Genomic DNA, 69,855 nt, shown 5'->3' with positions numbered 1-69,855 from the left:
GGCTGATCATCCAAATTCAGTACCCTGTCCCTGCCTTCTCCCCATATCCCTTGATCCTTTTAGCCTTAAGAAATATATCCAACTCTCTCTTGAATATATTTAATGAACTGGCCTCCACCGCCCTCTGTGGCAGAGAATTCCACAGGTTCACCACTCTCTGGGTGAAAAAATTCCTCCGCATTTCAGTCCTAAATGGCTTACCCCTTATCCTTGGACTATGACCACTGTTTCTGGACTCCCCAGCCATCATAAACATCCTTCCTGTATCTCGTCTGTCCAGGCCTGACAGAATTGTATAGGGTTCCATGAGATCCCCTCTCAATCTTCTAAGCTCCAGTGAGTATAAGCCCAATCGACACAATCTCTCCTCATACGTCATTCCTGCCATCCCAGGTATCAGCCTGGTGAATCTTCGCTGCACTCCTTCCATGGCAAGAACGTCCTTCCTCAGGTAAGGCGATCAAAACTGCACACAATACTCAAGGTGCGGTCTCACCAAGGCCCTGTACAACTGCAGCAAGACATCCTTGTTCCTGTACTCGAACCCTCTTGCTACGAAGGCCAACATACCATTTGCCTTCTTAACCGCCTGCGGACAACCGTAGCAGTCCGTGTGGTGAAGGCACTCCCACAGTGTTATTCGGGAGGATGTTCCAGGATTTTGACCCAGCGACAATGAAGGATTGGTGCTACATTTCCAACTGAGGATGGTGTGTGTCTTGGAGGGGAACTTGAAAGTGATGGTGTTCCCATGCTGTTGCTGTCCTTGTCCTTCTAGGTGGGAGAGTTCACGGGTTTGAGGGGTGCTGCCGAAGAAGCCTTGGTGAGTTGCTGCAGTGAATCTTGCAGATGGTACACACTGCAGCCACGGTACACCGGTGGTGGAGGGAGTGAATGTATAAGGTGGTAAATGGGGTGCCAGTCAACCTGGCTGCTTTGTACTGTTGTCGAGCTTCTTCATTGTTGTTGGAGGTGCACTCATCCAGGCAAGTGGAGAGTATACCCTCACACACATGACTTGTGCCTTGTAGATGGTGGAAAGGCTTTAGGGAGTGAGGATGTGCGACATTCGCCACAGAATACCTAGACTCTGACCTGCTCTTGTAGCCACAATGTTCAGCGGTTCCCAGACACGGCTCAGGCCGGGGACAGCAGCGGCTGGATTAGAGAGCGGGGATCCTGCGCTGTTGTTGAGGTGGTCCGGCTGCTGCTGCCTCCGCCTCTCGCACTCCGAGAGCCCGGGCGGCGGTCCACACCGATCTCCCTTCTCTGGACCCTGTGTCTCTTGCAAACTGTGGACCTAGTGGTGGAACGGCCGCGTATCTGCATTTGCAGTAAAATGCTGTTTGTTTGAATCACTGCGGGATCACTGAGCTTTCATAGTGTTTGGTCCTCAGTTTATATCAGAGAAGCGTTTGAAGTATTTAATGTCCAGTTTTGGGGCAATAATTATTTTCAGAATTAAATGCGCTTTTTCTGTTACTTTTGATTAAACTCTCAGTTTTTCTGTTCGAGAGTGTTTTTTAAATTTTATATCGGAACAATGTTTAAAGGATGTGATGCGCTCACTTATTGTAGAATAACACTCTTTCCCACTTGATAGAGTTTACTGATGCGGTAACAGAGAGGGTTGATGAGGGCAATGCGGTTGACGTGGTGTACATGAACTTCCAAAAGGCGTTTGACTATGTGTCACATAATAGGCTTGCCAACAAAGTTAAAGCCCATGGAATAAAAGGGACAGTGGCAGCATGAATACGAAATTGGCTAAGTGCAGGAAACAGAGAGTTGAGGTGAACTGTTGTTTATCGGACTTGAGGAAGGTGTACAGTGGTGTTCCCCTGGGGTCGGTTCGAGGACCACTGCTTTTCTTGATATATATTAATGACTTGGGCGTGGGTGTTCAGGTCACAATTTCAAAAGTTGCAGCTGATGCAAAACATGGAAGTATAGTGAACAGTGAGGAGGATAGTGATAGAGTTCAAGAGGTCATAGATAGGCTGGGGGAATAGGCGGACACGTGGCAGGTGAAATTTAACATTGAAAATTGCGATTGATACATTTTGGTAGAAATAATGAGGAGAGGAAATGTAAACTAAAGGGTACAATCCTAAAGGGAGTGCATGAACAGAGAGACCAGTGGGTGTATGTGCACAAATCGTTGAAGGTGGCAGGGCAGGTGGAGAAAGCAGTTGAAAAAAACTTACAGGATCCCGGGCTTCCTAAATAGAGGTATAGTGTACAAAAGCGTGGAAATTATGATGCTCCTGTATAAAACACTGGTTCTGCGCCAACTGGAGTATTGTGTCCAATTGTGGGCACCACAATTTAGGAAGGATGTGAAGGCCTTAGTAATGGTACAGAAAAAGATTTACAAGAATGATTCCAGGGATGGAGAGACTTCAGTTACGTGGATAGTCTGGCGAAGCTGAGGTTGTTCTCTTTGGAGCAGAGAAGATTGAGTGGAGATTTGATAAAGGTGTTCAACATCATGAAGGTCTGGACAGAGTAGATAGAGAGACACTGTTCCCATTGCCAGAAATGTCGAGAACCAGAGGGCACATAAGATTGGCAAAAGAACCAAAGGCGACATAAGAACAAACTTTTTTTATGCAGCGAGTTGTTAGGATGTGGAATGCACTGCCTGAAAAGTTGGTGGAGGCAGATTCCATCACAGCTTTCAAAAGGGAATTGGATAAGTAACTGAAGGAAAAAAATGCCGGGCTCCGGGGAAAGGGCGGGAGCATGGGAGTAGCTGAAGTGCTCTTGCTGAGAGCCGGCACGGGCTCGATGTGCCGAATGGCCTTCTTCCGCGCTGTAACCATTCCAGTCTATGATTCTGTGAAAGGCGCTATACATATTCAAGTTGTTGTTGTATTACGGTTTGTTATAATATTCGTAACATGCAAAATCCAAACTTTACAAAATTAAATCCACACAAAATGCCACGGGGAATTTATTTTGAATAACATCCATTGCACCTTGCAACACATCTTTACATTTATGTGTCTTTCCTCCGTTTGCTGATAAACGTTTATCTTGCGGCCTGTTCTCGTTAATGGTCACAAGCAGGAACAGATAGACACAGCGTGTCTGACCGCCCCGAGATGTGCCAAAGGCATCATAGAGTCATAACGGCACAGCAGGAGGCCAATCGGCTCATAGAGTTGGTGCCGGCTCTCTGTAGAGCAATCCAGTCCATCCCATTCCCCCACTCTATCCCCGTAGCCTGCAAGTTAATTTCCCTCAGGTGCCTATCCAGTCTCCCATTGAAAACGTTGAGTATCTCTGCTTCCACCGCTTGTGCCGGCAGCGAATTCCAGGTCATCACCACTCGTTGCATAAAAAAGTTTTCCGCTTCTACTGATAGTTTGTCAGCTTCTACCTGCTTAGTAAACACCAATACAAAGTACTCATTGAGTATTCTAGCCTTGCCCTGCGCCTCTAAGCATACATCACCTTCTATTTCCCTAACAGGCCCCACCCCTCCTCTTACTACCGGCATACTGTGTACATGCCGGTAGAAGATTTTTGAGTTCCCTTTTATGTTAACCGCCATTCTACTCTCATGTTCTCTTTGCCAATCTCATTTCCATCTTCAGTTCCCCTCTCAACTTATTGTATTTGTTCTGGCTCTCCGTTGCAGAATTCACCTGTCACACATCATAAACCCTCTTTTCTGTTTCATCATCTTCTCTATCTCCCTCTTCATCCAAGGGGCCCTTGCTTCGGTTCCCTTACCCTTCCCTCTTGTTGGAATGTATCTAGCTTGTACTTGGAAAATTTCCTCCTTAAAGATCACCCATTGTTCCATTACAGATTTTCCTGTCTGTCTTTGGTTCCATTTTATCCTGGCTGGATCCTTTCGCATCCCATTGAAGTTAACCCAATTCCACTTTAGAAAATCCACTCTAGATTGTTCCTTGCTCCTCTCCATTGCTAATCTAGATCTTATGATCCGATGATCACTCATACCCAAGTGTCCTCCCACAGACACTTGGTCGACCTGCTCCATTTCATTCCCCAGCACCAGATCCAGAAATGCTTCCCTCCTAATTGAGCCAAGAACATATTGGTCAAGGAAATTCTCCTGAACACGTTTCAGAAATTCCTCCCCCTCCTTTCCCTTTACCCTAGCATTATCCCAATCGGTATTTGGGTAATTAACGCCCCCCAATATCACCACTTTATAGCTCTATAGCATCAGTTTAGGACAAATGCATCAAATCAAATGTTCACCCGTCACAGAGAGAAATAAAAACAGAGAAAAGGGTAGAAGGAGATAGGGAAACAAATCTAAATACAGAAAATATAAATATTTCCCATCCTTGATTTCTCTCTATTACAACCCAATACTCCAGTGGCGGATAAATAACTTCAGTGTACATTGCTCAGTTCGAGAATCGGAACAAAGAAAAAGACACAAAATAACTAAAAATGTCCGAAACCAGGGACCTTAGGGTATTCAGTCGAACGCTCTCCCAATTGAGGTATTCTGGCCCCTCGGTAATGAAGCTTTGTGTCAATCTTTCAGAAGAAAATCTAACCCCGGGTGGACGCCGCTCATTCCTCACTCCGGGGGAATGGGACCCGACCAGATCTCGGAGCTCAGGTAATGTTAATGATCTGCTGAAGCATTTATAAACACAGAAAACTGACACACCAGTGGAGACCTCACAGTGTTGGGCACGGAGTGGAATACACTGAAGTTTTTTTTGGAGCATTTACAGAGCACACTAACCCCGAGCTGCAGGGGAAATTATATGAAGTTCAATGTTCAGCAGCGAGATGCTGGAGAGATAAGAGTCCCGAATCAGGGAGAAATTTTCTGATACCGCTGCTGAATTTCATTTATGTCAAACACTCCCTGAACTCACTGCAGGAATTCAGAGCTGGGGACCGCCTGTGAAATCAGCCTAATAAATAAAATAATACACTCGCCCAACGTGGGGCTCGGACCCACGACCCTGAGATTAAGACTCTCATGCACTACCGACTGAGCAAGCCGGGCCAACACACTATTTCACACTCTCTGCCTGTTATTGCAGAGCGGCAGCTGTTGGCTCCGCCCCAGGGGCCCGTCTTGATCTACAAACCATGAACCAGCTTCCTCTCAATTCCCAGGTTTATCAGTAAACTGACCCACACAAGCCCGAGAGAGCGATGGATTCCTCTCATTGATCGACAATAAAACTCAGATTTTCTGCTCTTTTCACCTTCCAAACATTCACATCCATTTTGCTCAGTATTTATTTCGCTTTCCTTTTTATGCTGTTTCTGCTTTTCTTTGTAAACATTTCATTGTAATTATTTATGAGAGGGAAGAAATGAACAGAAGAGATTTACTGGAATGGTTCCAGGGATGAGGGACTTCAGTTATGTGGAGAGACTGGAGAAGGTGGGGTTGTTTAGAGCAGAGACGGCTACGAGGAGATTTGACAGAGGTGTTCAAAATCATGAACGATTTTGAAATCGTAAATAAGGAGAAACTGTTTCCAGTGGCAGAATGGTCGGTAACCAGAAACTACAAATTGAATCTCATTGGCAATAGAACCAGAGGTGACATAACGGACCATTGCTTCATACGGCGAGTTGTTGTGATCTGGAATGCACTGTCTGAAAGGATGGTGGAAGCAGATTCAATAATAACTTTCAAAAGGAAATTGGATTAATACTGGAAGGGAAATATTTACATGGCAATAGAAAAATATCAGGGTATTGGAACTAATGGAGAGTTCCAACAAAGTGGCAGCACAGGCGCGATGGAAAGTCCCAGGCTTCATTTCTGCCTGCACTGAGATCGATTATCTCACCCAGTGTGCTGCCGGGCTCCACAGAATGTAGGAAGGGCCGATGTTCCTACACGGGCCTGTGCTTCATCAGCTGATCTCACCCGGCATCATATTGAGCCGCACAAAGCAGGATGGGCCCAGGATTCATCATCGGCCTGTGGTGTGTTAGATCATCTCATGATGTGTGCTACTGAGCCATCCAATTCAGTAAACTCTCTGTATACATCCCCGGTTTGTGCTGAGTTAGCATATATCACCCGCTGTGGTACCGAGCCCCAAACAGACCAGGATAGGCCCAGGATCATTCCACGGCTTGTGGTGCGTTCGCTGATCTTATTTGGTGAGTTACTGAGCCTAAAGAAGAGGAAAGATCCAGGCTTCATCTCTGGTCTAAGCTGAATTCACTGACCTCATCTGCTGTCTGGGCCTGTGTTGGGCAACTGTCCGAGTAGTAGGTCATGGTCTGTGCAGGAGTTGTTCAGGTCTTTGTAGAAGCTACCTGGGCCTGTGTAAGATATTACTGGGTTTGTGCTGGAGCTACCTGGGTCTGTGTAACAGCTGTATGTGTCAGGGTAGGAGCTGTCTGGGCCTGTATGTTGTATTTGAGTCTGTGTAAGAGCGCTTTATTTCAGGGTGGGAGCTGTCTGTGCCGGAGTAGGAGCTGTCAGGTTCTGTATATTATATCTGGGTCTGTGTAAGAGCTGTCTGTGTCAGGGCAGGAGCTGTCTGGTCTGTATGTTATATCTGTGTCTCTGTAAGTGATGTCTGTGTCAGGGTAGGAGCTGTCTGGGTCTGTATGTTATATCTGGGTCTATGTAAGAGCTGTCTGTGTCAGGGAAGGAGCTGTCTGGTCTGTATGTTATATCTAGGTCTGTGTAAGCGCTGTCTGTGTCAGGGTAGGAGCTGTCTGTGACTGTGCGTTATATCTGAGTCTGTGTACGAGCTGTCTCTGTCAGGGGAGGAGCTGTCTGGCTCTGTATCTTTTATCTGAATCAGTGTAATTTCTTTCTAGGTTTGTGTAGAAACAACCAGGGCTTATGAAGAAGCTGGTGAAAGGCAGTCAACCAGCAACATTAACTGTTTCTCTCTCCACAGATGCTGCAAGACCTGCTCAGTATATCCAGCATTTACTGCTTTTATTTCAGATTTCCAGCATCAGCAGCATTTTGCTTTGGTTTTTTTAAGAAGATGTCTGGGTCTGTGTAGGAATGTCTGGGTCTGTGCAGGAGCTGTCTGGATTTTTGTATGAATGTCTGGGTCTGTGTAGAAGCTGTCTGGGTCTGTGTAGGAATATCTGGGCCCGTGTAGGAACATTCTGTGCCTTTCTTGGAACTGTCCGTTCCCTGCAGGAAATGTCCATGGCTGTATATGGGGCTCATGTATAGATGCTGGCTGTGTTATTGTAGGAATTGTCTGGGTCTATGTAGGAGCGAATGAATCAGTGCAGGATTTCTTGGATCTGTACAGATACTCCCTGAATCGGGGTAGGAGCTATCTGTGTCTGCGTAGGAACGTCTGTGCCATTGATGGTGCGCCCTCACAGGCACAGGCTTTCCTAGACGGGCCCAGACAGCTCCTACCCTGACACAGGGAGCACCAGCAAAGGCACAGACTTTCCTAGACGGACACAGGCAGCTCCTACCCTGACACATGAAGTACCACCACAGGCAGACTTTCCTACACGGACCCAGGCAGCTCCTACCCTGACACATGAAGCACCACCACAGGCACAGACTTTCCTACACGGACCCAGGCAGCTCCTACCCTGACACATGAAGCACCACCACAGGCACAGACTTTCCTACACGGACGCAGGCAGCTCCTACCCTGACACATGAAGCACCACCACAGGCACAGACTTTCCTACATGGAAAGATAGGAGCTGACTGGGTCTACACAGGAAAGTCTGTGCTTGTGCTGGTGCTCTCTGTGTCGGGGTAGGAGCTGCCTGTGTCCGTCTAGGACGTGGGTTAGTGCAAATATTCCGGATCAAAGGCAATCTCTACGGCCTACACTTTCTATCAACGAGTTTTTTTCTGGAAGTTGAATGCGATATTCAACCAGTTCTGGATTTTCATCTCACTGAAGTAGATAAATGAACGAAAGACTTGAATTTATTGGGCGCCTTTTCCCACCACCGGACGTCCCAAGCACTTTACAGCCAATGAAGTACTGTTGTACATCACTGTTGTAATTTAGGAAACATGGTAGCCAATTTGCACACATCGAGCTCCCACAAACAGCAATGTGATAATGACCAGATCATCTGCTATTTTTTGTTATGTTGATTGAGGTATAAAAATTGGCCAGAATGATTGATGTCCCAGGTTTATTCAGTATACAGACAGTCATTAAGATAAATAATGATTGAGCCTGGGAAGGACACGGTTTTCACACCTACCCACAATGATCACAAGCTCCTTGAGGAAGGCCATTCAGCCCATTCTAATACAGCCCTCCAGAGCAACTGTAGTCTTCACCTCATTGCTTAATCCAGTTTTCTCCAAAATCATTCAGTGGTTTTCACCACCACCGCTCTGCTGGAGTCCATTCTAAGAGTTGATCATTCTCCTGATATCAGTCCTAAAAAAGTTCCCTTTCACTTTTGAGGCAGTTTCTCCTTGTTATTTCTCCCACAATGTAAGCTGGTATTCCACACGAGTTACTTTCTTGTAGGTCGCTGCAATACCAAATCGCAGATGCCTCCGTTCTAGGCTGAAAATTTCGATTATAACTCCCAGCGAGTAGGGTTAAAATCTTTCCACCCGTGTATGTTTGTTCTACAGTATCCAGGTGTGTCTGGTACTGCTGCTGCCTCCTCTGGCCGCTGTGCAGTATTTTACAACCTTGTACTGCTGCTCCCTCCACTGGCCGGTGTGCAGCATTGCACCACCTGCTCCCTCTGCTGGCTGCTGCGCAGTATTGCTGTGTACGGTTGAACCTGGTACAACTTCGACCTCCTCTGCTTCTAGCTGTGCCAGAACTGGGCGAGGAGAATGGAGGGTGGAGTTGCTTCCTGAGAAGCGACCCTACAGAATAGGAGTGAAAGATGATTTCTTGATCCAGTCTGCTGACAGCTAATGTAGGGTAATGTTATCTGAGAAGGAAGAGAACAGGATTCACGACCTTAGAGCGCGAGTAGTCCTTTCAACCTTCTACCTGCTCCGACATTACATTAGATCATGGCTGATCTGCACCACACCTACATATAACTTGATCCCCTTTCCTAACAACAACGCGTCGATCTCAGTCTTGGTAGCAACAATTGACCCTCAGCATCCACGGACTTATCGGGGAGAGAGTTCCCGATTCCTACAAACCTTTATGTGAAAAGATGCTATCGGATTTGACTTTTGAATGGACTGGCTGTAGTTTTAAGTTTTTCCCCTTTGTACTTTTTTCCTCGTCAGAGGAAGTTGTTTAACTCTATCTACACTATTAAACCTTTTAATACTTAAAACACCATGATCTGATCACACATCAGTCTTCTAAATTCAAGAGAACAGAAGCCAAATTAATCATCATAATGGAACCCTGTACGCCTCGGTATTAATCTGGTAAATCTGCGCTGCACCATTCCAAGGCCAATATATCCTTCCTGCGTACGGTACCCAGAAGAGAACACAACCAACTTGACGATTCCAATGGACGCCTGGCCGGCCTTCTACGTTCTATCCTTCGGAAAACTCAAGTAACTCTGCCTGCCCGTTTCCTTACTCACACCAAGTCCCGTCCAGCCATCACCCCTGCGCTTACTGACCTGGATTGGCATGGCAACAATTTCTGTGTGAATAACTGGGAGAATCGGACATTTTCGGCTCGTGGGAGGCTATTGAAACCCGGAGCGAACCAGGACTTTTTCATTTTGAGTCTAACTTTAGAAAAAAACATAATCGCTGAATGGCAGCTTATGATCAATTATGATTATGGAGCCTGACATTGCTGGGAAATAATGATGCATTAAAGGCGTGCGTCATTATTAATACATAAATGTGCCAGCAAGCACGAGGCGAGATGTGTTGCGCTGCACTATAAACTGATGGTTTTTCACTACAAATGGGAACATATTGCACGTGTCCGTGATTTGTACATGAGACCTCTCACATATCAATCAGTGAAACCCCATAGCGAGAATCACACCACCAAAACAACGAGCCGCTGGCACCGTAGTCGTTCAGCCATTATAGAATTTCTCTGCCACCAACACCCCATCAGCCGGCCTTTCAGACAGCTTGTGTCCATTTCATCTCGGTTTCTGTTCGGGGAAATTCCTCTCTGACCCATCTAGGTGAGCGGAATTAGCCCAGGAAATCACCCTGGCCCTGTATTCCTCGCAGGACCGAGCTGTTGTACGAGGTGAATCTGCCCCAGTCAGAAACAGGTCCAGCTCTCGCTTGAAGAAATTCAGCGAATCGGTGTCCGCTGCCCGAGCAGGCAGATTGTTCCAGAGTTCCACTATTCTCTGGGAAAGGAACCACCTCCAGACATCTGATCAAGATCTGGCCTTATACAACTTAAAATTGTCACACTGGTCCTCCCTCAAATATTTAATTGGAACGAATTGTGAACTGGAACTAAAGCTACTCTTCATCATCTTATAAACATCGATCAGATCAACCCTCAGTCTAGGCTTCTGTAAAGTGTCGACACGCAACTCGTTCAGCCGATCTTGACAACTAAACTGCTTTATACTGGGAATTAGTCTAGTGGTTTTCCTCTGCACACTTTCCAAAACAGGTTGGCCTTTACCTCAAGAGGGCTGGAATACTAAAGAGGAGGATGATATTCTCCAGTTTACAAAGTTCTAGGTGGCCCACATCTGGAGTATTGTGTTCTGTTCTGGGCACAGCATGCAGGAAGGATATATTGGCCTTGGAGTTGTGCAGCGCAGATTTCCCAGATTAACACCGAGACTTACAGCGTTAAATTATGAGGATTGATTGTATAAAGCTGCCTTTTGTTCACGTGAGTTTAAAAGATTGAGGGGTGATCGGATTGTGGTGTTTAACATGTTAAATGGATTAATAGGGTACATGGAGATCAACTATTTCCTCTGGTTGTGGAATCAAAGACAAGGGTCATAACCTCAAAATTAGAGCCGGGCCATTTAGACATTAAATCCGAAAGCAACTTCTCTCTCATAGGTTTTAGAAATCCAGAACTCCCTATCCGAAAAGGCTTTGGATGCTGGGGGTCAATTGTTGCTTCCAAGACTGAGATCTGTCGGGGTTGGGGAGCCACGGGGCCGTATAAATACGAGGCCGTGCTCTCCGGGCGAGGTAGGTTCTGGACCCAAGTGCAGAAACCAGACAAAAGACAAATATACAGTACTTTGTTTGAACTTTACTAAATTCACACATAACCAGATTAACACAAGAGACACAGCAATATACATAAGAACTAGAGACAAGAGAACTCGAGACAGAAACATAAAAACTAGAGACAAGTTACAAGACAGCTAGTCAAGATAGGAACTCAGGACAGCTTCCATGAGGAAGCCCACTTGTCTATACTGAGCTTGCGACAAGCTACCACAAGGGGCAACCGGCTTGCTGAGGCTAAACTCCAGACAAGCTACCCCAAGGGTAATCGGCTTACCAATGCAAAGCTCAAGACAAGATCCCAACGGCTCCCACATAGCAACACGCTAGTCCAAACAGCACCTTACCAAGACAAGCAGCTCAACAGAACAAGACTTAAATACATCTTAAATCCAGAGACAAGAACACAGACTTAGATACATAGCTCGAGAGAACTAGAACACAGACTTAGGTACATAGCTCGAGAGAACTAGAACACAGACTTAGATACATAACTCGAGAGAACTATGGCACAGACTTAGATACATAACTCGAGAGAACTAGAACACAGACTTAGATACATAGCTCAAGAGAACTATGGCAGCCAGCTTGTGAAGGCAAGCTGCCATAGAGGAAAGGCTAGTCACACAGAGAACCTAGTCAAGACAAGGAACATTGTCAAGACTAACTCCCTGGTTCACCCTAGTGAGGACTGAGCAAAGAGTGAAATAACAACAGAACTTATATACCAAGAAAACCAGGTGCCACCCATAAACAGCTAACAGGCTGTTTAAAAACTAACACAGGGTTAGGAACAATTAACACCAGAGACTAGGACAATTAACAAAGGAACAAAACAAGTGAAGGCGCCATCTAGAGGTTACAAAAAGGAACTGACTGGCACCCTCACAGATCTACACGGTGTTGCTGGGAAGGGAATCAAGTTATATGGAGGAAAAGAAGAAAAATGGAAGAGAACTGCAGATAGCCAATTTCTTATCCAAGCTGTCACCGACCCACCTATTCCACGAGCCTCAATTTTGTCAACTAGCCTTCTATATGGTACTTTGTCAATTGCCTTCTGTAAATCAATGTAGACAACATCCATTGCATTCCCTTCACCAATCCTCCCTGTTACTTCATCAAAAAATTCAATTAGATTACGCAAACACGATCTGCCCTTTACAAATCCGTGTTGGCTCTCCTTAATTAGCTTAAACCTCTCCATGTGCCCGTTAATTTTAGACTGGATTATTGTTTCTAAAGCTTTACCCGCCACTGATGTTAAAGTGGCCGGCCTGTAGTTGTTAAGCTTGTCCTTAGACTTTTTCTTGAACAATGCTGCCACATTTGCCAATATCCAATCCTCTGGCACTTCCACCGCATCTAGGGAAGATTGTAAAATTATGGCAAGCACTTCCGCTAGCTCCTCCCCCAATTCCCTTAGCAACCTGGCATGCAGGCCATCTGGACCAGGCGACTTATCCACTGTAAGAAGACCCAGCCTATCTAGTACATCCTGTTTATCAATTTTCACCCCTTCCATTGCTTGTACCTTTTCCACTTCTACTGATATTTTGTCAGCATCGACCTCCTTAGCAAACACAGATACAAATGACTCATTGAGTATTCTAGCCTTGCCCTGCGCCTCTAAGCATATATCACCTTCATTGTCCCTAATAGGCCCCACCGTGCCTCTTACTACCCGCTTACTGTTCACATTCTGGTAGAAGAATTTTGGGTTTCGCTTTTATGTTAACCGCCATTCTACTCTCATATTCTCTCTTTGCCAACCTTATTTTCATCTTCATTTCCCCTCTCAACTTATTGTATTTGGTCTGGTTCACCGTTGAAGAATTCACCTGACATTCATCATACACACTCTTTTTTTGTTTCATCATCTTCTCTATCTCCTTCATCATCCAAGGAGCCCTTGCTTTGGTTCCCTTACCCTTCCCTCTTGTTGGAATGTATCTAACCTGTATTTGGAACATCTCCTCCTTAAAGTTCACCCATTGTTCCGTTACAGCTTTACTGTTATCCTTTGGTTCAATTTTAATCTGGCTGGATCCTTTCGCTTCCCATTGAAGTTTGCCCTATTCCAATTTAGAAGTTCCACTCTAGATTGTTCCTTGCTCCTCTCCATTGCTAATCTAAATCTTATGATACAATGATCACTCCTACACAATTGTTCTCCCACAGACACTTGGTCGACCTGGCACACCTCATTCTCCAGCATCAGATCCAACAAAGCCTCCTTCCTACTTGGGCCAAGAACATATTGGTCAAGGAAATTCTCCTGAACGCATTTCAGAACTTCCTCCTCCTCCTTTCCCTTTACTCTGGCATTATTCCAATCGATATTTGGGTAATTAAAGTCCCCCAATATCACCACTCTATAGCTCTTGCATATCTCTGCAACTTCCCTGCAGATTTGCTCCTCTGCCTCCCTCTCACTATTTGGGGGCCTGTAGAATAACACCAATACCGTGATCACACCTATTTTGCTTCTCAACTCTAACCAAATGGATTCTGTCCCTGGCCCCTCAAGAACATCTTCCCTTTCCAACACTACAATGTCTTCCTTAATCAGCACTGTCACCCCATCTCCCATTTTTCCTTCCATATTATTTCTGAACACCTTGTCTCCTTGAATATTAAATGCCAAGTCCTTACCGTTTTTAAGCCATGTTTCGGTTGTTGCCGCAACATCATTTTGCCACACGACTAATTGTGCTTGCATTCACCAACCTTATTCACCACACTTTGTGCTTTTATGTACATGCATTCTAAACCAATTTTTAACTTTTTCGTAGTCTTGCTTAGTCGGCTCCTATCTAAAATTGTACTTCTTCCTCCTCTAGTACTACTTTCATCTCTAGGACTATCCAACACACTCAATTTTTATGCACCTTATTCCTCTTTTGTACTCTTATATTCTGGTGCCCATCCCTCTGCCAAGCTAGATTAAACACTCCCCAACAGCACTAGCAAACCACCCCACGTGAATATTGGTTCTGGCTCTCGAGGTGTAACCCATTCAGCTTGTACAGATCCCACCTTCTCCAGAAATGGTGCCAATGCCTCAGGAATCTAATCCCCCTCCCTCCTGCACCATCTCTCCAGCCAGGCATATAGGGCAAGGAATGGTGTAACTTCGTGGCCAATGTCTCTACTCAAATGCTTCTTCGCTGCCACAGTGAAATAACGCAACATTTTCAGTACAGTTGACTATTCCAGAGTATATTATATCAGGATGCTGAGACAGACGACAATGCTGAGCTATTAATTCTGCAATATCTTATTTGATAATATAAGTCGTAGATTCAAAACTAGTTTTGTAAAGAGAGTCTAATATTGTTGACTTGAACTAGTCAGCAATGTTCGCACGGCAGTTGGATGCTTGTGTCCAGTTGGAAAGCTGTCTGAAAGAACATGCAGTCTGGCAGAGCTGGACGTCCAGCAGATTGACTTTTCTGCTTAGCAGACGATGAGCCTCTTTCTTGAAAATATTTCGTCAGTCCATCTCAGAGGGGATTAAGCATCATTAATGTGGAATGTGACTGGGGCCGATTGTGTGACAGGAAGTGTAGGGGCAGTTTCCCATCCTTCAAGAACATTAATGATTCAGTTGCAGAATTTGATTGCACCACTCGCCACTCAGCCCAAGGATGAGCCAAGCTGATCCCGTCGAGTTAAAGCGATTCTGCCAGTCAGTTAATTCAGGGGAATTTCAAGATCAATAAGAAATCAGATAATAATAATCGCATCACATAATGGATAAGGTGTTTAACATTGATGTGTATTATAATGTTATCAGAAATTTGTAGTTTCCAGTCTTCCACGGTCGGTTTGCACACTGGGTTCCAACCTGGATCGGACCTGTTTTACATCTGACCATTTCTAACAATCACTGACATCATGTAACGGAAATATCTAAATTTATTTTGTGCACAGAAGCTGGCTGTACTTTTTCAACGTTGTGGATCCGGGTGTAATGGGCAGGACTTGCGGTGAAGAGGACTTACGTGCACATTGTTTCTGTTTGGATGTCATCTTTTTTTATCTCCGTTATTTCACTCCAGTCGAACGAACTGACGGAAGAAGGAAAAAGTGCTCTCTCTGATTCACGATCTCTGTCTCACCTTCATTCGAGAAGGTGAAGAATTCCAATGGTCCGTGTTAATTTAAAGAAGATATGAACAATGAAGGGGCCAAGACCAGTGGTTTGGACGAGATTAGAATTGAAAGCTAATTTTATGTAAGATTCAGTCAAATGCTGGGAAGGTTTATCAGCATGAAACATTCAACACAATAAATAAGCACAATGGATTAGAATTCCATCGTCTTAACCTCTCGTCTCCCGTCCACATCAACTCAGCCATTCCATTTCCTGCTTTTTGCATCCAAACAGAAATACGCCACAGGGACGTCCCCTTTACTGCTTGTCCTGCCCGTGCACCTAGATCGACAATGCTGAAAATGTAGAATCAGCTTCTGCATTCAAAATGCATTCCGATCTTCAGGAAGGCAGTAATGTCCCTGATCGAAAGATGAGGTGTGCACCCCTTTTAGTCAGACCAGGAAGGCTGGTCAAGCCGGTTTGATTCCCGGCCAGTACAGAACCCTGTACGGTTTGAATTCAGCACCCATAGGACCAATTCACCAGCCAGCTTCTCACATCCTTTCAGCGCTAGAGAAAGCAGGACTGACTAATATTCAGGGAAGAGGGTGTTTCAAGAAGATTGACGCTGAATGTAAGTTTATCCCAATTCAGGCGAGCTCATGGGTGCAGAAAGCAAAATGTAAAGTTCCTGCATTGGCCGGAATCGAACACGGAGTCCAAGACGTCCAATGATACACCGAGCAGAATACACCTGGGAGACTTTAACTTTTCTCAGTTGGTTGGTTTTCAGTTGCTTCTGTGAAGCTCTATGATTTCGAAAGATATGGGCAAAATGACAAGAAATCGCATGTTTTTAATGGAAAGTAATTTTGTTTTCTGCAATGTCGATTGGCTGTAAGAAGCTGAGTTTTGACTAAAATTTAGCGGGGCTCGTCCGGGATTTGAACCCGGGATTTCTCGCAACTATAAAACACCAAAGCAAGAATCTGAGCAAACCCGTTTTAGACAGACATAGAATGATCCATGACTGGCAGCAATCCTGATTACGATTAGCAACAACGTCAGACGCCTTATCCATCAGGCCAAGAAAATGTCTCGTGCAATCAGGTTATTTTGCTTCCAAAGGCCAGCCCTGCTTTCGAAATACTTGTCTGTCGAGCGGTCCCGCAGGTCTAAATGTATCGACTGGTTTCAAAGCATCAATTCAGATTGCTGCGAATGGGACATGTGCCGCCAGGGACAGTGGTGGTAGCAGAGCAAACTTAACAGTGTAAATAGGTGAAAGTGAATGTTAGATTAAGGTAATGCCGCAGGAAAGTGACAAAGAAACGGAAGGAGGAAACTAAAGAAGGTCTATAGATTGTGGACGGAAGAAAAAGCTGGGAGAAGAGGCGGGTTTGAATTATGGAGCATCAAGCTCAGTCGTGTGAGAGCGCGGGGTTTGAAGGAGTAAATAGCTTCTCACTATCAATAAAAAAAATGCAGTTTGATGTAGTGAAGATTGATTTTTCGCTGTGTTCTATCAGCAGGCGCCACAGAGAACAGCATATATAAAGCGAGCTATACCATGATTTGGATTTGAACCGAGTTTGCTATGGCCACATTGCGGAGTACTAGACCATTATACGATCCTGGCGTCACACATCAACTGCTTCAGCGCTACCCCAACCACAGCCAATTCACGAATGGTGCTGCTTAGAAAAGGTAGATTTTTGGTGAAGATGCCAAAATCAGTACTGACAGAAATTTTGACAGCGGTGAAATTTGACCCACGTTCCACAGCGACTGGAGCCGTAATCCAGAATGGGAACTAGTGCAACCGCAGTTACATTTAAAAGGATTGTAGCCCTTTCACAAGAGAAGAAACGACCCCCTGAAGATTCATTAGGACAAAAAAGCCTCATGGGAGTCAAACCCAGAATTTACTAGGTACCCAGCTAAGCCACGGAACCAAATCAAACCTCAACTAACCCACCTCCTCTCACTGATATCTATCAGCTACCTGTCACTGCCTCTTGGAGCCTGAGGCTGTTTTGTATTGATTAATCTCTCCTGTCTATTCCGCCAGGTATTCCGATGTTGTCTTTATCTCACTGTGTTTATCTCAGTTTCAATCTGCGGGTTGATTCTAAATGAATAGCTGTGTCTGTGTCTTACATGAAATAAATGAGGGGTCAGACAATTCTTCCTCTGACACTGGGGAACTAATGAGCCAACATTTATAACAAGATATTGTTTATTGTGATGCACCAATTACATTGTTCCATTTTGCATTATATAGGTTCAATTCTGAGCAAAAAAATTGTGATCCCAACGTGTTTCCAATAGGCCGCTTTTTAATTTGACGTCACAGGCACCACCATTACACTCAAGGTGATTCATCTATATATATAAAAGAGCTCTTCTGTCTGTCCTGATGTCTGTCTGTCTGTCTGTCCGTCCGTTCTCTATACGTTTGAAAGTTACAGAGCGTACCGACGCGCGTGCCACGTCAAAAGAAAGCTTGCAATTCCGGACCGGTCATAGGCGTATTTACGTTTCGGCCGGACAAAAAACGTGCCCGCAGTATCCAAAAAACGTTCAACGTTCCGCTCATTAGCATCTCATTAGCGACCGTGTGACATCGAGGTCGACCAATCGTACGGCGGCTTCCTGGCGCGTGCCATCCTACAGTTGCGTGTTGAGTGACTTGACGATTGACCAATCCTACGCTTCGGTGACCTGACGGTCGACCAATCGGTGCGTGTGTGGGCGGGCCTTATCGTTCTGAACCGAGGTGAGTGGCCGCCATCTTGCTTCCATTCTTTTTCCTGCTTTCTGCGTCTTTCTTTTCAAATATACATTTCCAGCAAAATAAAATTGAATTTATTAAATTGTTGTAAAAAAAACTTCATTCATTTGTAAATATTTTTTCTGACCTGAACATTCCTTTTCCTACATATTCCAGTTTTTTTGTTAGGCCTGAAAGCCTGGGCCTTTCTTGCCCAGCCAGGCCCGAGCTAGGGCTTCTGCTCAGCTCCTCACCAACCCCCCCACCACCCCCCCCGGCCCCCCGTCACGTTACCCGGGGCAACGGCGTCAGCCACGAGGATCAGGGTGCGCGCGCAGCAGGAGCAGCTGAGACGCGACGTCTCTCTGTTCCGCGCTCGGCTCGGGCGGCGGGCGGGTCTCTCAGCCGCAATCGGCGATCTGGAGGGCGGGGCTCCGGAGAGCGGGAGGGCGGGGCTCCGGAGAGTGGGACGCCGCTGCTCGGGAGGGCGGGGGGCGGGGCTCGGGACATCGGGGGGGGCGGGGGGCGGGACATTGGGAGATCGGGGGGGCGGGAGATCGGGGGGCGACATCGGGAGATCGCGGGGCGGGACATCGGGAGATCGCGGGCCCGGACTACAGATCGGGGGGGGCGGGGCTCGGGAGATCGGGGGGGCCACCCTCAGGGGGGGCGGGGCTCCGGAGATCGGGGGAGGCGGGGCTCCGGAGATCGGCGGGGGGCGGGGGCTCGGGGGGTCGGGGGTCGGGGCTGCGGAGATCGGGGGGGCGTGGCTACGGAGATCGGGGGGGCGGGGCTCGGGAGATCGGGGGGCGGGGCTCGGGATATCAGGGGGGGCGGTGCTCGGGCGATCGGGGGGGGGCGGGGCTCGGGAGATCGGGGGAGGCGGGGCTCGGGAGATGGGGGGGCGGGCCTCGGGTGATTGGGGGGGCGGGGCTCGGGGACTCTACCCCTGCCCCTCCCCCCTCCCCTCCCCCCACCCTCCCCCTCCCCTTCCCCTTCCCCCCTAGCCCCTCCCCTCCCCCTCCCCCCCCTCCCCCCTTCCCCCTCCCCCCTCCCTCGCCTTCCCCCCTCCCCTTCCGCTCCCCCTTCCCCCTCTTCCCCCCCTCCCCTTCCCCCCTTCCCCTCCCCTTCCCCCCCTCTTCCCCCTCCCCTTCTTCCCCCCGTCTTCCCCCCCTCTTCCCCCCAGTCGCTCTCTCTCTTCCCCCCAGTCGCTCTCTCTCTTCCCCCCAGTCGCTCTCTCTCTTCCCCCCACTCGATCTCTCTCTTCCCCCCCCACTCGATCTCTCTCTCCCCCCCACTCGCTCTCTCTCTTCCCCCCCACTCACGTGGAGTGTGAGGGAGGGGGGGGAGTGTGAGGGAGGGGGGGAGTGTGAGGGAGAGGGGGGAGTGTGAGGGAGAGGGGGGGAGTGTGAGGGAGAGGGGGGGAGTGTGAGGGAGAGGGGGGAGTGTGAGGGAGGGGGGAGTGTGAGGGAGAGGGGGGAGTGTGAGGGAGACGGGGGGAGTGTGAGTGGGGTGTGTGAGGGAGAGGGGGAGGGAGTTCTCTTCCCCCCAGTCGCTCTCTCTCCCCCCCACATTCGCTCTCTCTCCCCCCCAGTCGCTCTCTCTCCCCCCGTCGCGCTCTCTCTTCCCCCCCAGTCGCTCTCTCCCCCCCAGTCGCTCTCTCTTCCCCCCAGTCGCTCTCTCTTCCCCCCCAGTCGCTCTCTCTTCCCCCCCAGTCGCTCTCTCTTCCCCCCGCTCTCTCTCTTACCCCCAGTCGCTCTCTCTTCCCCCCCAGTTGCGCTCTCTCTTCCCCCCAGTCACTCTCTCTCTTCCCCCCAGTCGCTCTCTCTCTTCCCCCCAGTCGCTCTCTCTTCCCCCCAGTCGCTCTCTCTTCCCGCCCCCAGTCGCTCTCTCTTCCCCCCCCAGTCACTCTCTCTTCCCCCCCAGTCAAATTCAAATTCAAATCGCTTTATTGGCATGATAAGGTACATCTTATGTTGCCAAAGCATCAAAATACATTTATGGTTGAACACATAAACGCAGTTCTATTCATACAGTGTATAAACAGTTATATCCCTGAGTGTATAAATATACATTCGCATTGTTTATATATACTCTTTTCTTAGTTTACTGGTTGTCCCTCTGTTCATGGCAAGCTGTAACATAGTGTGCCACCAGTGTTATACATCTTCTCTCCTCCCCCAGTAGGTATGGGAGTTTTTGGTTGTCATTCAGGTTTCTGAATTCAGGGCATATTTGTGAGAATTTTTGGTAGAAATTCTCCCTGATGCCCTGATATTTTCCACAGGCTGTGAGGAAGTGCATCTCTGTCTCCACTACTCCCTGACTGCAGTGAGAGCATATCCTGTCCTCTCTTGGCAGCCTGGTCTGTCTGTGTCTGCCTTTTTCGATCGCTAGGCTATGTTCGCTAAGTCTGTACCTTGCCAAGGTTCTTCTCAGTTTGTTATCCTTTACCATGGTCAGGTAATCAGCTATGTTGTATTGTCTGTTTAGGGCCAGGTAGCAATTGAGTTTGCTTTGGGTTTTTGTTGTTTCTGCCCAATAGGTCAGATATTTTTCCTTTTGCTTAGCGACGATTGTGTTGGGTCGAATTCTTTGTGTTACGCTGTCACTGTCCTGGTGCTCGTTATTGTTAGTAGTGTTAGTAGTTACTTCACTGAGTCCCCAGGACTAGTTGACTGAGGGTATTCTTCTTTATGGTCAGCTCTTGGCATTTCAGGGCGTCGTAGTGATAGCATTGGGGGTTGCTCATTTGTAGGTGATTCCAAAATTTGGTGGCTCTTTTTTGGATAGTGATTATTAATGGATATTGGCCTAGTTCCACCCTGCATGCATTGTTTACTGTTTTCCTTTGAGTCCGGAGGATACTTTTACAGAATTCTGCATGTAGGATCTCAATTGGGTGTTTGTCCCATTTTGCAAATTCTTGTTGTGTTAGCGGTCCCCATACCTCACTGCCATCGAGTGCAATTGGTTCAATTACTGATTTGAAAATTTTTAGCCAAATGCTAATTGGGATATCTATTTGGATTGATTTTTTAATGGCATAGAAAGCCCTTCTTGCTTTCTCTTTCAGTTCATTCACAGCCAGTTTGAAGTTTCCCGTAGAACTGATTTTTAAGCCCAAGTATGTGTAGTTAGTGGTTTGTTCAATTTTGGTTGTTCCTAGTGTGAAATTTATTTTGGGTCCCTGATGTTTGGATCTTTGCTGGAACACAAGGACTTTGGTTTTTTGGGGATTTATTGTCAGTGCCCAAGTCTGGCAGTACGACTCCAGCAGGTCCAGGTTCTGCTGTAGACCCTCCTTAGTTGGTGACAGCAGAACCAGGTCGTCTGCATAGAGGAGGAATTTAACCTTGGATTCATATAGGGTGAGGCCGGGTGCTGTAGATTGTTCAAGTAGTTTTGCCAATTCATTTATGTAAATATTAAAGAGTGTCGGTGAGATTGGTGAGCCCTGCGTCACCCCCCGCCCCTGTGGGAAGTATTTTGTTTGTTTGTCTCCAATTTTAACTGCACATTTGTTGTTTGTATACATTGATTTAATTACATCATATGTTTTTCCCCCTACCCCGCTTTCGATAAGTTTCAGGAATAAACCGTCATGCCAGATGGAGTCGAAAGCCTTCTGGAAATCTATAAAGCATGCGTAGATTTTGCTTTTGTTATTGTGAACTTCCCGCCCAGTCGCTCTCTCTTCCCCCCCCAGCCACTCTCTCTCTTCCCCCCCAGTCGCTCTCTCTCTTCAACCCCAGTCGCTCTCTCTCTTCCCCCCTGCTCTCTCTCTCTCCCCCCCACACTCTCTCTTCCCCCCCGCTCTCTCTCTTCCCCCCCCCGCTCTCTCTCTTCACCCCCAGTCGCTCTCTCTTCCGCCCCAGGCGCTCTCTCTTCCCCCCCAGTCGCTCTCTCTTCCCCCCCAGTCGCTCTCTCTTCCCCCCAGTCGCTCTCTCATCCCTCCCCAGTCGCTCTCTCTTCCCTCCCCCAGTCGCTCTCTCTTCCCTCCCCCAGTCGCTCTCTCTTCCCTCCCCCAGTCGCTCTCTCTTCCCTCCCCCAGTCGCTCTCTCTTCCCCCCCGCCAGTCGCTTTCTCTTCCCCCCAGTCGCTCTCTCTTTCCCCCCAGTCGCTCTCTCTTTCCCCCCAGTCGCTCTCTCTTCCCCCCAGTCGCTCTCTCTTCCCCCCCCAGTCGCTCTCTCTTCCCCCCCAGTCGCTCTCTCATCCCTCCCCCAGTCGCTCTCTCTTCCCTCCCCCAGTCGCTCTCTCTTCCCTCCCCCAGTCGCTCTCTCTTCCCTCCCCCAGTCGCTCTCTCTTCCCTCCCCCAGTCGCTCTCTCTTCCCCCCCGCCAGTCGCTCTCTCTTCCCCCCCCAGTCGCTCTCTCTTTCCCCCCCAGTCGCTCTCTCTTTCCCCCCAGTCGCTCTCTCTTCCCCCCCAGTCGCTCTCTCTTCCCCCCCAGTCGCTCTCTCTTCCCCCCCAGTCGCTCTCTCTTCCCCCCCCGTCGCTCTCTCTTTCCCCCCCAGTCGCTCTCTCTCTCTCTCTGCCTCCCAGTCTCTCTCTCTCTCTCTCTCCCGTCTCTCTCCCCCAGTCTCTCTCTCTCCCCCAGTCTCTCTCTCCCCCAGTCTCTCTCTCTCCCTCCCCCCAGTTTCTCTCTCTCTCTGCCTCCCAGTCTCTCTCTCTCTCTCTCTCCCATCTCTCTCCCCCAGTCTCTCTCTCTCCCCCAGTCTCTCTCTCTCCCCTGTCTCTCTCCTCTCTCTCCCCCAGTCTCTCTCTCTCCCTCCCCCCAGTCTCTCTCTCTCTCTCCACCAGTCTTTCTCTCTCTGTCCCCCAGTCTCTCTCTCTCTCTCCCCCAGTCTCTCTCTCTCTCTCCCCCAGTTTCTCTCTCTCTCTCCCAGTCTCTCTCTCCCCCCCAGTCTCTCTCTCTCCCCCCAGTCTCTCGCTCTCCCCCAGTCTCTCTCTCTCCCCCAGTCTCTCTCTCTCCCCCAGTCTCTCTCTCTCCCCCAGTCTCTGTCTCTCCCCCCCAGTCTCTGTCTCTCCCCCCAGTCTCTCTCTCTCCCCCCAGTCTCTCTCTCCCCCCCAGTCTCTCTCTCTCCCCCAGTCTCTCTCTCTCCACCCAGTCTCTCTCTCTCTCCCCAGTCTCTCTCTCCCCCCAGTCTCTCTCTCTCTCACCTCCAGTCTTTCTCTCCCCCAGTCTCTCTCTCCCCCAGTCTCTCTCTCTCTCTCTCCCCAACTCTCTCCCTCTCCCCCCAGTCTCTCTCTCTCTCTCTCCCCCCACTCTCTCCCTCTCCCTCCACTCTCTCCCTCTCCCCCCAAGTCTCTCTCTCTCCCCATCTCTCTCTCTCTCCCCTCAGTCTCTCTCTCTCTCTCCCCCCACCACCCGGTCTCTCTCTCTCCCCCCGTCGCTCTCTTGCTCTCTCTATCTCCCCAGTCTCTCTCTCTCTCCCCAGTCTCTCTCTCCCTTCGCCCATCTCTCTCTCTCTCCCCAGTCTCTCTCTCTCTCTCCCCGTCTCTCTCCCCCAGTCTCTCTCTCTCCCCCCCTCAGTCTCTCTCTCTCTCTCCCCATTCTCTCTCTCTCTTTCCCCATTCTCTCTCTCTCTTTCCCCAGTCTCTCTCCTCTCTCTCCCCCCGTCTCTCTACTCTCTTTCTCTCCCTCATCTCTCTCTCTTTCCTCCAGTCTCCCTCTCTCCCCCTCAGTCGCTCTCTCTCTCCCCCTCAGTCTCTCTCTCTCTCTCTCTCTATCTCCCCATTCTCTCTCTCTATCTCCCCATTCTCTCTCTCTCTCCCCAGTCTCTCTCCTCTCTCTCCCCCCAGTCTCTCTCTCTCTCACTCCAATCTCTCTCTCTCACACTCCCAATCTCTCTCACACTCCCAATCTCTCTCTCTCACACTCCCAATCTCTCTCTCTGACACTCACAATCTCTCTCTCTCTCACACTCCCAATCTCTCTCTCTCTCACTCCCAGTCTCTCTCTCTCACACTCCCAATCTCTCTCTCTCTCACACTTCCAATCTCTCTCTCACGCTCCCAATCTCTCTCTCACACTCCCAATCTCTCTCTCACACTCCCAATCTCTCTCTCTCTCACACTCCCAATCTCTCTCTCTCACACTCCAATCTCTCTCTCTCTCTCACACTCCCAGTCTCTCTCTCTCACGCATTCCCAGTCTCTCTCTCACACTCCCAGTCTCTCTCTCTCACACTCCCAATCTCTCTCTCTCACACTCCCAATCTCTCTCTCTGACACTCACAATCTCTCTCTCACACTCCCAATCTCTCTCTCTCTCACACTCACAATCTCTCTCTCTCTCACACTCCCAATCTCTCTCTCTCACACTCCCAGTCTCTCTCTCTCTCTCACTCCAATCTCTCTCTCTCTCACACACTCCAATCTCTCTCTCTCACACTCCCAATCTCTCTCTCTCTCACTCCCAACCTCTCTCTCTCTCTCACACACCCAATCTCTCTCTCTCTCACTCCCAGTCTCTCTCTCTCACACTCCCAATCTCTCTCTCTCTCACACTTCCAATCTCTCTCTCACACTCCCAATCTCTCTCTCTCTCACTCCCAATCTCTCTCTCTCACACACTCCCAGTCTCTCACTCTCTCTCTCTCTCACTCCCAATCTCTCTCTCTCTCACACTCCCAATCTCTCTCTCTCACACTCCCAATCTCTCTCTCTCACACTCCCAATCTCTCTCTCTCTCTCTCTCCTTCCCTCTCTCTCTCTCCTTCCCTCTCTCTCTCTGTCTCTCTCTCCTTCCCTCTCTTTCTCTCTCCTTCCCTCTCTCTCCTTCCCTCTCTCTCCTTCCCTCTCTCTCTCTCCTTCCATTTCTCTCTCTCTTTCTTCCATCTCTCTCTCTCTCTCCTTCCCCCTCTCTCTTTCTCTCTCTCCTTCCCTCTCTCTCTCTCCTTCCCTCTCTCTCTCTCTCTCTTTCCCTCTCTCTCATTCCCTCTCTCTCTCTCTCTCTCCTTCCCTCTCTCTCTTCCCCCCAGTCGCTCCCTCTCTCTCCTCAAACAACAACAACATGCCCTCAAAAAGCCTCGGCACCGCCGGGCTCCCCCAGCTAGTAACTAATAAACAGAGAAGTCAAGCACTGAAAGGGTATTTGTAGAAAGGGTTGTGAGACTGTGGAATGCAATGGCCCAGCAAGCAGCAGATTTAAAACAAGGTTTAAAAACCGGCAGCCTGTGGGAGGAAGGGGGCAGAGAGGCAAGAGAGACACAGGAAAGATCAACTTGGAAACTATTGGCCACGAATCCACTTTAAATCCCCCACTGTATTTAAACCCATTTAATGTCAGATTCACAAATTGATGCATGTGAGCAATATAGGACATTTATCGCTGTCTCTGGTCTAAAATAATTGCTTTATTATTTGATCACACCCGCTGTGTTTAGGCTCTACCCTGAATATTTATCTCCGTCCTAGAATCAGTTTGTAATCTGGAGACAAGGTTTCTGCAGCCGCCGGGCAGGGAGCAGAGGCTGCGGCTGATCTGTGTCATGTGGGAGCAGAACACAATGTTTCTGCTGTTTATTTTCATTACCCTGCAGAATATTCCATACTGTTCTCAACATCTTACATACCGTTAAATATCGGAAGTTTCCTTTTATTGTAATGATCGCTGCGATTCTTCTGGACTTGCTGAATTTGCAGCAAATTAAATATCACGAAACCGTCATCGCCAACAATAAACAGGGTCAGCGATTTGAGAATTTAGTATCTTGGAGCCGACTTTTTCGCGGCTGCGATGGCCGAGTGGTTAAGGCGGTGGACTTCAAATCCAATGGGGTTTCTCCGCGCAGGTTCGAACCCTGCTCGCAGCGGGTTTTCTCATTATGATAATTAATTACTTCAAATAAATTATTTTCTTCAATCTGCTCCCTCTGGAGGATTTTGGAATTTTCAATGCCGGTTTTAAGGAAACTAAAGGATTGCCGAAACAACTGGATCATTTGCTTCAAGAAGGTTTGCTGACCGAATTCCAAAAGTTTTCTGCAGATTGTCTGGAAGCGCCAGATAAGGAGGCCTCGACAGTCTCTGAGGTACCTTCACATACACTCGCTGCTGTCCGATAGCATCAGTCTGTGTAACCATGGAGAGAGAGAATGGAAAGTCACTGGAAGGCTTGTTTCTGTCAGCAGCAATGGTACAAGAGCACCCATTCTCAAGTGAAAAGCAGAACACATTCCAGGAGACAGGCCAGGAGACAGACAAACGGAGTGGAGATCTGGAAGACTGACCAGAAAAAAAACAAGGAGGACACCAACTCATAATTCATCTCTCCCTCTCCCGAAGCAGAAGAATTGAACATTCTGAGTTTTGAGTTGCACCACTGAGGTTGTACAAGTCTCTCTCTGTAACACTTCTATTATTATGTCAATAAAACGATTTGTTTGAAAAGTTTGAAGCTTCATTTCCCATGGAATTTTCTGAATCGGGCTGCATTGGTTCCGAAGGCCGGCTCTGCTTTCGCAGAGCTTGACTGTCGGGAGGTCCCGCAGGTCTAAATGTATCGACTGGTTTCAAAGCACCAACTCAGATTGGGGCGTATGGGATATGTGGCCCAGGAAGAGTGGTGGTAGCAGAGCACACTTAGCAGTTTAAGTGGCTGAAAGTGAATGTTAGATTAAGGAAATACCGCAGGAAAATTATAATGAAATTGAAGGGGGAAAGTAAAGGAGATGTATTGATTGTGGAAGGAAGAAAAGTCTGCGTTTTGTTTCGGTTTGGAGCCGAAGATGCTGCGGCCAGAATGCAGATAATTAATCACTATACGAGGATTATTAATCTCTGTACGAGCACGGCACCACACATCAACAACTGGAGCTCTGCAAAGTATCGCATGGCACTGCATAGGAAACATGGATTTTTGGTGAAGAATCCAAAATCAGCACCGCCAGAAATACAGAAGCGGTGAAATTCAACGCAGGCCTCGCAGCCACTGGAGCCTTCATCCAGAATGGGAACTGTTGCAGGCACAGTTACATTTAAAAGAATTGTAGCCTTTTTACACGAGAAGAAACTCACCCCTGGAGATTCTTTAAAAGATTACCTCGCTGGGAATCGACCCCAGAATGTCATGTTCACTAGACAAACGCTTTGACCAGCTAAGCCACGGGACCGAATGCTGATGCAATTCCTCGCCCCCACTCACTGATGTCTATCAGCTTCCGGTCACTGTTTTCTGGACTCTCAGGCCGTTTCTTATTTCTCCAGCTCTCTTGTCCATTCCGCCATATGTCCCATTGCTCTCCGTATCTCCCGCTTAATTTATCTCAGTGTCAATCTGTGAGGTGATTCTGAATGATTACCCTATGTTTGTGTCTTATATGAAATAAATGGGAGGATCAGACAACTCTTCCTCTGACACTGGGGAACAAATAAGGCAACAGTTATAACACGATATTGTTTACTGTGATGCAGCAAATACAATATTCCATCTAAAAAGTTTCAGTTTCGATTCTGTGCAAAAGAAACTGTGACTCCAACGTGTTTCCAATAGCCTGCCTTTTAATCTGACGTCACAAACGCCACCATTGCACCTCAAGGTGATTCATAACTAATAAACAGAGAAGTCAAGCACTGAAAGGGTATTTGTAGAAAGGGTTGTGAGACTGTGGAATGCACTGGCCCAGCAAGCAGCAGATTTAAAACAAGGTTTAAAAACCGGCAGCATGTGGGAGGAAGGGGGCAGAGAGGCAAGAGAGACACAGGAAAGATCAACTTGGAAACTATCGGCCCCGAATCTACTTTAAATCCCCCCACTGTATTTCAACCCATTTAATGTCAGATTCACAAATTGATGCATGTGAGCAATATAGGACATTTATCGCTGTCTCTGGTCTAAAATAACTGCTTTATTATTTGATCCCGCCAGCTGTGTTTAGGCTCTACCCTGAACATTTATCTCCGACCTAGAATCAGTTTGTAATCTGGAGGCAAGGTTTCTGCAGCCGGCGGGCAGGTAGCATAGGCTGTGGCTGATCTGTGTCATGTGGGAGCAGAACACAATGTTTCTGCTGTTTATTTTCATTACCCTGCAGAATATTCCATACTGTTCTCAACATCTTACATACCGTTAAATATCGGAAGCTTTCTTTTATTGTAATGATCGCTGCGATTCTTCTGGACTTGCTGAATTTGCAGCAAATTAAATATCACGAAACCGTCATCGCCAACAATAAACAGGGTCAGCGATTTGAGAATTTAGTTACTTGGAGCCGACATTTTTGCGGCTGCGATGGCCGAGTGGTTAAGGCGTTGGACTTGAAATCCCATGCGGTTTCCCCGCGCAGGTTCGAGCCCTGCTGGCAGCGGGTTTTCTCATTATGATAATTAATTACTTCAAATATATTATTTTATTCAATGTGCTCCCTCTGGGAGGATTTTGGAATTTTCAATGCCGGTTTTAAGGAAACTAAAGGATTGCCGAGACAACTGGATCACTTACTTCAAGAAGGTTTGCTGACCGAATTCCAAAAGTTTTCTGCAGATTGTCTGGAAGCTCCAGATAAGGAGGCCTCGACAGTCTCTGAGGTACCTTCACATACACTCGGTGCTGTCCGGTAGCATCAGTCTGTGTAACCATGGGAGAGAGAGAATGGAAAGTCACTGGAAGGCTTGTTTCTGTCAGCAGCAATGGTACAAGAGCAGCCATTCTAAAGTGAAAAGCAGAACACATTCCAGGAGACAGGCCAGGAGACAGACAAACGGAGTGGAGATCTGGAAGACTGACCAGAAAAAAAACAAGGAGGACACCAACTCATAATTCATCTCTCCCTCTCCCGAAGCAGACGAATTGAACATTCTGAGTTTTGAGTTGCACCACTGAGGTTGTACAAGTCTCTCTCTGTAAAACTTGTATTATTATGTCAATAAAACGATTTGTTTGAAAAGTTTGAAGCTTCATTTCCCAAGGAATTTTCTGAATCGGGCTGCATTGGTTCCGAAGGCCGGCTCTGCTTTCGCAGTGCTTGACTGTCGGGAGGTCCCGCAGGTCTAAATGTATCGACTGGTTTCAAAGCACCAACTCAGATTGGGGCGTATGGGACATGTGGCCCAGGAAGAGCGGTGGTCGCAGAGCACACTTCGCAGTTTAAGTGGCTGAAAGTGAATGTTAGATAAAGGAAATACCGCAGGAAAATTACAATGAAATTGAAGGGGGAAAGTAAAGGAGAGCTATTGATTGTGGAAGGAAGATAAGTCTGCGTTATGTTTCGGGTTGGAGCCGAAGTTGCTGCGGCCAGAATGCAGATTAATAATCACTATACGAGCACGGCACCACACATCAACAACTGGAGCTCTGCAAAGTATCGCATGGCACTGCTTAGGAAACATGGATTTTTGGTGAAGAGTCCAAAATCAGCACCGCCAGAAATAGAGAAGTGGTGAAATTCAACGCAGGCCTCGCAGCGACTGGAGCCTTCATCCAGAATGGGAACTGGTGCAGGCACAGTTACATTTAAAAGAATTGGAGCCTTTTCACACGAGAAGAAACTCACCGCTGGAGATTCTTTAAAAATAGGCCCCGCTGGGAATCGAACCCAGAATCTGTTCGCTTACTAAACATACGCTTTGACCAGCTAAGGCACGGGAAAGAATGCTGGCGCAATTTCTCGCCCCCACTCACTGATATCTATCAACGTCCGATCAATGTCTTCTGGACTCTCGGGCCGTTTCTTATTTCTCCAGCTCTCTTGTCCATTCCGTTTATTTTCATTACCCTGCAGAATATTCCATACTGCTCTCAACATCTTACATACCGTTAAATATCGGAAGTTTTCTTTTATTGTAATGATCGCTGCGATTCTTCTGGACTTGCTGAATTTGCAGCAAATTAAATATCACGAAACCGTCATCGCCAACAGGGTCAGCGATTTGAGAATTTAGTATCTTGGAGCCGACATTTCTGCGGCTGCGATGGCCGAGTGGTTAAGGCGTTGGACTTAAAATCTAATAGAATTTCCCCGCGCACGTTCGAACCCTGCTCGCAGCGGGTTTTCTCATCATGATAATTAATTACTTCAAATAAATTATTTTCTTCAATTTGCTCCCTCTGGGAGGATTTTGGAATTTTCAATGCCGGTTTTAAGGAAACTAAAGGATTGCCGAGAGAACTGGAGCACTTACTTCAAGAAGGTTTGCTGACCGAATTCCAAAAGTATTCTGCAGATTGTCTGGAAGCTCCAGATTAGGAGGCCTCGACAGTCTCTGAGGTACCTTCCCATGCACTCGGTGCTGTCCGGTAGCATCAGACTGTGTAACCATGGGAGAGAGAGAATGGAAAGTCACTGGAAGGCTTGTTTCTGTCAGCAGCAATGGTACAAGAGCAGCCATTCTAAAGTGAAAAGCAGAACACATTCCAGGAGACAGGCCAGGAGACAGACAAACGGAGTGGAGATCTGGATGACTGACCAGAAAAAAAACAAGGAGAACACCAACTCATAATTCATCTCTCCCTCTCCCGAAGCAGAAGAATTGAACATTCTGAGTTTTGAGTTGCACCACTGAGGTTGTACAAGTCTCTCTCTGTAAAACTTGTATTATTATGTCAATAAAACGATTTGTTTGAAAAGTTTGAAGCTTCATTTCCGCAGGAATTTACTTGTATAATCGGGCTGCATTGGTTCCGAAGGCCGGCTCTGCTTTCGCAGAGCTTGACTGTCGGGAGGTCTCGCAGGTCTAAATGTATCGACTGGTTTCAAAGCACCAACTCAGATTGGGGCGTATGGGACATGTGGCCCAGGAAGAGTGGTGGTAGCAGAGCACACTTAGCAGTTTAAGTGGCTGAAAGTGAATGTTAGATTAAGGAAATACCGCAGGAAAATTATAATGAAATTGAAGGGGGAAAGTAAAGGAGAGCTATTGATTGTGGAAGGAAGAAAAGTCTGCGTTATGTTTCGGTTTGGAGCCGAAGTTGCTGCGGCCAGAATGCAGATTATTAATCACTATACGAGCACGGCACCACACATCAACAACTGGAGCTCTGCAAAGTATCGCATGGCACTGCTTAGGAAACATGGATTTTTGATGAAGAGTCCAAAATCAGCACCGCCAGAAATACAGAAGCGGTGAAATTCAACGGAGGCCTCGCAGCCACTGGAGCCTTCATCCAGAATGGGAACTGGTGCAGGCACAGTTACATTTAAAAGAATTGTAGCCTTTTCACACGAGAAGAAACTCACCCCTGGAGATTCTATAAAAATAGGCCCCGCTGGGAATCGAACCCAGGATCTCCTGTTTACTAGACAGACGCTTTGACCAGCTAAGCCACGGGACCGAATGCTGGCGCAATTTCTCGCCCCCACTCACTGATGTCTATCAGCTTCCGGTCACTGTCTTCTGGACTCTCAGGCCGTTTCTTATTTCTCCAGCTCTCTTGTCCATTCCGCCATATGTCCCATTGCTCTCTGTATCTCCCGCTTAATTTATCTCAGTGTCAATCTGTGAGGTGATTCTGAATGATTACCCTATGTTTGTGTCTTATCTATATATATAAATCTGTACTTCTGTCTGTCATTCTGTCTGTCATTCTGTCTGTCATCCTGTCATCGCCTGTGCGTCTGTCGGGCTATGCGCTCGAAAGTTACAGGGCGTACCTACGCGCGCGTTACCTCCAAAGAAAGCTTACGCTTCAGAGACGGTTTTAAGCATATTTACTTTTCAGTCGGACGAAAAGTGTTCGCGCCTTATGCAAAAAACGTTCAGCAAAAAACCTTCAAAATTAAACTCATTATCTGCTAGCATTGATTGACTGACATCAAGGTTCCACCAATCCTGTTCGGTCACGATTGACCAATCCTACAGTACGGTCCCCTGATGGTTGGCCAATCGGTGTGTGTGTGGGCGGGACTATTCATTTTCATCTCGGGGATGTGGCAGCCATTCTTTCACTAAGCTTCCAGCTCAAATGACTTCAGCTTCCAGCTATAACGACTTTCAAAGTTAGTATCTCTTTTAAAAATAACATAAGATTTACCAAAAACGTTTTATAAGTACTTTCACTTTCATTTTTCAACCTTTTAAAAGGTAGACATACAGGGACACAGACAGGGCCCTAAGCCTGCCACTCGATTTAAAATGTTGCCCAGCACCAGATTCACAAAGGGACACAGACAGGGCCCCAAAGCCATAAGTAGTTTCACTTTCATTTTGCAAGCTTTTAAAAGGTAGACAGACAGGGACACACACAGGGCCCTAAAGCCTGCCACTCGATTTAAAATGTTGCCCAGCACCAGATTCACAAAGGGACACAGACAGGGCCCCAAAGCCTGGCACTCGATTTAAACCGCCTGCCCCAAAACATCCCCAGCAACGCCGGGCTCCCCAGCTAGTATGAAATAAATGGGGGGATCAGACAACTCTTCCTCTGACACTGGGGAACAAATAAGCCAACAGTTATACCACGATATTGTTTACTGTGATGCAGCAAATACAATATTCCAGCTTAAAAGTTTCAGTTTCTATTCTGTGCAAAAGAAACTGTGACTCCAACGTGTTTCCAATAGCCTGCCTTTTAATCTGACGTCACAATCGCCACCATTGCACCTCAAGGTGATTCATAACTAATAAGCAGAGAAGTCAAGCACTGAAAGGGTATTTGTAGAAAGGGTTGTGAGACTGTGGAATGCACTGGTCCAGCAAGCAGCAGATTTAAAACAAGGTTTAAAAACCGGCAGCCTGTGGGAGGAAGGGGGCAGAGAGGCAAGAGAGACACAGGAAACATCAACTTGGAAACTATTGACCCCGAATCTACTTTAAATCCCCCCACTGTATTTAAACCCATTTAATGTCAGATTCACAAATTGATGCATGTGAGCAATATAGGACATTTATCGCTGTCTCTGGTCTAAAATAACTGCTTTATTATTTGATACCACCCGCTGCGTTTAGGCTCTACCCTGAATATTTATCTCCGACCTAGAATCAGTTTGTAATCTGGAGACAAGGTTTCTGCAGCCGGCGGGCAGGGAGCAGAGGCTGTGGCTGATCTGTGTCATGTGGGAGCAGAACACAATGTTTCTGCTGTTTATTTTCATTACCCTGCAGAATATTCCATACTGTTCTCAACACCTTACATACCGTTAAATATCGGAAGTTTTCTTTTATTGTAATGATCGCTGCGATTCTTCTGGACTTGCTGAATTTGCAGCAAATTAAATATCACGAAACCGTCATCGCCAACAATAAACAGGGTCAGCGATTTGAGAACTTAGTATCTTGGAGCCGACATTGTCCCGGCTGCGATGGTCGAGTGGTTTAGGCGTTGGACTTGAAATCCAATGGGGTTTTCTCGCGTAGGTTCGAGCCCCGCTCGCAGCGGGCTGTCTCATTATGATAATTAACTACTTCAAATAATTTATTTTCTTCAATCTGCTCCCTCTTGGAGGATTTTGGAATTTTCAATGCCGGTTTTAAGGAAACTAAAGGATTGCCGAGACAACTGGATCACTTACTTCAAGAAGGTTTGCTGACCGAATTCCAAAAGTTATCTGCAGATTGTCTGGAAGCTCCAGATAAGGAGGCCTCGACAGTCTCTGAGGTACCTTCCCATACACTCGCTGCTGTCCGGTAGCATCAGTCTGTGTAACCGTGGGAGAGAGAGAATGGAAAGTCACTGGAAGGCTTGTTTCTGTCAGCAGCAATGGTACAAGAGCAGCCATTCTAAAGTGAAAAGCAGAACACATTCCAGGAGACAGTCCAGGAGACAGACAAACGGAGTGGAGATCTGGAAGACTGACCAGAAAAAAAACAAGGAGGACACCAGCTCATAATTCATCTCTCCCTCTCCCGAAGCAGAAGAATTGAACATTCTGAGTTTTGAGTTGCACCACTGAGGTTGTACAAGTCTCTCTCTGTAAAACTTGCATTATTATGTCAATAAAACGATTTGTTTGAAAAGTTTGAAGCTTCATTTCCCAAGGAATTTTCTGAATCGGGCTGCATTGGTTCCGAAGGCCGGCTCTGCTTTCGCAGAGCTTGACTGTCGGGAGGTCTCGCAGGTCTAAATGTATCGACTGGTTTCAAAGCACCAACTCAGATTGGGGCGTATGGGACATGTGGCCCAGGAAGAGTGGTGGTAGCAGAGCACACTTAGCAGTTTAAGTGGCTGAAAGTGAATGTTAGATTAAGGAAATACCGCAGGAAAATTATAATGAAATTGAAGGGGGAAAGTAAAGGAGAGCTATTGATTGTGGAAGGAAGAAAAGTCTGCGTTATGTTTCGGTTTGGAGCCGAAGTTGCTGCGGCCAGAATGCAGATTATTAATCACTATACGAGCACGGCACCACACATCAACAACTGGAGCTCTGCAAAGTATCGCATGGCACTGCTTAGGAAACATGGATTTTTGATGAAGAGTCCAAAATCAGCACCGCCAGAAATACAGAAGCGGTGAAATTCAACGGAGGCCTCGCAGCCAGTGGAGCCTTCATCCAGAATGGGAACTGCTGCAGGCACAGTTACATTTAAAAGAATTGTAGCCTTTTCACACGAGAAGAAACTCACCCCTGGAGATTCGATAAAATAGGCCCCGCTGGGAATCGAACCCAGGATCTCCTGTTTACTAGACAGACGCTTTGACCAGCTAAGCCACGGGACTGAATGCTGGCGCAATTTCTCGCCCCCACTCACTGATGTCTATCAGCTTCCGGTCACTGTCTTCTGGACTCTCAGGCCGTTTCTTATTTCTCCAGCTCTCTTGTCCATTCCGCCATATGTCCCATTGCTCTCTGTATCTCCCGCTTAATTTATCTCACTGTCAATCTGTGAGGTGATTCTGAATGATTACCCTATGTTTGTGTCTTACCTATATATATAAATCGGTACTTCTGTCTGTCATTCTGTCTGTCATTCTGTCATCGCCTGTGCGTCTGTCGGGCTATGCGCTCGAAAGTTACAGGGCGTACCTACGCGCCCGTTACCTCCAAAGAAAGCTTACGCTTCAGAGACGGTTTTAAGCGTATTTACTTTTCAGTCGGACGAAAAGTGTTCGCCCCTTATGCAAAAAACCTTCAGCAAAAAACCTTCAAAATTAAACTCATTATCTGCTAGCATTGATTGACTGACATCAAGGTTCCACCAATCCTGTTCCGTTACGATTGACCAATCCTACAGTACGGTCCCCTGATGGTTGGCCAATCGGTGTGTGTGTGGGTGGGACTATTCGTTTTCATCTCGGGGATGTGGCAGCCATTCTTTCACTAAGCTTCCAGCTCAAATGACTTCAGCTTCCAGCTATAACGACTTTCAAAGTTAGTATCTCTTTTAAAAGTAACATAAGATTTACCAAAAACGTTTTATAAGTACTTTCACTTTCATTTTTCAACCTTTTAAAAGGTAGACATACAGGGACACAGACAGGGCCCTAAGCCTGCCACTCGATTTAAAATGTTGCCCAGCACCAGATTCACAAAGGGACACAGACAGGGCCCCAAAGCCATAAGTAGTTTCACTTTCATTTTGCAAGCTTCTAAAAGGTAGACAGACAGGGACACACACAGGGCCCTAAAGCCTGCCACTCGATTTAAAATGTTGCCCAGCACCAGATTCACAAAGGGACACAGACAGGGCCCCAAAGCCTGGCACTCGATTTAAACCGCCTGCCCCAAAACAGCCCCGGCAACGCCGGGCTCCCCAGCTAGTATGAAATAAATGGGGGGATCAGACAACTCTTCCTCTGACACTGGGGAACAAATAAGCCAACAGTTATACCACGATATTGTTTACTGTGATGCAGCAAATACAATATTCCAGCTTAAAAGTTTCAGTTTCAATTCTGTGCAAAAGAAACTGTGACTCCAACGTGTTTCCAATAGCCTGCCTTTTAATCTGACGTCACAATCGCCACCATTGCACCTCAAGGTGATTCATAACTAATAAGCAGAGAAGTCAAGCACTGAAAGGGTATTTGTAGAAAGGGTTGTGAGACTGTGGAATGCACTGGTCCAGCAAGCAGCAGATTTAAAACAAGGTTTAAAAACCGGCAGCCTGTGGGAGGAAGGGGGCAGAGAGGCAAGAGAGACACAGGAAAGATCAACTTGGAAACTATTGACCCCGAATCTACTTTAAATCCCCCCACTGTATTTAAACACATTTAATGTCAGATTCACAAATTGATGCATGTGAGCAATATAGGACATTTATCGCTGTCTCTGGTCTAAAATAACTGCTTTATTATTTGATCCCACCCGCTGCGTTTAGGCTCTACCCTGAATATTTATCTCCGACCTAGAATCAGTTTGTAATCTGGAGACAAGGTTTCTGCAGCCGGCGGGCAAGGAGCAGAGGCTGTGGCTGATCTGTGTCATGTGGGAGCAGAACACAATGTTTCTGCTGTTTATTTTCATTACCCTGCAGAATATTCCATACTGTTCTCAACATCTTACATACCGTTAAATATCGGAAGTTTTCTTTTATTGTAATGATCGCTGCGATTCTTCTGGACTTGCTGAATTTGCAGCAAATTAAATATCACGAAACCGTCATCGCCAACAATAAACAGGGACAGCGATTTGAGAACTTAGTATCTTGGAGCCGACATTTTCGCTGCTGCGATGGCCGAGTGGTTCAGGCGTTGGACTTGAAATCCAATGGGATTTCCCCGCGCAGGTTCGAGCCCTGCTCGCAGCGGGCTATCTCATTATGATAATTAACTACTTCTAATAATTTATTTTCTTCAATCTGCTCCCTCTTGGAGGATTTTGGAATTTTCAATGCCGGTTTTAAGGAAACTAAAGGATTGCCGAGACAACTGGATCACTTACTTCAAGAAGGTTTGCTGACCGAATTCCAAAAGTTATCTGCAGATTGTCTGGAAGCTCCAGATAAGGAGGCCTCGACAGTCTCTGAGGTACCTTCCCATACACTCGCTGCTGTCCGGTAGCATCAGTCTGTGTAACCGTGGGAGAGAGAGAATGGAAAGTCACTGGAAGGCTTGTTTCTGTCAGCAGCAATGGTACAAGAGCAGCCATTCTAAAGTGAAAAGCAGAACACATTCCAGGAGACAGTCCAGGAGACAGACAAACGGAGTGGAGATCTGGAAGACTGACCAGAAAAAAAACAAGGAGGACACCAACTCATAATTCATCTCTCCCTCTCCCGAAGCAGAAGAATTGAACATTCTGAGTTTTGAGTTGCACCACTGAGGTTGTACAAGTCTCTCTCTGTAAAACTTGTATTATTATGTCAATAAAACGATTTGTTTGAAAAGTTTGAAGCTTCATTTCCCAAGGAATTTTCTGAATCGGGCTGCATTGGTTCCGAAGGCCGGCTCTGCTTTCGCAGAGCTTGACTGTCGGGAGGTCTCGCAGGTCTAAATGTATTGACTGGTTTCAAAGCACCAACTCAGATTGTGGCGTATGGGACATGTGGCCCAGGAAGAGTGGTGGTAGCAGAGCACACTTAGCAGTTTAAGTGGCTGAAAGTGAATGTTAGATTAAGGAAATACCCCAGGAAAATTATAATGAAATTGAAGGGGGAAAGTAAAGGAGAGCTATTGATTGTGGAAGGAAGAAAAGTCTGCGTTATGTTTCGGTTTGGAGCCGAAGTTGCTGCGGCCAGAATGCAGATTATTAATCACTATACGAGCACGGCACCACACATCAACAACTGGAGCTCTGCAAAGTATCGCATGGCACTGCTTAGGAAACATGGATTTTTGATGAAGAGTCCAAAATCAGCACCGCCAGAAATACAGAAGCGGTGAAATTCAACGGAGGCCTCGCAGCCACTGGAGCCTTCATCCAGAATGGGAACTGGTGCAGGCACAGTTACATTTAAAAGAATTGTAGCCTTTTCACACGAGAAGAAACTCACCCCTGGAGATTCTATAAAAATAGGCCCCGCTGGGAATCGAACCCAGGATCTCCTGTTTACTAGACAGACGCTTTGACCAGCTAAGCCACGGGACTGAATGCTGGCACAATTTCTCGCCCCCACTCACTGATGTCTATCAGCTTCCGGTCACTGTCTTCTGGACTCTCAGGCCGTTTCTTATTTCTCCAGCTCTCTTGTCCATTCCGCCATATGTCCCATTGCTCTCTGTATCTCCCGCTTAATTTATCTCAGTGTCAATCTGTGAGGTGATTCTGAATGATTACCCTATGTTTGTGTCTTATCTATATATATAAATCGGTACTTCTGTCTGTCATTCTGTCTGTCATTATGTCATCGCCTGTGCGTCTGTCGGGCTATGCGCTCGAAAGTTACAGGGCGTACCTACGCGCGCGTTACCTCCAAAGAAAGCTTACGCTTCAGAGACGGTTTTAAGCGTATTTACTTTTCAGTCGGACGAAAAGTGTTCGCGCCTTATGCAAAAAACCTTCAGCAAAAAACCTTCAAAATTAAACTCATTATCTGCTAGCATTGATTGACTGACATCAAGGTTCCACCAATCCTGTTCCGTCTCGATTGACCAATCCTACAGTACGGTCCCCTGATGGTTGGCCAATCGGTGTGTGTGTGGGCGGGACTATTCGTTTTCATCTCGGGGATGTGGCAGCCATTCTTTCACTAAGCTTCCAGCTCAAATGACTTCAGCTTCCAGCTATAACGACTTTCAAAGTTAGTATCTCTTTTAAAAGTAACATAAGATTTACCAAAAACGTTTTATAAGTACTTTCACTTTCATTTTCCAACCTTTTAAAAGGTAGACATACAGGGACACAGACAGGGCCCTAAGCCTGCCACTCGATTTAAAATGTTGCCCGGCACCAGATTCACAAAGGGACACAGACAGGGCCCCAAAGCCATAAGTAGTTTCACTTTCATTTTGCAAGCTTTTAAAAGGTAGACAGACAGGGACACACACAGGGCCCTAAAGCCTGCCACTCGATTTAAAATGTTGCCCAGCACCAGATTCACAAAGGGACACAGACAGGGCCCCAAAGCCTGGCACTCGATTTAAACCGCCTGCCCCAAAACAGCCCCGGCAACGCCGGGCTCCCCAGCTAGTATGAAATAAATGGGGGATCAGACAACTCTTCCTCTGACACTGGGGAACAAATAAGCCAACAGTTATACCACGATATTGTTTACTGTGATGCAGCAAATACAATATTCCAGCTTAAAAGTTTCAGTTTCAATTCTGTGCAAAAGAAACTGTGACTCCAACGTGTTTCCAATAGCCTGCCTTTTAATCTGACGTCACAATCGCCACCATTGCACCTCAAGGTGATTCATAACTAATAAGCAGAGAAGTCAAGCACTGAAAGGGTATTTGTAGAAAGGGTTGTGAGACTGTGGAATGCACTGGTCCAGCAAGCAGCAGATTTAAAACAAGGTTTAAAAACCGGCAGCCTGTGGGAGGAAGGGGGCAGAGAGGCAAGAGAGACCCAGGAAAGATCAACTTGGAAACTATTGACCCCGAATCTACTTTAAATCCCCCCACTGTATTTAAACCCATTTAATGTCAGATTCACAAATTGATGCATGTGAGCAATATAGGACATTTATCGCTGTCTCTGGTCTAAAATAACTGCTTTATTATTTGATCCCACCCGCTGCGTTTAGGCTCTACCCTGAATATTTATCTCCGACCTAGAATCAGTTTGTAATCTGGAGACAAGGTTTCTGCAGCCGGCGGGCAGGGAGCAGAGGCTGTGGCTGATCTGTGTCATGTGGGAGCAGAACACAATGTTTCTGCTGTTTATTTTCATTACCCTGCAGAATATTCCATACTGTTCTCAACATCTTACATACCGTTAAATATCGGAAGTTTTCTTTTGTTGTAATGATCGCTGCGATTCTTCTGGACTTTCTGAATTTGCAGCAAATTAAATATCACGAAACCGTCATCGCCAACAATAAACAGGGTCAGCGATTTGAGAACTTAGTATTTTGGAGCCGATATTTTCGCGGCTGCGATGGCCGAGTGGTTAAGGCGTTGGACTTGAAATCCAATGGGGTTTCCCCGCGCAGGTTCGAGCCCTGCTCGCAGCGGGCTATCTCATTATGATAATTAACTACTTCAAATAATTTATTTTCTTCAATCTGCTCCCTCTTGGAGGATTTTGGAATTTTCAATGCCGGTTTTAAGGAAACTAAAGGATTGCCGAGACAACTGGATCACTTACTTCAAGAAGGTTTGCTGACCGAATTCCAAAAGTTATCTGCAGATTGTCTGGAAGCTCCAGATAAGGAGGCCTCGACAGTCTCTGAGGTAACTTCCCATACACTCGCTGCTGTCCGGTAGCATCAGTCTGTGTAACCGTGGGAGAGAGAGAATGGAAAGTCACTGGAAGGCTTGTTTCTGTCAGCAGCAATGGTACAAGAGCAGCCATTCTAAAGTGAAAAGCAGAACACATTCCAGGAGACAGTCCAGGAGACAGACAAACGGAGTGGAGATCTGGAAGACTGACCAGAAAAAATACAAGGAGGACACCAACTCATAATTCATCTCTCCCTCTCCCGAAGCAGAAGAATTGAACATTCTGAGTTTTGAGTTGCACCACTGAGGTTGTACAAGTCTCTCTCTGTAAAACTTGTATTATTATGTCAATAAAACGATTTGTTTGAAAAGTTTGAAGCTTCATTTCCCAAGGAATTTTCTGAATCGGGCTGCATTGGTTCCGAAGGCCGGCTCTGCTTTCGCAGAGCTTGACTGTCGGGAGGTCTCGCAGGTCTAAATGTATCGACTGGTTTCAAAGCACCAACTCAGATTGGGGCGTATGGGACATGTGGCCCAGGAAGAGTGGTGGTAGCAGAGCACACTTAGCAGTTTAAGTGGCTGAAAGTGAATGTTAGATTAAGGAAATACCGCAGGAAAATTATAATGAAATTGAAGGGGGAAAGTAAAGGAGAGCTATTGATTGTGAAAGGAAGAAAAGTCTGCGTTATGTTTCGGTTTGGAGCCGAAGTTGCTGCGGCCAGAATGCAGATTATTAATCACTATACGAGCACGGCACCACACATCAACAACTGGAGCTCTGCAAAGTATCGCATGGCACTGCTTAGGAAACATGGATTTTTGATGAAGAGTCCAAAATCAGCACCGCCAGAAATACAGAAGCGGTGAAATTCAACGGAGGCCTCGCAGCCACTGGAGCCTTCATCCAGAATGGGAACTGGTGCAGGCACAGTTACATTTAAAAGAATTGTAGCCTTTTCACACGAGAAGAAACTCACCCCTGGAGATTCTATAAAAATAGGCCCCGCTGGGAATCGAACCCAGGATCTTCTGTTTACTAGACAGACATTTTGACCAGCTAAGCCACGGGACCGAACGCTGGCACAATTTCTCGCCCCCACTCACTGATGTCTATCAGCTTCCGGTCACTGTCTTCTGGACTCTCAGGCCGTTTCTTATTTCTCCAGCTCTCTTGTCCATTCCGCCATATGTCCCATTGCTCTCTGTATCTCCCGCTTAATTTATCTCAGTGTCAATCTGTGAGGTGATTCTGAATGATTACCCTATATTTGTGTCTTATCTATATATATAAATCGGTACTTCTGTCTGTCATTCTGTCTGTCATTCTGTCTGTCATTCTGTCATCGCCTGTGCGTCTGTCGGGCTATGCGCTCGAAAGTTACAGGGCGTACCTACGCACGCGTTACCTCCAAAGAAAGCTTACGCTTCAGAGACGGTTTTAAGCGTATTTACTTTTCAGTCGGACGAAAAGTGTTTGCCCCTTATGCAAAAAACCTTCAGCAAAAAACCTTCAAAATTAAACTCATTATCTGCTAGCATTGATTGACTGACATCAAGGTTCCACCAATCCTGTTCCGTCACGATTGTCCAATCCTACAGTACGGTCCCCTGATGGTTGGCCAATCGGTGTGTGTGTGGGTGGGACTATTCGTTTTCATCTCGGGGATGTGGCAGCCATTCTTTCACTAAGCTTCCAGCTCAAATGACTTCAGCTTCCAGCTATAACGACTTTCAAAGTTAGTATCTCTTTTAAAAGTAACATAAGATTTACCAAAAACGTTTTATAAGTACTTTCACTTTCATTTTCCAACCTTTTAAAAGGTAGACATACAGGGACACAGACAGGGCCCTAAGCCTGCCACTCGATTTAAAATGTTGCCCAGCACCAGATTCACAAAGGGACACAGACAGGGCCCCAAAGCCATAAGTAGTTTCACTTTCATTTTGCAAGCTTTTAAAAGGTAGACAGACAGGGACACACACAGGGCCCTAAAGCCTGCCACTCGATTTAAAATGTTGCCCAGCACCAGATTCACAAAGGGACACAGACAGGGCCCCAAAGCCTGGCACTCGATTTAAACCGCCTGCCCCAAAACAGCCCCGGCAACGCCGGGCTCCCCAGCTAGTATGAAATAAATGGGGGGCTCAGACAACTCTTCCTCTGACACTGGGGAACAAATAAGCCAACAGTTATACCACGATATTGTTTACTGTGATGCAGCAAATACAATATTCCAGCTTAAAAGTTTCAGTTTCAATTCTGTGCAAAAGAAACTGTGACTCCAACGTGTTTCCAATAGCCTGCCTTTTAATCTGACGTCACAATCGCCACCATTGCACCTCAAGGTGATTCATAACTAATAAGCAGAGAAGTCAAGCACTGAAAGGGTATTTGTAGAAAGGGTTGTGAGACTGTGGAATGCACTGGTCCAGCAAGCAGCAGATTTAAAACAAGGTTTAAAAACCGGCAGCCTGTGGGAGGAAGGGGGCAGAGAGGCAAGAGAGACCCAGGAAAGATCAACTTGGAAACTATTGACCCCGAATCCACTTTAAATCCCCCCACTGTATTTAAACCCATTTAATGTCAGATTCACAAATTGATGCATGTGAGCAATATAGGACATTTATCGCTGTCTCTGGTCTAAAATAACTGCTTTATTATTTGATCCAACCCGCTGCGTTTAGGCTCTACCCTGAATATTTATCTCCGACCTAGAATCAGTTTGTAATCTGGAGACAAGGTTTCTGCAGCCGGCGGGCAGGGAGCAGAGGCTGTGGCTGATCTGTGTCATGTGGGAGCAGAACACAATGTTTCTGCTGTTTATTTTCATTACCCTGCAGAATATTCCATACTGTTCTCAACATCTTACATACCGTTAAATATCGGAAGTTTTCTTTTATTGTAATGATCGCTGCGATTCTTCTGGACTTGCTGAATTTGCAGCAAATTAAATATCACGAAACCGTCATCGTCAACAATAAACAGGGTCAGCGATTTGAGAACTTAGTATCTTGGAGCCGATATTTTCGCGGCTGCGATGGCCGAGTGGTTAAGGCGTTGGACTTGAAATCCAATGGGGTTTCCCCGCGCAGGTTCGAGCCCTGCTCGCAGCGGGCTATCTCATTATGATAATTAACTACTTCAAATAATTTATTTTCTTCAATCTGCTCCCTCTTGGAGGATTTTGGAATTTTCAATGCCGGTTTTAAGGAAACTAAAGGATTGCCGAGACAACTGGATCACTTAATTCAAGAAGGTTTGCTGACCGAATTCCAAAAGTTATCTGCAGATTGTCTGGAAGCTCCAGATAAGGAGGCCTCGACAGTCTCTGAGGTACCTTCCCATACACTCGCTGCTGTCCGGTAGCATCAGTCTGTGTAACCGTGGGAGAGAGAGAATGGAAAGTCCATGGAAGGCTTGTTTCTGTCAGCAGCAATGGTACAAGCGCAGCCATTCTAAAGTGAAAAGCAGAACACATTCCAGGAGACAGTCCAGGAGACAGACAAACGGAGTGGAGATCTGGAAGACTGACCAGAAAAAAAACAAGGAGGACACCAACTCATAATTCATCTCTCCCTCTCCCGAAGCAGAAGAATTGAACATTCTGAGTTTTGAGTTGCACCACTGAGGTTGTACAAGTCTCTCTCTGTAAAACTTGTATTATTATGTCAATAAAACGATTTGTTTGAAAAGTTTGAAGCTTCATTTCCCAAGGAATTTTCTGAATCGGGCTGCATTGGTTCCGAAGGCCGGCTCTGCTTTCGCAGAGCTTGACTGTCGGGAGGTCTCGCAGGTCTAAATGTATCGACTGGTTTCAAAGCACCAACTCAGATTGGGGCGTATGGGACATGTGGCCCAGGAAGAGTGGTGGTAGCAGAGCACACTTAGCAGTTTAAGTGGCTGAAAGTGAATGTTAGATTAAGGAAATACCGCAGGAAAATTATAATGAAATTGAAGGGGGAAAGTAAAGGAGAGCTATTGATTGTGGAAGGAAGAAAAGTCTGCGTTATGTTTCGGTTTGGAGCCGAAGTTGCTGCGGCCAGAATGCAGATTATTAATCACTATACGAGCACGGCACCACACATCAACAACTGGAGCTCTGCAAAGTATCGCATGGCACTGCTTAGGAAACATGGATTTTTGATGAAGAGTCCAAAATCAGCACCGCCAGAAATACAGAAGCGGTGAAATTCAACGGAGGCCTCGCAGCCACTGGAGCCTTCATCCAGAATGGGAACTGGTGCAGGCACAGTTACATTTAAAAGAATTGTAGTCTTTTCACACGAGAAGAAACTCACCCCTGGAGATTCTATAAAAATAGGCCCCGCTGAGAATCGAACCCAGGATCTCCTGTTTACTAGACAGACGCTTTGACCAGCTAAGCCACGGGACCGAATGCTGGCGCAATTTCTCGCCCCCACTCACTGATGTCTATCAGCTTCCGGTCACTGTCTTCTGGACTCTCAGGCCGTTTCTTATTTCTCCAGCTCTCTTGTCCATTCCGCCATATGTCCCATTGCTCTCTGTATCTCCCGCTTAATTTATCTCAGTGTCAATCTGTGAGATGATTCTGAATGATTACCCTATGTTTGTGTCTTACCTATATATATAAATCGGTACTTCTGTCTGTCATTCTGTCTGTCATTCTGTCTGTCATTCTGTCATCATCTGTGCATCTGTCGGGCTATGCGCTCGAAAGTTACAGGGCGTACCTACGCGCGCGTTACCTCCAAAGAAAGCTTACGCTTCAGAGACGGTTTTAAGCATATTTACTTTTCAGTCGGACGAAAAGTGTTCGCGCCTTATGCAAAAAACCTTCAGCAAAAAACCTTCAAAATTAAACTCATTATCTGCTAGCATTGATTGACTGACATCAAGGTTCCACCAATCCTGTTCCGTCACGATTGACCAATCCTACAGTACGGTCCCCTGATGGTTGGCCAATCGGTGTGTGTGTGGGCGGGACTATTCGTTTTCATCTCGGGGATGTGGCAGCCATTCTTTCACTAAGCTTCCAGCTCAAATGACTTCAGCTTCCAGCTATAACGACTTTCAAAGTTAGTATCTCTTTTAAAAGTAACATAAGATTTATCAAAAACGTTTTATAAGTACTTTCACTTTCATTTTTCAACCTTTTAAAAGGTAGACATACAGGGACACAGACAGGGCCCTAAGCCTGCCACTCGATTTAAAATGTTGCCCAGCACCAGATTCACAAAGGGACACAGACAGGGCCCCAAAGCCATAAGTAGTTTCACTTTCATTTTGCAAGCTTTTAAAAGGTAGACAGACAGGGACACACACAGGGCCCTAAAGCCTGCCACTCGATTTAAAATGTTGCCCAGCACCAGATTCACAAAGGGACACAGACAGGGCCCCAAAGCCTGGCACTCGATTTAAACCGCCTGCCCCAAAACAGCCCCGGCAACGCCGGGCTCCCCAGCTAGTATGAAATAAATGGGGGGATCAGACAACTCTTCCTCTGACACTGGGGAACAAATAAGCCAACAGTTATACCACGATATTGTTTACTGTGATGCAGCAAATACAATATTCCAGCTTAAAAGTTTCAGTTTCAATTCTGTGCAAAAGAAACTGTGACTCCAACGTGTTTCCAATAGCCTGCCTTTTAATCTGACGTCACAATCGCCACCATTGCACCTCAAGGTGATTCATAACTAATAAGCAGAGAAGTCAAGCACTGAAAGGGTATTTGTAGAAAGGGTTGTGAGACTGTGGAATGCACTGGTCCAGCAAGCAGCAGATTTAAAACAAGGTTTAAAAACCGGCAGCCTGTGGGAGGAAGGGGGCAGAGAGGTAAGAGAGACACAGGAAAGATCAACTTGGAAACTATTGACCCGAATCTACTTTAAACCCCCCCACTGTATTTAAACCCATTTAATGTCAGATTCACAAATTGATGCATGTGAGCAATATAGGACATTTATCGCTGTCTCTGGTCTAAAATAACTGCTTTATTATTTGATCCCACCCGCTGCGTTTAGGCTCTACCCTGAATATTTATCTCCGACCTAGAATCAGTTTGTAATCTGGAGACAAGGTTTCTGCAGCCGGCGGGCAGGGAGCAGAGGCTGTGGCTGATCTGTGTCATGTGGGAGCAGAACACAATGTTTCTGCTGTTTATTTTCATTACCCTGCAGGGCATTCTGGAGGGGGAGGGTGAACAGTCAGAGGTCGTGGTCCACATTGGTACCAACGACATAGGTAAAAAGAGGGATGAGGTCCTGCAGCAAGAATTTAGGGAGCTAGGTGAAGGATTAAAGAGCAGGATCTCAAAGGTTGTAATCTCTGGATTACTCCCGGTGCCACGTGCTAGTGGGTATAGGAATAGGAAGATAGAACAGATGAATGCGTGGCTAAAGGGATGGTGCAGGAGGGAGGGCTTTAGTTTCCTGGATCACTGGGTCTGCTTCTGGGAAAGGTGGGACTTGTACAAGTCGGACGGTTTACACCTGAACCAGAGGGGAACCAACATCCTTGCGGGGAGGTTTGCTAGCACTGCTGCGGGGGGTTTAAACTAACTTGGCAGGGGGATGGGGTACAGAGTGGAGCTATAGTAGGGGATGATTTACAGACAAATACACAGGAAAAAACAAGTCAGCTGGGAAGGCAGAGCAAATATTTGAAGGCAAAAGGGAATATGGCAGGGCTGGAGGGCATTTATTTTAATGCAAGGAGTCTTGTAAAAAAGGTGGATGAACTGAAGTTGTTGTTGAATACATGGGAGTACGATATTTGTGCTATCACGGAGACATGGTTGAGGGAGGGTCAGGACTGGCAGCTGAATATTCCGGGGTATAGAATCTTCAGGCGAGACAGAGGGGGGTGTATAAGAGGAGGGGGTGTTGCAATATTAATTAAGGAGTCAATTACTGCTGTAAGGAGGGATGATATATTAGCGGGTTCCTCTAATGAGGCCATATGGGTAGAACTTAAAAACAAAAAGGGGGCAAGCACTTTGCTGGGAGTGTACTATAGGCCCCCAAACAGTCAGGGGGAGATAGAGGAACAGATATGTAGGCAAATCGCAGAGAAGTGCGAAAATAATAGGGTAATAATTGTGGGGGATTTCAACTTCCCCAATATAAATTGGGATAGTCAGAGTGTGAAAGGCTTAGAGGGTGCAGAATTCTTAAAGTGCATCCAGGAGAGCTTTTTGAGCCAGCATGTAGAAAGTCCTACAAGAGAGGGGGCGGTACTGGACCTAATTCTGGGGAATGTAGCCGGGCAAGTGGTGGAAGTGTCAGTAGGAGAGCATTTTGGCGACAGTGACCATAATTCGGTGAGATTTAAGGTGGTCATGGAAAAAGACAAAGACGGCCCGGAAATTACGGTTCTAAATTGGGGGAAGGCCGATTTTAATATGATAAGGCAGGATCTGGCCAAAGTGGACTGGGAGCAGCTACTTATAGGAAAATCCGCATCAAAACAGTGGGAGATTTTCAGAAGGGAAATAGAGAGAGTACAACGCCAACATGTTCCTGTAAAGGTCAAGGGTGGGACTAACAAGCAAAGGGAACCTTGGATGACAAGGGATATACAAAAATGCATCAGAAATAAAAGGGGGGCTTTTGGCAGTTACAAAAGACTAAAGACGGAAGAAGCCCTAGAGGAGTATAAAAAGTGCAGGGGCATACTTAAAAAAGAAATTAGGAGGGCAAGGAGGGGCCATGAAATAACACTGGCGAGCAAAATAAAGGAAAATCCTAAGATGTTTTATAAGTATATTAAGGGCAAGAGGATAACCAGGGAAAGGGTAGGGCCCATTAGGGACCAAAGTGGCAATCTGTGTGTAGAGCCAGATGATGTAGGCGGGGTATTAAATGAATTTTTTGCATCTGTGTTCACTATGGAGAAAGACGATGCAGACATAGAAATCGGGCAAGGGGACTGTGACATACTTGAACATATTAGCATCGAGAGGGAGGAGGTGCTAGCGGTTTTAGCAGGTCAAAAAGTGGATAAATCCCCAGGCCCAGACGAGATGTATCCCAGGCTGCTGTGGGAGGCAAAGGAGGAGATTGCAGGGGCTCTGACACAAATTTTCAGAACCTCTCTGGCCACAGGGGATGTACCAGAGGACTGGAGAACAGCTAACGTAGTACCATTATTCAAGAAGGGTAGCAGGGATAAACCAGGGAATTACAGGCCAGTGAGTCTAACATCTGTGGTAGGGAAATTATTGGAAAAAATTCTGAGGGACAAAATTAGTCTCCACTTGGAGAGGCAAGGATTAATCGGGGATAGTCAGCATGGCTTTGTCAAGGGTAAATCATGTCTGACAAATCTGATTGAATTTTTCGAGGGGGTGACTAGGGGGGTGGATGAGGGAAATGCTGTGGATGTGGTTTACATGGACTTCAGTAAAGCTTTTGACAAGGTCCCGCATAGGAGACTGGTCAAGAAGGTAAGAGCCCATGGGATCCAGGGTGCCTTGGCGCGTTGGATCCTAAACTGGCTGAGTGGCAGGAGGCAGAGGGTGATGGTCGAAGGTTGCTTTTGTGACTGGAAGCCTGTGTCCAGTGGGGTACCTCAGGGATCGGTGCTGGGTCCCTTGTTGTTTGTGATCTACATAAATGATTTGGATGAGAATGTAAAAGGTATGATCAGTAAGTTCGCAGATGACACGAAAATTGGTGGGGTGGTAAATTGTGAGGAGGAAAGCCTCAGGCTACAGGACGATATAAACGGGTTGGTCAGATGGGCGGAAAAGTGGCAAATGGAATTTAACCCTGAAAAGTGCGAGGTGATGCATTTTGGACGGACAAATAAGGCAAGGGAATACACAATGAGTGGTAGGACGCTAGGAAGTACAGAGGGTCAGAGGGACCTTGGTGTACATGTACATAGATCCCTGAAGGCAGCGGAACAGGTAGATAAGGTGGTTAAAAAGGCATATGGGATACTTGCCTTCATTAGCCGAGGCATAGAATATAAGAGCAGGGAGGTTATGATGGAGCTGTACAAAACGCTGGTGAGGCCACAGCTGGAGTACTGTGTGCAGTTCTGGTCGCCTCACGATAGGAAGGATGTGATTGCTTTGGAGAGGGTGCAGAGAAGATTCACCAGGATGTTACCTGGGATGGAGCGCCTCAGCTATGAAGAGAGGCTGGACAGGCTGGGGTTGTTTTCCTTGGAGCAAAGAAGGCTGAGGGGGGACCTGATTGAGGTGTACAAAATGATGAAGGGCATAGATAGGGTAGATAAAGAGGAACTTTTCCCCTCAGTAGGGGGGTCAATAACAAGGGGGCATAGATTCAGGGTAAGGGGCAGGAGATTTAGAGGGGATTTGAGGAGGAACTTTTTCACCCAGAGGGTGGTTGGAATGTGGAACGCACTGCCTGAAAGGGTGGTAGAGGCAGGAACCCTCACAACATTCAAGAAGCATTTGGATGAGCACTTGAAATGCCATTGCATACAAGGCTATGGACCAAATGCTGGAAAATGGGATTAGACTGGACAGGGATGGAAGGGCGGCGCAGACACGATGGGCCGAAGGGCTTCTTTCTGTGCTGTAAAACTCTATGACTCTATGACTCTATGATTCCATACTGTTCTCAACACCTTACATATCGTTAAATATCGGAAGTTTTCTTTTATTGTAATGATCGCTGCGATTCTTCTGGACTTGCTGAATTTGCAGCAAATTAAATATCACGAAACCGTCATCGCCAACAATAAACAGGGTCAGCGATTTGAGAACTTAGTATCTTGGAGCCGACATTGTCGCGGCTGCGATGGCCGAGTGGTTAAGGCGTTGGACTTGAAATCCAGTTGGGTTTCCCCGCGCAGGTTCGAGCCCTGCTCGCAGCGGGCTATCTCATTATGATAATTAACTACTTCAAATAATTTATTTTCTTCAATCTGCACCCTCTTGGAGGATTTTGGAATTTTCAATGCCGGTTTTAAGGAAACTAAAGGATTGCCGAGACAACTGGATCACTTACTTCAAGAAGGTTTGCTGACCGAATTCCAAAAGTTATCTGCAGATTGTCTGGAAGCTCCAGATAAGGAGGCCTCGACAGTCTCTGAGGTACACTCGCTGCTGTCCGGTAGCATCAGTCTGTGTAACCGTGGGAGAGAGAGAATGGAAAGTCACTGGAAGGCTTGTTTCTGTCAGCAGCAATGGTACAAGAGCAGCCATTCTAAAGTGAAAAGCAGAACACATTCCAGGAGACAGTCCAGGAGACAGACAAACGGAGTGGAGATCTGGAAGACTGACCAGAAAAAAAACAAGGAGGACACCAACTCATAATTCATCTCTCCCTCTCCCGAAGCAGAAGAATTGAACATTCTGAGTTTTGAGTTGCACCACTGAGGTTGTACAAGTCTCTCTCTGTAAAACTTGTATTATTATGTCAATAAAACGATTTGTTTGAAAAGTTTGAAGCTTCATTTCCCAAGGAATTTTCTGAATCGGGCTGCATTGGTTCCGAAGGCCGGCTCTGCTTTCGCAGAGCTTGAATGACGGGAGGTCTCGCAGGTCTAAATGTATCGACTGGTTTCAAAGCACCAACTCAGATTGGGGCGTATGGGACATGTGGCCCAGGAAGAGTGGTGGTAGCAGAGCACACTTAGCAGTTTAAGTGGCTGAAAGTGAATGTTAGATTAAGGAAATACCGCAGGAAAATTATAATGAAATTGAAGGGGGAAAGTAAAGGAGAGCTATTGATTGTGGAAGGAAGAAAAGTCTGCGTTATGTTTCGGTTTGGAGCCGAAGTTGCTGCGGCCAGAATGCAGATTATTAATCACTATACGAGCACGGCACCACACATCAACAACTGGAGCTCTGCAAAGTATCGCATGGCACTGCTTAGGAAACATGGATTTTTGATGAAGAGTCCAAAATCAGCACCGCCAGAAATACAGAAGCGGTGAAATTCAACGGAGGCCTCGCAGCCACTGGAGCCTTCATCCAGAATGGGAACTGGTGCAGGCACAGTTACATTTAAAAGAATTGTAGCCTTTTCACACGAGAAGAAACTCACCCCTGGAGATTCTATAAAAATAGGCCCCGCTGGGAATCGAACCCAGGATCTCCTGTTTACTAGACAGACGCTTTGACCAGCTAAGCCACGGGGCCGAATGCTGGCACAATTTCTCGCCCCCACTCACTGATGTCTATCAGCTTCCGGTCACTGTCTTCTGGACTCTCAGGCCGTTTCTTATTTCTCCAGCTCTCTTCTCCATTCCGCCATATGTCCCATTGCTCTCTGTATCTCCCGCTTAATTTATCTCAGTGTCAATCTGTGAGGTGATTCTGAATGATTACCCTATGTTTGTGTCTTATCTATATATATAAATCGGTACTTCTGTCTGTCATTCTGTCTGTCATTCTGTCTGTCATTCTGTCATCGCCTGTGCGTCTGTCGGGCTATGCGCTCGAAAGTTACAGGGCGTACCTACGCGCGCGTTACCTCCAAAGAAAGCTTACACTTCAGAGACGGTTTTAAGCGTATTTACTTTTCAGTCGTACGAAAAGTGTTCGCGCCTTATGCAAAAAACCTTCAGCAAAAAACCTTCAAAATTAAACTCATTATCTGCTAGCATTGATTGACTGACATCAAGGTTCCACCAATCCTGTTCCGTCACGATTGACCAATCCTACAGTACGGTCCCCTGATGGTTGGCCAATCGGTGTGTGTGTGGGCGGGACTATTCGTTTTCATCTCGGGGATGTGGCAGCCATTCTTTCACTAAGCTTCCAGCTCAAATGACTTCAGCTTCCAGCTATAACGACTTTCAAAGTTAGTATCTCTTTTAAAAGTAACATAAGATTTACCAAAAACGTTTTATAAGTACTTCCACTTTCATTTTTCCACCTTTTAAAAGGTAGACATACAGGGACACAGACAGGGCCCTAAGCCTGCCACTCGATTTAAAATGTTGCCCAGCACCAGATTCACAAAGGGACACAGACAGGGCCCCAAAGCCATAAGTAGTTTCACTTTCATTTTGCAAGCTTTTAAAAGGTAGACAGACAGGGACACACACAGGGCCCTAAAGCCTGCCACTCGATTTAAAATGTTGCCCAGCACCAGATTCACAAAGGGACACAGACAGGGCCCCAAAGCCTGGCACTCGATTTAAACCGCCTGCCCCAAAACAGCCCCGGCAACGCCGGGCTCCCCAGCTAGTATGAAATAAATGGGGGGATCAGACAACTCTTCCTCTGACACTGGGGAACAAATAAGCCAACAGTTATACCACGATATTGTTTACTGTGATGCAGCAAATACAATATTCCAGCTTAAAAGTTTCAGTTTCAATTCTGTGCAAAAGAAACTGTGACTCCAACGTGTTTCCAATAGCCTGCCTTTTAATCTGACGTCACAATCGCCACCATTGCACCTCAAGGTGATTCATAACTAATAAGCAGAGAAGTCAAGCACTGAAAGGGTATTTGTAGAAAGGGTTGTGAGACTGTGGAATGCACTGGTCCAGCAAGCAGCAGATTTAAAACAAGGTTTAAAAACCGGCAGCCTGTGGGAGGAAGGGGGCCAGAGAGGTAAGAGAGACACAGGAAAGATCAACTTGGAAACTATTGACCCCGAATCTACTTTAAACCCCCCCACTGTATTTAAACCCATTTAATGTCAAATTCACAAATTGATGCATGAGAGCAATATAGGACATTTATCGCTGTCTCTGGTCTAAAATAACTGCTTTTTATTTGATCCCACCCGCTGCGTTTAGGCTCTACCCTGAATATTTATCTCCGACCTAGAATCAGTTTGTAATCTGGAGACAAGGTTTCTGCAGCCGGCGGGCAGGGAGCAGAGGCTGTGGCTGATCTGTGTCATGTGGGAGCAGAACACAATGTTTCTGCTGTTTATTTTCATTACCCTGCAGAATATTCCATACTGTTCTCAACACCTTACATACCGTTAAATATCGGAAGTTTTCTTTTATTGTAATGATCGCTGCGATTCTTCTGGACTTGCTGAATTTGCAGCAAATTAAATATCACGATACCGTCATCGCCAACAATAAACAGGGTCAGCGATTTGAGAACTTAGTATCTTGGAGCCGACATTGTCGCGGCTGCGATGGCCGAGTGGTTAAGGCGTTGGACTTGAAATCCAATGGGGTTTCCCCGCGCAGGTTCGAGCCCTGCTCGCAGCGGGCTATCTCATTATGATAATTAACTACTTCAAATAATTTATTTTCTTCAATCTGCTCCCTCTTGGAGGATTTTGGAATTTTCAATGCCGGTTTTAAGGAAACTAAAGGATTGCCGAGACAACTGGATCACTTACTTCAAGAAGGTTTGCTGACCGAATTCCAAAAGTTATCTGCAGATTGTCTGGAAGCTCCAGATAAGGAGGCCTCGACAGTCTCTGAGGTACCTTCCCATACACTCGCTGCTGTCCGGTAGCATCAGTCTGTGTAACCGTGGGAGAGAGAGAATGGAAAGTCCATGGAAGGCTTGTTTCTGTCAGCAGCAATGGTACAAGAGCAGCCATTCTAAAGTGAAAAGCAGAACACATTCCAGGAGACAGTCCAGGAGACAGACAAACGGAGTGGAGATCTGGAAGACTGACCAGAAAAAAAACAAGGAGGACACCAACTCATAATTCATCTCTCCCTCTCCCGAAGCAGAAGAATTGAACATTCTGAGTTTTGAGTTGCACCACTGAGGTTGTACAAGTCTCTCTCTGTAAAACTTGTATTATTATGTCAATAAAACGATTTGTTTGAAAAGTTTGAAGCTTCATTTCCCAAGGAATTTTCTGAATCGGGCTGCATTGGTTCCGAAGGCCGGCTCTGCTTTCGCAGAGCTTGACTGTCGGGAGGTCTCGCAGGTCTAAATGTATCGACTGGTTTCAAAGCACCAACTCAGATTGGGGCGTATGGGACATGTGGCCCAGGAAGAGTGGTGGTAGCAGAGCACACTTAGCAGTTTAAGTGGCTGAAAGTGAATGTTAGATTAAGGAAATACCGCAGGAAAATTATAATGAAATTGAAGGGGGAAAGTAAAGGAGAGCTATTGATTGTGGAAGGAAGAAAAGTCTGCGTTATGTTTCGGTTTGGAGCCGAAGTTGCTGCGGCCAGAATGCAGATTATTAATCACTATACGAGCACGGCACCACACATCAACAACTGGAGCTCTGCAAAGTATCGCATGGCACTGCTTAGGAAACATGGATTTTTGATGAAGAGTCCAAAATCAGCACCGCCAGAAATACAGAAGCGGTGAAATTCAACGGAGGCCTCGCAGCCACTGGAGCCTTCATCCAGAATGGGAACTGGTGCAGGCACAGTTACATTTAAAAGAATTGTAGCCTTTTCACACGAGAAGAAACTCACCCCTGGAGATTCTATAAAAATAGGCCCTGCTGGGAATCGAACCCAGGATCTTCTGTTTACTAGACAGACATTTTGACCAGCTAAGCCACGGGACCGAACGCTGGCACAATTTCTCGCCCCCACTCACTGATGTCTATCAGCTTCTGGTCACTGTCTTCTGGACTCTCAGGCCGTTTCTTATTTCTCCAGCTCTCTTGTCCATTCCACCATATGTCCCATTGCTCTCTGTATCTCCCGCTTAATTTATCTCAGTGTCAATCTGTGAGGTGATTCTGAATGATTACCCTATGTTTGTGTCTTATCTATATATATAAATCGGTACTTCTGTCTGTCATTCTGTCTGTCATTCTGTCTGTCATTCTGTCATCGCCTGTGCGTCTGTCGGGCTATGCGCTCGAAAGTTACAGGGCGTACCTACGCACGCGTTACCTCCAAAGAAAGCTTACGCTTCAGAGACGGTTTTAAGCGTATTTACTTTTCAGTCGGACGAAAAGTGTTCGACCCTTATGCAAAAAACCTTCAGCAAAAAACCTTCAAAATTAAACTCATTATCTGCTAGCATTGATTGACTGACATCAAGGTTCCACCAATCCTGTTCCGTCACGATTGACCAATCCTACAGTACGGTCCCCTGATGGTTGGCCAATCGGTGTGTGTGTGGGTGGGACTATTCGTTTTCATCTCGGGGATGTGGCAGCCATTCTTTCACTAAGCTTCCAGCTCAAATGACTTCAGCTTCCAGCTATAACGACTTTCAAAGTTAGTATCTCTTTTAAAAGTAACATAAGATTTACCAAAAACGTTTTATAAGTACTTTCACTTTCATTTTTCAACCTTTTAAAAGGTAGACATACAGGGACACAGACAGGGCCCTAAGCCTGCCACTCGATTTAAAATGTTGCCCAGCACCAGATTCACAAAGGGACACAGACAGGGCCCCAAAGCCATAAGTAGTTTCACTTTCATTTTGCAAGCTTTTAAAAGGTAGACAGACAGGGACACACACAGGGCCCTAAAGCCTGCCTTTCGATTTAAAATGTTGCCCAGCACCAGATTCACAAAGGGACACAGACAGGGCCCCAAAGCCTGGCACTCGATTTAAACCGCCTGCCCCAAAACAGCCCCGGCAATGCCGGGCTCCCTAGCTAGTATGAAATAAATGGGGGATCAGACAACTCTTCCTCTGACACTGGGGAACAAATAAGCCAACAGTTATACCACGATATTGTTTACTGTGATGCAGCAAATACAATATTCCAGCTTAAAAGTTTCAGTTTCAATTCTGTGCAAAAGAAACTGTGACTCCAACGTGTTTCCAATAGCCTGCCTTTTAATCTGACGTCACAATCGCCACCATTGCACCTCAAGGTGATTCATAACTAATAAGCAGAGAAGTCAAGCACTGAAAGGGTATTTGTAGAAAGGGTTGTGAGACTGTGGAATGCACTGGTCCAGCAAGCAGCAGATTTAAAACAAGGTTTAAAAACCGGCAGCCTGTGGGAGGAAGGGGGCAGAGAGGCAAGAGAGACACAGGAAAGATCAACTTGGAAACTATTGACCCCGAATCTACTTTAAATCCCCCCACTGTATTTAAACACATTTAATGTCAGATTCACAAATTGATGCATGTGAGCAATATAGGACATTTATCGCTGTCTCTGGTCTAAAATAACTGCTTTATTATTTGATCCCACCCGCTGCGTTTAGGCTCTACCCTGAATATTTATCTCCGACCTAGAATCAGTTTGTAATCTGGAGACAAGGTTTCTGCAGCCGGCGGGCAAGGAGCAGAGGCTGTGGCTGATATGTGTCATGTGGGAGCAGAACACAATGTTTCTGCTGTTTATTTTCATTACCCTGCAGAATATTCCATACTGTTCTCAACATCTTACATACCGTTAAATATCGGAAGTTTTCTTTTATTGTAATGATCGCTGCGATTCTTCTGGACTTGCTGAATTTGCAGCAAATTAAATATCACGAAACCGTCATCGCCAACAATAAACAGGGTCAGCGATTTGAGAACTTAGTATCTTGGAGCCGATATTTTCGCGGCTGCGATGGCCGAGTGGTTAAGGCGTTGGACTTGAAATCCAATGGGGTTTCCCCGCGCAGGTTCGAGCCCTGCTCGCAGCGGGCTATCTCATTATGATAATTAACTACTTCAAATAATTTATTTTCTTCAATCTGCTCCCTCTTGGAGGATTTTGGAATTTTCAATGCCGGTTTAAAGGAAACTAAAGGATTGCCGAGACAACTGGATCACTTACTTCAAGAAGGTTTGCTGACCGAATTCCAAAAGTTATCTGCAGATTGTCTGGAAGCTCCAGATAAGGAGGCCTCGACAGTCTCTGAGGTACCTTCCCATACACTCGCTGCTGTCCGGTAGCATCAGTCTGTGTAACCGTGGGAGAGAGAGAATGGAAAGTCACTGGAAGGCTTGTTTCTGTCAGCAGCAATGGTACAAGAGCAGCCATTCTAAAGTGAAAAGCAGAACACATTCCAGGAGACAGTCCAGGAGACAGACAAACGGAGTGGAGATCTGGAAGACTGACCAGAAAAAAAACAAGGAGGACACCAACTCATAATTCATCTCTCCCTCTCCCGAAGCAGAAGAATTGAACATTCTGAGTTTTGAGTTGCACCACTGAGGTTGTACAAGTCTCTCTCTGTAAAACTTGTATTATTATGTCAATAAAACGATTTGTTTGAAAAGTTTGAAGCTTCATTTCCCAAGGTATTTTCTGAATCGGGCTGCTTTGGTTCCGAAGGCCGGCTCTGCTTTCGCAGAGCTTGACTGTCGGTAGGTCTCGCAGGTCTAAATGTATCGACTGGTTTCAAAGCACCAACTCAGATTGGGGCGTATGGGACATGTGGCCCGGGAAGAGTGGTGGTAGCAGAGCACACTTAGCAGTTTAAGTGGCTGAAAGTGAATGTTAGATTAAGGAAATACCGCAGGAAAATTATAATGAAATTGAAGGGGGAAAGTAAAGGAGAGCTATTGATTGTGGAAGGAAGAAAAGTCTGCGTTATGTTTCGGTTTGGAGCCGAAGTTGCTGCGGCCAGAATGCAGATTATTAATCACTATACGAGCACGGCACCACACATCAACAACTGGAGCTCTGCAAAGTATCGCATGGCACTGCTTAGGAAACATGGATTTTTGATGAAGAGTCCAAAATCAGCACCGCCAGAAATACAGAAGCGGTGAAATTCAACGGAGGCCTCGCAGCCACTGGAGCCTTCATCCAGAATGGGAACTGGTGCAGGCACAGTTACATTTAAAAGAATTGTAGCCTTTTCACACGAGAAGAAACTCACCCCTGGAGATTCTATAAAAATAGGCCCCGCTGGGAATCGAACCCAGGATCTCCTGTTTACTAGACAGACGCTTTGACCAGCTAAGCCACGGGGCCGAATGCTGGCACAATTTCTCGCCCCCACTCACTGATGTCTATCAGCTTCCGGTCACTGTCTTCTGGACTCTCAGGCCGTTTCTTATTTCTCCAGCTCTCTTGTCCATTCCGCCATATGTCCCATTGCTCTCTGTATCTCCCGCTTAATTTATCTCAGTGTCAATCTGTGAGGTGATTCTGAATGATTACCCTATGTTTGTGTCTTATCTATATATATAAATCGGTACTTCTGTCTGTCATTCTGTCATCGCCTGTGCGTCTGTCGGGCTAAGCGCTCGAAAGTTACAGGGCGTACCTACGCGCGCGTTACCTCCAAAGAAAGCTTACACTTCAGAGACGGTTTTAAGCGTATTTACTTTTCAGTCGGACGAAAAGTGTTCGCGCCTTATGCAAAAAACCTTCAGCAAAAAACCTTCAAAATTAAACTCATTATCTGCTAGCATTGATTGACTGACATCAAGGTTCCACCAATCCTGTTCCGTCACGATTGACCAATCCTACAGTACGGTCCCCTGATGGTTGGCCAATCGGTGTGTGTGTGGGCGGGACTATTCGTTTTCATCTCGGGGATGTGGCAGCCATTCTTTCACTAAGCTTCCAGCTCAAATGACTTCAGCTTCCAGCTATAACGACTTTCAAAGTTAGTATCTCTTTTAAAAGTAACATAAGATTTACCAAAAACGTTTTATAAGTACTTTCACTTTCATTTTTCAACCTTTTAAAAGGTAGACATACAGGGACACAGACAGGGCCCTAAGCCTGCCACTCGATTTAAAATGTTGCCCAGCACCAGATTCACAAAGGGACACAGACAGGGCCCCAAAGCCATAAGTAGTTTCACTTTCATTTTGCAAGCTTTTAAAAGGTAGACAGACAGGGACACACACAGGGCCCTAAAGCCTGCCACTCGAATTAAAATGTTGCCCAGCACCGGATTCACAAAGGGACACAGACAGGGCCCCAAAGCCTGGCACTCGATTTAAACCGCCTGCCCCAAAACAGCCCCGGCAACGCCGGGCTCCCCAGCTAGTATGAAATAAATGGGGGGATCAGACAACTCTTCCTCTGACACTGGGGAACAAATAAGCCAACAGTTATACCACGATATTGTTTACTGTGATGCAGCAAATACAATATTCCAGCTTAAAAGTTTCAGTTTCAATTCTGTGCAAAAGAAACTGTGACTCCAACGTGTTTCCAATAGCCTGCCTCTTAATCTGACGTCACAATCGCCACCATTGCACCTCAAGGTGATTCATAACTAATAAGCAGAGAAGTCAAGCACTGAAAGGGTATTTGTAGAAAGGGTTGTGAGACTGTGGAATGCACTGGTCCAGCAAGCAGCAGATTTAAAACAAGGTTTAAAAACCGGCAGCCTGTGGGAGGAAGGGGGCAGAGAGGTAAGAGAGACACAGGAAAGATCAACTTGGAAACTATTGACCCCGAATCTACTTTAAACCCCCCCACTGTATTTAAACCCATTTAATGTCAGATTCACAAATTGATGCATGTGAGCAATATAGGACATTTATCGCTGTCTCTGGTCTAAAATAACTGCTTTATTATTTGATCCCACCCGCTGCGTTTAGGCTCTACACTGAATATTTATCTCCGACCTAGAATCAGTTTGTAATCTGGAGACAAGGTTTCTGCAGCCGGCGGGCAGGGAGCAGAGGCTGTGGCTGATCTGTGTCATGTGGGAGCAGAACACAATGTTTCTGCTGTTTATTTTCATTACCCTGCAGAATATTCCATACTGTTCTCAACACCTTACATACCGTTAAATATCGGAAGTTTTCTTTTATTGTAATGATCGCTGCGATTCTTCTGGACTTGCTGAATTTGCAGCAAATTAAGTATCACGAAACCGTCATCGCCAACAATAAACAGGGTCAGCGATTTGAGAACTTAGTATCTTGGAGCCGACATTGTCGCGGCTGCGATGGCCGAGTGGTTAAGGCGTTGGACTTGTAAATCCAATGGGGTTTACCCGCGCAGGTTCGAGCCCTGCTCGCAGCGGGCTATCTCATTATGATAATTAACTACTTCAAATAATTTATTTTCTTCAATCTGCTCCCTCTTGGAGGATTTTGGAATTTTCAATGCCGGTTTTAAGGAAACTAAAGGATTGCCGAGACAACTGGATCACTTACTTCAAGAAGGTTTGCTGACCGAATTCCAAAAGTTATCTGCAGATTGTCTGGAAGCTCCAGATAAGGAGGCCTCGACAGTGTCTGAGGTACCTTCCCATACACTCGCTGCTGTCCGGTAGCATCAGTCTGTGTAACCGTGGGAGAGAGAGAATGGAAAGTCACTGGAAGGCTTGTTTCTGTCAGCAGCAATGGTACAAGAGCAGCCATTCTAAAGTGAAAAGCAGAACACATTCCAGGAGACAGTCCAGGAGACAGACAAACGGAGTGGAGATCTGGAAGACTGACCAGAAAAAAAACAAGGAGGACACCAACTCATAATTCATCTCTCCCTCTCCCGAAGCAGAAGAATTGAACATTCTGAGTTTTGAGTTGCACCACTGAGGTTGTACAAGTCTCTCTCTGTAAAACTTGTATTATTATGTCAATAAAACGATTTGTTTGAAAAGTTTGAAGCTTCATTTCCCAAGGAATTTTCTGAATCGGGCTGCATTGGTTCCGAAGGCCGGCTCTGCTTTCGCAGAGCTTGACTGTCGGGAGGTCTCGCAGGTCTAAATGTATCGACTGGTTTCAAAGCACCAACTCAGATTGGGGCGTATGGGACATGTGGCCCAGGAAGAGTGGTGGTAGCAGAGCACACTTAGCAGTTTAAGTGGCTGAAAGTGAATGTTAGATTAAGGAAATACCGCAGGAAAATTATAATGAAATTGAAGGGGGAAAGTAAAGGAGAGCTATTGATTGTGGAAGGAAGAAAAGTCTGCGTTATGTTTCGGTTTGGAGCCGAAGTTGCTGCGGCCAGAATGCAGATTATTAATCACTATACGAGCACGGCACCACACATCAACAACTGGAGCTCTGCAAAGTATCGCATGGCACTGCTTAGGAAACATGGATTTTTGATGAAGAGTCCAAAATCAGCACCGCCAGAAATACAGAAGCGGTGAAATTCAACGGAGGCCTCGCAGCCACTGGAGCCTTCATCCAGAATGGGAACTGGTGCAGGCACAGTTACATTTAAAAGAATTGTAGCCTTTTCACACGAGAAGAAACTCACCCCTGGAGATTCTATAAAAATAGGCCCCGCTGGGAATCGAACCCAGGATCTCCTGTTTACTAGACAGACGCTTTGACCAGCTAAGCCACGGGACCGAATGCTGGCACAATTTCTCGCCCCCACTCACTGATGTCTATCAGCTTCCGGTCACTGTCTTCTGGACTCTCAGGCCGTTTCTTATTTCTCCAGCTCTCTTGTCCATTCCGCCATATGTCCCATTGCTCTCTGTATCTCCCGCTTAATTTATCTCAGTGTCAATCTGTGAGGTGATTCTGAATGATTACCCTATGTTTGTGTCTTACCTATATATATAAATCGGTACTTCTGTCTGTCATTCTGTCTGTCATTCTGTCATCGCCTGTGCGTCTATCGGGCTATGCGCTCGAAAGTTACAGGGCGTACCTACGCGCGCGTTACCTCCAAAGAAAGCTTACGCTTCAGAGACGGTTTTAAGCGTATTTACTTTTCAGTCGGACGAAAAGTGTTCGCGCCTTATGCAAAAAACCTTCAGCAAAAAACCTTCAAAATTAAACTCATTATCTGCTAGCATTGATTGACTGACATCAAGGTTCCACCAATCCTGTTCCGTCACGATTGACCAATCCTACAGTACGGTCCCCTGATGGTTGGCCAATTGGTGTGTATGTGGGTGGGACTATTCGTTTTCATCTCGGGGATGTGGCAGCCATTCTTTCACTAAGCTTCCAGCTCAAATGACTTCAGCTTCCAGCTATAACGACTTTCAAAGTTAGTATCTCTTTGAAAAGTAACATAAGATTTACCAAAAACGTTTTATAAGTACTTTCACTTTCATTTTTCAACCTTTTAAAAGGTAGACATACAGGGACACAGACAGGGCCCTAAGCCTGCCACTCGATTTAAAATGTTGCCCAGCACCAGATTCACAAAGGGACACAGACAGGGCCCCAAAGCCATAAGTAGTTTCACTTTCATTTTGCAAGCTTTTAAAAGGTAGACAGACAGGGACACACACAGGGCCCTAAAGCCTGCCACTCGATTTAAAATGTTGCCCAGCACCAGATTCACAAAGGGACACAGACAGGGCCCCAAAGCCTGGCACTCGATTTAAACCGCCTGCCCCAAAACAGCCCCGGCAACGCCGGGCTCCCCAGCTAGTATGAAATAAATGGGGGGATCAGACAACTCTTCCTCTGACACTGGGGAACAAATAAGCCAACAGTTATACCACGATATTGTTTACTGTGATGCAGCAAATACAATATTCCAGCTTAAAAGTTTCAGTTTCAATTCTGTGCAAAAGAAACTGTGACTCCAACGTGTTTCCAATAGCCTGCCTTTTAATCTGACGTCACAATCGCCACCATTGCACCTCAAGGTGATTCATAACTAATAAGCAGAGAAGTCAAGCACTGAAAGGGTATTTGTAGAAAGGGTTGTGAGACTGTGGAATGCACTGGTCCAGCAAGCAGCAGATTTAAAACAAGGTTTAAAAACCGGCAGCCTGTGGGAGGAAGGGGGCAGAGAGGCAAGAGAGACACAGGAAAGATCAACTTGGAAACTATTGACCCCGAATCTACTTTAAATCCCCCCACTGTATTTAAACACATTTAATGTCAGATTCACAAATTGATGCATGTGAGCAATATAGGACATTTATCGCTGTCTCTGGTCTAAAATAACTGCTTTATTATTTGATCCCACCCGCTGCGTTTAGGCTCTACCCTGAATATTTATCTCCGACCTAGAATCAGTTTGTAATCTGGAGACAAGGTTTCTGCAGCCGGCGGGCAAGGAGCAGAGGCTGTGGCTGATCTGTGTCATGTGGGAGCAGAACACAATGTTTCTGCTGTTTATTTTCATTACCCTGCAGAATATTCCATACTGTTCTCAACATCTTACATACCGTTAAATATCGGAAGTTTTCTTTTATTGTAATGATCGCTGCGATTCTTCTGGACTTGCTGAATTTGCAGCAAATTAAATATCACGAAACCGTCATCGCCAACAATAAACAGGGTCAGCGATTTGAGAACTTAGTATCTTGGAGCCGACATTGTCGCGGCTGCGATGGCCGAGTGGTTAAGGCGTTGGACTTGAAATCCAATGGGGTTTCCCCGCGCAGGATCGAGCCCTGCTCGCAGCGGGCTATCTCATTATGATAATTAACTACTTCAAATAATTTATTTTCTTCAATCTGCTCCCTCTTGGGGGATTTTGGAATTTTCAATGCCGGTTTTAAGGAAACTAAAGGATTGCCGGGACAACTAGATCACTTACTTCAAGAAGGTTTGCTGACCGAATTCCAAAAGTTATCTGCAGATTGTCTGGAAGCTCCAGATAAGGAGGCCTCGACAGTCTCTGAGGTACCTTCCCATACACTCGCTGCTGTCCGGTAGCATCAGTCTGTGTAACCGTGGGAGAGAGAGAATGGAAAGTCACTGGAAGGCTTGTTTCTGTCAGCAGCAATGGTACAAGAGCAGCCATTCTAAAGTGAAAAGCAGAACACATTCCAGGAGACAGTCCAGGAGACAGACAAACGGAGTGGAGATCTGGAAGACTGACCAGAAAAAAAACAAGGAGGACACCAACTCATAATTCATCTCTCCCTCTCCCGAAGCAGAAGAATTGAACATTCTGAGTTTTGAGTTGCACCACTGAGGTTGTACAAGTCTCTGTCTGTAAAACTTGTATTATTATGTCAATAAAACGATTTGTTTGAAAAGTTTGAAGCTTCATTTCCCAAGGAATTTTCTGAATCGGGCTGCATTGGTTCCGAAGGCCGGCTCTGCTTTCGCAGAGCTTGACTGTCGGGAGGTCTCGCAGGTCTAAATGTATCGACTGGTTTCAAAGCACCAACTCAGATTGGGGCGTATGGGACATGTGGCCCAGGAAAAGTGGTGGTAGCAGAGCACACTTAGCAGTTTAAGTGGCTGAAAGTGAATGTTAGATTAAGGAAATACCGCAGGAAAATTATAATGAAATTGAAGGGGGAAAGGAAAGGAGAGCTATTGATTGTGGAAGGAAGAAAAGTCTGCGTTATGTTTCGGTTTGGAGCCGAAGTTGCTGCGGCCAGAATGCAGATTATTAATCACTATACGAGCACGGCACCACACATCAACAACTGGAGCTCTGCAAAGTATCGCATGGCACTGCTTAGGAAACATGGATTTTTGATGAAGAGTCCAAAATCAGCACCGCCAGAAATACAGAAGCGGTGAAATTCAACGGAGGCCTCGCAGCCACTGGAGCCTTCATCCAGAATGGGAACTGGTGCAGGCACAGTTATATTTAAAAGAATTGTAGCCTTTTCACACGAGAAGAAACTCTCCCCTGGAGATTCTATAAAAATAGGCCCCGCTGGGAATCGAACCCAGGATCTCCTGTTTACTAGATAGACATTTTGACCAGCTAAGCCACGGGACCGAATGCTGGCGCAATTTCTCGCCCGCACTCACTGATGTCTATCAGCTTCCGGTCACTGTCTTCTGGACTCTCAGGCCGTTTCTTATTTCTCCAGTTCTCTTGTCCATTCCGCCATATGTCCCATTGCTCTCTGTATCTCCCGCTTAATTTATCTCAGTGTCAATCTGTGAGGTGATTCTGAATGATTACCCTATGTTTGTGTCTTATCTATATATGTAAATCGGTACTTCTGTCTGTCATTCTGTCTGTCATTCTGTCTGTCATTCTGTCATCGCCTGTGCGTCTGTCGGGCTATGCGCTCGAAAGTTACAGGGCGTACCTACGCACGCGTTACCTCCAAAGAAAGCTTACGCTTCAGAGACGGTTTTAAGCGTATTTACTTTTCAGTCGGACGAAAAGTGTTCGCCCCTTATGCAAAAAACCTGCAGCAAAAAACCTTCAAAATTAAACTCATTATCTGCTAGCATTGATTGACTGACATCAAGGTTCCACCAATCCTGTTCCGTCACGATTGACCAATCCTACAGTACGGTCCCCTGATGGTTGGCCAATCGGTGTGTGTGTGGGCGGGACTATTCGTTTTCATCTCGGGGATGTGGCAGCCATTCTTTCACTAAGCTTCCAGCTCAAATGACTTCAGCTTCCAGCTATAACGACTTTCAAAGTTAGTATCTCTTTTAAAAGTAACATAAGATTTACCAAAAACGTTTTATAAGTACTTTCACTTTCATTTTCCAACCTTTTAAAAGGTAGACATACAGGGACACAGACAGGGCCCTAAGCCTGCCACTCGATTTAAAATGTTGCCCAGCACCAGATTCACAAAGGGACACAGACAGGGCCCCAAAGCCATAAGTAGTTTCACTTTCATTTTGCAAGCTTTTAAAAGGTAGACAGACAGGGACACACACAGGGCCCTAAAGCCTGCCACTCGATTTAAAATGTTGCCCAGCACCAGATTCACAAAGGGACACAGACAGGGCCCCAAAGCCTGGCACTCGATATAAACCGCCTGCCCCAAAACAGCCCCGGCAACGCCGGGCTCCCCAGCTAGTATGAAATAAATGGGGGGATCAGACAACTCTTCCTCTGACACTGGGGAACAAATAAGCCAACAGTTATACCACGATATTGTTTACTGTGATGCAGCAAATACAATATTCCAGCTTAAAAGTTTCAGTTTCAATTCTGTGCAAAAGAAACTGTGACTCCAACGTGTTTCCAATAGCCTGCCTTTTAATCTGACGTCACAATCGCCACCATTGCACCTCAAGGTGATTCATAACTAATAAGCAGAGAAGTCAAGCACTGAAAGGGTATTTGTAGAAAGGGTTGTGAGACTGTGGAATGCACTGGTCCAGCAAGCAGCAGATTTAAAACAAGGTTTAAAAACCGGCAGCCTGTGGGAGGAAGGGGGCAGAGAGGCAAGAGAGACCCAGGAAAGATCAACTTGGAAACTATTGACCCCGAATCTACTTTAAATCCCCCCACTGTATTTAAACCCATTTAATGTCAGATTCACAAATTGATGCATGTGAGCAATATCGGACATTTATCGCTGTCTCTGGTCTAAAATAACTGCTTTATTATTTGATCCCACCCGCTGCGTTTAGGCTCTACCCTGAATATTTATCTCCGACCTAGAATCAGTTTGTAATCTGGAGACAAGGTTTCTGCAGCCGGCGGGCAGGGAGCAGAGGCTGTGGCTGATCTGTGTCATGTGGGAGCAGAACACAATGTTTCTGTTGTTTATTTTCATTACCCTGCAGAATATTCCATACTGTTCTCAACATCTTACATACCGTTAAATATCGGAAGTTTTCTTTTATTGTAATGATCGCTGCGATTCTTCTGGACTTGCTGAATTTGCAGCAAATTAAATATCACGAAACCGTCATCGCCAACAATAAACAGGGTCAGCGATTTGAGAACTTAGTATCTTGGAGCCGATATTTTAGCGGCTGCGATGGCCGAGTGGTTAAGGCGTTGGACTTGAAATCCAATTGGGTTTCCTCGCGCAGGTTCGAGCCCTGCTCGCAGCGGGCTATCTCATTATGATAATTAACTACTTCAAATAATTTATTTTCTTCAATCTGCTCCCTCTTGGAGGATTTTGGAATTTTCAATGCCGGTTTTAAGGAAACTAAAGGATTGCCGAGACAACTGGATCACTTACTTCAAGAAGGTTTGCTGACCGAATTCCAAAAGTTATCTGCAGATTGTCTGGAAGCTCCAGATAAGGAGGCCTCGACAGTCTCTGAGGTAACTTCCCATACACTCGCTGCTGTCCGGTAGCATCAGTCTGTGTAACCGTGGGAGAGAGAGAATGGAAAGTCACTGGAAGGCTTGTTTCTGTCAGCAGCAATGGTACAAGAGCAGCCATTCTAAAGTGAAAAGCAGAACACATTCCAGGAGACAGACAAACGGAGTGGAGATCTGGAAGACTGACCAGAAAAAAAACAAGGAGGACACCAACTCATAATTCATCTCTCCCTCTCCCGAAGCAGAAGAATTGAACATTCTGAGTTTTGAGTTGCACCACTGAGGTTGTACAAGTCTCTCTCTGTAAAACTTGTATTATTATGTCAATAAAACGATTTGTTTGAAAAGTTTGAAGCATCATTTCCCAAGGAATTTTCTGAATCGGGCTGCATTGGTTCCGAAGGCCGGCTCTGCTTTCGCAGAGCTTGACTGTCGGGAGGTCTCGCAGGTCTAAATGTATCGACTGGTTTCAAAGCACCAACTCAGATTGATGCGTATGGGACATGTGGCCCAGGAAGAGTGGTGGTAGCAGAGCACACTTAGCAGTTTAAGTGGCTGAAAGTGAATGTTAGATTAAGGAAATACGCAGGAAAATTATAATGAAATTGAAGGGGGAAAGTAAAGGAGAGCTATTGATTGTGAAAGGAAGAAAAGTCTGCGTTATGTTTCGGTTTGGAGCCGAAGTTGCTGCGGCCAGAATGCAGATTATTAATCACTATACGAGCACGGCACCACACATCAACAACTGGAGCTCTGCAAAGTATCGCATGGCACTGCTTAGGAAACATGGATTTTTGATGAAGAGTCCAAAATCAGCACCGCCAGAAATACAGAAGCGGTGAAATTCAACGGAGGCCTCGCAGCCACTGGAGCCTTCATCCAGAATGGGAACTGGTGCAGGCACAGTTACATTTAAAAGAATTGTAGCCTTTTCACACGAGAAGAAACTCACACCTGGAGATTCTATAAAAATAGGCCCCGCTGGGAATCGAACCCAGGATCTCCTGTTTACTAGACAGACATTTTGACCAGCTAAGCCACGGGACCGAATGCTGGCATAATTTCTCCCCCCCACTCACTGACGTCAATCAGCTTCCGGTCACTCTCTTCTGGACTCTCAGGCCGTTTCTTATTTCTCCAGCTCTCTTGTCCATTCCGCCATATGTCCCATTGCTCTCTGTATCTCCCGCTTAATTTATCTCAGTGTCAATCTGTGAGGTGATTCTGAATGATTACCCTATGTTTGTGTCTTATCTATATATGTAAATCGGTACTTCTGTCTGTCATTCTGTCTGTCATTCTGTCTGTCATTCTGTCATCGCCTGTGCGTCTGTCGGGCTATGCGCTCGAAAGTTACAGGGCGTACCTACGCACGCGTTACCTCCAAAGAAAGCTTACGCTTCAGAGACGGTTTTAAGCGTATTTACTTTTCAGTCGGACGAAAAGTGTTCGCCCCTTATGCAAAAAACCTGCAGCAAAAAACCTTCAAAATTAAACTCATTATCTGCTAGCATTGATTGACTGACATCAAGGTTCCACCAATCCTGTTCCGTCACGATTGACCAATCCTACAGTACGGTCCCCTGATGGTTGGCCAATCGGTGTGTGTGTGGGCGGGACTATTCGTTTTCATCTCGGGGATGTGGCAGCCATTCTTTCACTAAGCTTCCAGCTCAAATGACTTCAGCTTCCAGCTATAACGACTTTCAAAGTTAGTATCTCTTTTAAAAGTAACATAAGATTTACCAAAAACGTTTTATAAGTACTTTCACTTTCATTTTCCAACCTTTTAAAAGGTAGACATACAGGGACACAGACAGGGCCCTAAGCCTGCCACTCGATTTAAAATGTTGCCCAGCACCAGATTCACAAAGGGACACAGACAGGGCCCCAAAGCCATAAGTAGTTTCACTTTCATTTTGCAAGCTTTTAAAAGGTAGACAGACAGGGACACACACAGGGCCCTAAAGCCTGCCACTCGATTTAAAATGTTGCCCAGCACCAGATTCACAAAGGGACACAGACAGGGCCCCAAAGCCTGGCACTCGATATAAACCGCCTGCCCCAAAACAGCCCCGGCAACGCCGGGCTCCCCAGCTAGTATGAAATAAATGGGGGGATCAGACAACTCTTCCTCTGACACTGGGGAACAAATAAGCCAACAGTTATACCACGATATTGTTTACTGTGATGCAGCAAATACAATATTCCAGCTTAAAAGTTTCAGTTTCAATTCTGTGCAAAAGAAACTGTGACTCCAACGTGTTTCCAATAGCCTGCCTTTTAATCTGACGTCACAATCGCCACCATTGCACCTCAAGGTGATTCATAACTAATAAGCAGAGAAGTCAAGCACTGAAAGGGTATTTGTAGAAAGGGTTGTGAGACTGTGGAATGCACTGGTCCAGCAAGCAGCAGATTTAAAACAAGGTTTAAAAACCGGCAGCCTGTGGGAGGAAGGGGGCAGAGAGGCAAGAGAGACCCAGGAAAGATCAACTTGGAAACTATTGACCCCGAATCTACTTTAAATCCCCCCACTGTATTTAAACCCATTTAATGTCAGATTCACAAATTGATGCATGTGAGCAATATCGGACATTTATCGCTGTCTCTGGTGTAAAATAACTGCTTTATTATTTGATCCCACCCGCTGCGTTTAGGCTCTACCCTGAATATTTATCTCCGACCTAGAATCAGTTTGTAATCTGGAGACAAGGTTTCTGCAGCCGGCGGGCAGGGAGCAGAGGCTGTGGCTGATCTGTGTCATGTGGGAGCAGAACACAATGTTTCTGTTGTTTATTTTCATTACCCTGCAGAATATTCCATACTGTTCTCAACATCTTACATACCGTTAAATATCGGAAGTTTTCTTTTATTGTAATGATCGCTGCGATTCTTCTGGACTTGCTGAATTTGCAGCAAATTAAATATCACGAAACCGTCATCGCCAACAATAAACAGGGTCAGCGATTTGAGAACTTAGTATCTTGGAGCCGATATTTTAGCGGCTGCGATGGCCGAGTGGTTAAGGCGTTGGACTTGAAATCCAATTGGGTTTCCTCGCGCAGGTTCGAGCCCTGCTCGCAGCGGGCTATCTCATTATGATAA

At 46.2% G+C, this 69,855-nt stretch overlaps 21 non-coding genes across 21 annotated transcripts; 12 read left to right on the top strand and 9 right to left on the bottom strand.

Annotated features, from left to right (window-relative positions):
- Positions 1-28,215: 28,215 nt before the first annotated feature.
- On the top strand, positions 28,216-28,297 carry trnas-uga (transfer RNA serine (anticodon UGA)). The gene has a single exon. It is a non-coding gene; the product is annotated as a tRNA-Ser (tRNA).
- Positions 28,298-29,894: 1,597 nt separating this feature from the next.
- On the top strand, positions 29,895-29,976 carry trnal-uaa (transfer RNA leucine (anticodon UAA)). Its single transcript has one exon. It is a non-coding gene; the product is annotated as a tRNA-Leu (tRNA).
- Positions 29,977-31,186: 1,210 nt separating this feature from the next.
- Positions 31,187-31,260, bottom strand: trnat-agu (transfer RNA threonine (anticodon AGU)). Its single transcript has one exon. It is a non-coding gene; the product is annotated as a tRNA-Thr (tRNA).
- A 3,247-nt stretch (positions 31,261-34,507) lies between these two features.
- On the bottom strand, positions 34,508-34,581 carry trnat-agu (transfer RNA threonine (anticodon AGU)). The gene has a single exon. It is a non-coding gene; the product is annotated as a tRNA-Thr (tRNA).
- A 1,948-nt stretch (positions 34,582-36,529) lies between these two features.
- trnas-uga (transfer RNA serine (anticodon UGA)) lies at positions 36,530-36,611 on the top strand. Its single transcript has one exon. It is a non-coding gene; the product is annotated as a tRNA-Ser (tRNA).
- A 1,206-nt stretch (positions 36,612-37,817) lies between these two features.
- On the bottom strand, positions 37,818-37,891 carry trnat-agu (transfer RNA threonine (anticodon AGU)). Its single transcript has one exon. It is a non-coding gene; the product is annotated as a tRNA-Thr (tRNA).
- Positions 37,892-39,838: 1,947 nt separating this feature from the next.
- On the top strand, positions 39,839-39,920 carry trnas-uga (transfer RNA serine (anticodon UGA)). Its single transcript has one exon. It is a non-coding gene; the product is annotated as a tRNA-Ser (tRNA).
- A 1,206-nt stretch (positions 39,921-41,126) lies between these two features.
- trnat-agu (transfer RNA threonine (anticodon AGU)) lies at positions 41,127-41,200 on the bottom strand. The gene has a single exon. It is a non-coding gene; the product is annotated as a tRNA-Thr (tRNA).
- Positions 41,201-43,160: 1,960 nt separating this feature from the next.
- On the top strand, positions 43,161-43,242 carry trnas-uga (transfer RNA serine (anticodon UGA)). The gene has a single exon. It is a non-coding gene; the product is annotated as a tRNA-Ser (tRNA).
- Positions 43,243-44,448: 1,206 nt separating this feature from the next.
- Positions 44,449-44,522, bottom strand: trnat-agu (transfer RNA threonine (anticodon AGU)). Its single transcript has one exon. It is a non-coding gene; the product is annotated as a tRNA-Thr (tRNA).
- Positions 44,523-49,881: 5,359 nt separating this feature from the next.
- Positions 49,882-49,963, top strand: trnas-uga (transfer RNA serine (anticodon UGA)). Its single transcript has one exon. It is a non-coding gene; the product is annotated as a tRNA-Ser (tRNA).
- Positions 49,964-51,159: 1,196 nt separating this feature from the next.
- trnat-agu (transfer RNA threonine (anticodon AGU)) lies at positions 51,160-51,233 on the bottom strand. The gene has a single exon. It is a non-coding gene; the product is annotated as a tRNA-Thr (tRNA).
- Positions 51,234-53,193: 1,960 nt separating this feature from the next.
- On the top strand, positions 53,194-53,275 carry trnas-uga (transfer RNA serine (anticodon UGA)). Its single transcript has one exon. It is a non-coding gene; the product is annotated as a tRNA-Ser (tRNA).
- A 3,239-nt stretch (positions 53,276-56,514) lies between these two features.
- trnas-uga (transfer RNA serine (anticodon UGA)) lies at positions 56,515-56,596 on the top strand. Its single transcript has one exon. It is a non-coding gene; the product is annotated as a tRNA-Ser (tRNA).
- Positions 56,597-57,802: 1,206 nt separating this feature from the next.
- On the bottom strand, positions 57,803-57,876 carry trnat-agu (transfer RNA threonine (anticodon AGU)). The gene has a single exon. It is a non-coding gene; the product is annotated as a tRNA-Thr (tRNA).
- A 1,936-nt stretch (positions 57,877-59,812) lies between these two features.
- Positions 59,813-59,895, top strand: trnat-ugu (transfer RNA threonine (anticodon UGU)). Its single transcript has one exon. It is a non-coding gene; the product is annotated as a tRNA-Thr (tRNA).
- Positions 59,896-61,101: 1,206 nt separating this feature from the next.
- On the bottom strand, positions 61,102-61,175 carry trnat-agu (transfer RNA threonine (anticodon AGU)). The gene has a single exon. It is a non-coding gene; the product is annotated as a tRNA-Thr (tRNA).
- A 1,948-nt stretch (positions 61,176-63,123) lies between these two features.
- Positions 63,124-63,205, top strand: trnas-uga (transfer RNA serine (anticodon UGA)). The gene has a single exon. It is a non-coding gene; the product is annotated as a tRNA-Ser (tRNA).
- A 3,240-nt stretch (positions 63,206-66,445) lies between these two features.
- trnas-uga (transfer RNA serine (anticodon UGA)) lies at positions 66,446-66,527 on the top strand. The gene has a single exon. It is a non-coding gene; the product is annotated as a tRNA-Ser (tRNA).
- Positions 66,528-67,720: 1,193 nt separating this feature from the next.
- Positions 67,721-67,794, bottom strand: trnat-agu (transfer RNA threonine (anticodon AGU)). The gene has a single exon. It is a non-coding gene; the product is annotated as a tRNA-Thr (tRNA).
- Positions 67,795-69,754: 1,960 nt separating this feature from the next.
- Positions 69,755-69,836, top strand: trnas-uga (transfer RNA serine (anticodon UGA)). Its single transcript has one exon. It is a non-coding gene; the product is annotated as a tRNA-Ser (tRNA).
- The last annotated feature ends 19 nt before the right edge of the window (positions 69,837-69,855 follow it).

The sequence above is a fragment of the Somniosus microcephalus genome, unplaced genomic scaffold (genome assembly GCF_052327205.1).
Source record: "Somniosus microcephalus isolate GS21.2 unplaced genomic scaffold, FLI_Smic_1.0 unresolved_chr1, whole genome shotgun sequence".
NCBI lineage: Eukaryota > Metazoa > Chordata > Chondrichthyes > Squaliformes > Somniosidae > Somniosus > Somniosus microcephalus.
This window is presented reverse-complemented; position numbering and strand designations above follow the sequence as displayed.